The 72,089-nt window shown below is 42.8% G+C and overlaps 2 protein-coding genes across 2 annotated transcripts in view; both read left to right on the top strand.

The window, feature by feature from the left end:
- The first annotated feature begins 46,612 nt into the window (after positions 1-46,612).
- LOC127338847 (dolabradiene monooxygenase-like) lies at positions 46,613-48,307 on the top strand. The gene is made up of 2 exons (XM_051364816.2): positions 46,613-47,591; positions 47,699-48,307. Exons 1-2 carry the CDS (start codon positions 46,659-46,661, stop codon positions 48,305-48,307), a joined length of 1,542 nt encoding a protein of 513 aa, XP_051220776.1. The 5' UTR covers positions 46,613-46,658.
- A 22,837-nt stretch (positions 48,308-71,144) lies between these two features.
- Positions 71,145-72,089, top strand: part of LOC127340331 (uncharacterized) — a 1,122-nt gene continuing 177 nt past the window's right edge. The window contains exon 1 of the mRNA XM_051366098.1: positions 71,145-72,089. This exon is cut by the window's right edge and continues 177 nt beyond it. Within this exon, the coding sequence (XP_051222058.1) occupies positions 71,145-72,089 (945 nt within the window).

The following is a 72,089-nucleotide window of genomic DNA, read 5'->3' as shown; positions in this document are numbered from 1 at the left end:
CACCAAAACTAGGGTTTCCGTCCAGGAGAGGAGAAGTGAGGAAAAGGTTAGGCGATCCACTCGCGCCGCCACATCGCCTTCTCAGGAGAGTGCCGGAGCCACCGTAGATCTCGTGCTCATTCACGGAGGTGGTGGCCATGGACCGCAGAGGAGAGGACGGTCGCAAGCGGAGGTTCGAGGCCTACAACAGTGGTAGAAGGCCAGAGGGCGGGGGTCGCGGTGCGGGTGGACGACATGATGGTGGTGCTGGCCAGTTCGATGGCGGCGGTGGCCGCTTCGATGGAGGCGGCAGGTCTGAGAGCTAGAGGTTCCAAGAAGAGGGTGGGGGCGTCAAGAGGAGAGGTTCCGCTACCAAGAATTGAGTGGGAGCCGGCAGGTGGGCGATTTCCATGGGAAAGAGGGTGACCCGCGGTACCAGGATCGGGGCGGTGACTACTGGGGACCGCCGCCGCCGTGGTGGTTAGAGAAAGCGAGGAGAGAAGAGGAGGCACGACCATGGGAGTTGCAGCAAGCTGGGTCAGCTGCTAGAGGTCAGGGAGATCGGTCTGGCTTCGCCGGTCAGGGAGATCGTGCGGGAGGGCTGCAGAAGCAACAATCTACGGTGAGGGCGAAAGGGAAAAGAGGGGCCGGCAGTGAGGCAGGAGCGGAGCTAACAACAACAGAAGGTAAGAACAAGGCCTCCTCTACCAAGTTTGGAGCTCCGGTTGGGGGGAATGTTTCAAATGCGGCCGGGAAGGCCACTTCCATTCTGAATGCACTTTCCAGCCGTTTTGCGTGATATGCAGCAGCGAAGGACACTCGTCGGCAAATTGTCCTTCTCGGGGCAACACTCTTCGGCTACAGTCGATGGAGCATGCGATTACGGGTGGAGGCTTTTTCAACATTGATGTCGAGCCTCTTAAGGGGGTGGGCAACACTGGGGAGGTGTTCGCTGCGGCGATCAAGTTTTTGACGGTGCAGCTGTCGGTGGAGCATCTCTCTGATGAACTCAAGCTTTTAGTCGATGAACTTTGGGACTGGCAGGTTCGTAGGATTTCCGACTCGAAGTTCACGGTCGTCTTTCCATCTAGGGAGACGCGACGAATGTGTACTGTGAGTGGCAAGCTTTACCCGCCGATGACCAAATCTGAGACCTCTATCCGGGAAGCGTTTCTTTCGCCGAAACTGAGCTTGGTGATGCCTTCCACCTGGGTCAAGATGACAGGTGTGCCAGATGACCTCATGAGAAAGGAACGGCTGAGGGTGGCGTTTGTCATGCTGGACAGGGTTATTGACGTGGATGACCTTCCATCCTCAAGTGGTGTAGAGAGCCGATTCGGGTGTGCTTCCAGTGTCGCTTCCCGGAGCGTATCAAGGGCTCAATTCAGGTGTTCGTGAATGGGGAGGGTTTCACTGTTGGGTTGCACGCGGAAGCTCCGCCAAGGGGTGGTCTGTGGGGTTCGGGAGGAGGGCCTTCGCCGCCACCACCTTGGACTCACCAGGATGAGGATGAATCAGACGTGTCTTCGGAGGGAGAGTGGAAGCATGGGAGGCGCAGGAACGACCGTGAGAAAACAGAGACAAGGACAAGGAGCCCGGCATGGGGGTGGGAACGGTGGGCTCTGATGACACGTAAAGCACACGTCCGTTGGGAACCCCAAGAGGAATGTGTGATGCGTACGGCAGCAAGTTTTCCCTCAGTAAGAAACCAAGGTTATCGAACCAGTAGGAGATGAATGCCACGTGAAGGTTGTTAGTGGAGTGTAGTGCGGCGCAACACCAGGGATTCCGACACCAACGTGGAACCTGCACAACACAATCAAAATACTTTGCCCCAACTTAACAGTGAGGTTGTCAATCTCACCGGCTTGCTGTAAACAAAGGATTAAACGTATGGTGTGGAAAATGATGTTTGTTTGCAAAGAACAGCAGAGAACAATGATTGCAGTAGATTGTATTCAGATGTAAAAGAATGGACCGGGGTCCACAGTTCACTAGTGGTGTCTCTCCAATAAGAAATAGCATGTTGGGTGAACAAATTACAGTTGGGCAATTGACAAATAGAGAGGGCATAATAATGCACATATATATCATGATGACTAATATGAGTTTTACTTAGGGCATTACGACAAAGAACATAGACCGCTATCCAGCATGCATCTATGCCTAAAAAGTCCACCTTCGGGTTAGCATCCGCACCCCTTCCAGTATTAAGTTGCAAACAACAGACAATTGCATTAAGTACGGTGCGTAATGTAAACAATACAAATATCCTTAGACAAAGCATCGTTGTTTTATCCCTAATGGCAACAGCACATCCATAACCTTAGAACTTTCTGTCACTATCCCAGATTCAATGGAGGCATGAACCCACTATCGAGCATAAATACCCCCTCTTGGAGTCACAAGTATCAACTTGGCCAGAGCCTCTACTAGCAACGGAGAGCATGCAAGATCATAAACAACACATATATGATAGATTGATAATCAACTTGACATAGTATTCCATATTCATCGGATCCCAACAAACACAACATGTAGCATTACAAATAGATGATCTTGATCATGATAGGCAGCTCACAAGATCTAAACATGATAGCACAAGAGGAGAAGACAACCATCTAGCTACTGCTATGGACCCATAGTCCAAGGATGAACTACTCACACATCAGTCCGGAGGCGATCATGGTGATGTAGAGTCCTCCGGGTGATGATTCCCCTCTCCTGCAGGGTGCCGGAGGCGATCTCCTGAATCCCCCGAGATGGGATTGGCGGCGGCGGCGTCTCTGGAACTTTTTTCGTATCGTGGCTCCCGGTAATAGGGTTTTCGCGACGGAGAGAATAAATATGCGAAGAGGCAGAGTCGGGAGAGGCTTGAGGGGCCCACACCCTAGGGCGGCGCGCCCCCCTCTTGGCCGCGCCGCCAGGTGGTGTGGGGCCACCTTGGCTCCCCTTCCTTTCCTCTTTGGACTTCTGGAAGGCTCCGTGGAAAATAAGACCCTGGGCTTTTGTTTCATCCAATTCCGAGAATATTTCCTATGCAGGATTTCTGAAACCAGAAACAGCAGAAAACAGGAACTGGCGCTTTGGCATCTTGTTAATAGGTTAGTGCCAGAAAATGCATATAAATGATATAAAGTGTATATAAAACATGTGAGTATTGTCATAAAACTAGCATGGAACATAAGAAATTGTAGATACGTTTGAGACGTATCAAGCATCCCCAAGCTTAGTTCCTACTCGCCCTCGAGTAGGTAAACGATAACAAGGATAATTTCTAAAGTGACATGCTACTATCATAATCTTGATCAATACTATTGTAAGGCATATGAGATGAATGAAGTGATTCAAAGCAATGGTAAAGATAATGACTAAACAACTGAATCATATAGCAAAGACTTTTCATGAATAGTACTTTCAAGACAAGCATCAATAAGACTTGCATAGGAGTTAACTCATAAAGCAATAAATTCTTAATAGAAGGTTTTGAAGCAATACAAAGGAAGATATAAGTTTCAGCAGTTGCTTTCAACTTCAACAGGTATATCTCATGGATAATTGTCAACACAAAGTAATATGATGAATGCAAATAAGCAAGTATGTAGGAATCAATGCACACAGTTGACACAAGTGTTTGCTTCTAAGATAGAAAGAAGTAGGTAAACTGGCTCAACATAAAGTAAAAGAAAGGTCCTTCGCAGAGGGAAGCAGGGATTAATCTTTGTGCTAGAGCTTTTTATTTTGAAAACATAGAAACAATTTTGTCAACGGTACTAATAATTCATATGTGTTATGCATAAGACATCCTATAAGTTGCAAGCCTCATGCATCAAATACCAATAGTGCTCGCACCATGTCCTAATTAGCTCGGATTTCCATGGATTATCATTGCATTACATATGTTTCAACCAAGTGTGACAAAGGGGTACCTCTATGCCGCCTGTACAAAGGTCCAAGGAGATAGATCGCATTTGATTTCTCGTTTTTGATAGATCTCAACTCGAGGACATCCATACCGGGACAACATAGAGAACAGATAATGGACTCCTCTTTAATGCATAAGCATTCAACAACAGATAATATTCTCATAAGAGATTGAGGATTAATGTCCAAACTGAAACTTCCACCATGATACATGGCTTTGGTTGGCGGCCCAATGTTCTTCTCTAGCAATATGCATACTCAAACCATTTAATCATGACAAATCACCCTTACTTCAGACAAGACGAACATTCATAGCAACTCACATGATATTCAACAAAAGTGTGATAGTTGATGGCGTCCCCAGAAACATGGTTACCGCTCAACAAGCAACTTATAAGAAATAAGATACATAAGCTACATATTCTTTACCACAATAGTTTTTAAGGCTACTTTCCCATGAGCTATATATTGCAAAGACAAGGAATGAAATTTTAAAGGTAGCACGCAAGCAATTTACTTTGGAATGGCAGAGAAATACCACATAGTAGGTAGGTATGGTGGACACAAATGGCATAGGTTTTGGCTCAAGGTTTTGGATGCACGAGAAGCATTCCCTCTCAGTACAAGGCTTTGGCTAGCAAGGTTGTTTGAAGCAAACACAAGTATGAACCGGTACAGCAAAACTTACATAAGAACATATTGCAAGCATTATAAGACTCTACACTGTCTTCCTTGTTTTTCAAACACTTTTACCAGAAAAAGAGTGGATTCGGTGATCACATGTATACGTACGCACCCACTTGCTGTCGTTGGATTTTCTTTTAGATTCGTACTGCCCCACAGAGATGTTAACAGCGACCTCATGGCGTGGAATATTTTTTTAATCTAGCCGAGCGGTGACAGCTGAGTCCGGTAAAAAATAATAAAACAGCTGGGTCCTTTTCCCCTTCCTCCCGATCAATCGTCCCCCACCTCTCGCCCACGAGCCGAGTTCTTAGTATCTCCGGGAATCATTCATCATTAGATAAAAGAACACCGAACTTGCAAATCCAATAAATTGTTAATTTTTTCCTGTATAGATGAAGACCAAAACGAGTTTCTTCTCCAAAAAGCCTGCGCGTTTGCCTGTAGCTGCCCGCGCCGGGATTTTTCTTCCTTGAGCTTCAGTCTTTCAATTCCAAGAAAAGAAGAAAGATCAAAGTAAATCAAATAAAAGAACCAGGCCTGAAAAATCGCCGCTGCAGTCCACCTCCACCACGATGGCACACTGTTCCCCCTGCAGCCCCATGCCGAAACGCGCCAGGTCGACCACGAGGACGAGGGGTTGGCTCGATCCTGACTCCTCCATACACGGCGCTGCAGCTCCTGCGCCAGGACACCTCCGAGCGCCCACGACCCGGACTGCCTCTCTCCCCAGTCCCCATCATGGCCGCCCCCAACGCGATGAGGGACGCGGCCACACCTCCCGAACAATCCACAACCCGCAGCTCCGCTGACCCGATTTGATCCCGTCGTGGCCAAGGATGGAGAGGGCCAAGGAACGAGGAGCTTCCCCGCAGGGATTTTTCTTCCTTGATCTTCCATGCCGAGGAGCTGGAAGGAGTCGCTGCTCATCTCTGCCTCGAAGAGCCCCATGTTGGACATGGCCGCAGCGGCCTAGATCTAGACGCGCAGCCAGGGCCCGCCAATCCACTGCCCGACCTCGGAGAAGAACCCGTCCGTCCACTCCGCCGCGGTCTACGCCGGCACCGGTGCCGGCCAGGAGTGGGAAGAGCACCGGGTAGAGCGCGTTTTCGAGGGTGCCGGACGCCCACATAGTGAAGCCGACGAGGAAGGCCGCCGTGGGGCCGAAAGCGGCGGAGACCCACGCGACGTAGCCGGCGTTGGTGGGGAACGCGGAGGTGAGCTCAGCGGAGATGAGCGCCTCGGGCAGCGACCAGAGGACCGGGAGGATGAGGAAGCCGAGGAGGGGCAACAGCGCGCCACCGCCGGTGCGACCGAGTCCTCGATGCCGAACGGGCCGCCCGAGACGTCGTAGAAGATGAGCTCGATAAGGGGGAGCACCGTCAGGGGGCGCCGCCGTGGCGGGGATTCGCTCTCGATCCCTCCGCCGCCGCCGGTCATCGAGTCAACGGCCGTGCGCCACCGCCCGCCCGCGGGCTGAGGACACCTCCTCCCAATTTCTTTGCTAGGATGTGCAGGGGAATCCCATGTGTAGGACGGTGGTGAGGATAGACATCAAGGAAACGAACGTGGGGGTGGAGCTTTCCCTTTTTTAATAAACTATTAACCTCACGGGGAAGACTAACGTCGTTAGACACGTGTCACTTCGCGGGTGCGTGCTCACGTACCCATGTGATCACCGAGCTTCATCCGTTACCAGAAAATATCTAGACTTTTAGAGAGACCAATCATGCAAACCAAATTTCAACAAGCTCTACAGTAATTCTCCACTAATAGGTGCAAACTACATGATGCAAGAGCTTAAACATGATCTATTTGAGAGCTCAAAACAATTGCCAAGTATCAAATTATTCAAGATAATATATAATTACCACATGAAGCATTTTCTGTTTCCAACCAAATAGCAATAAACGAAGCGGTTTTCAACCTTCGCCATGAACATTAAAAGTAAAACTAAGAACACCAGTGTTCATATGAACAAGCGGAGCGTGTCTTTCTCCCACACAAAGAATGCTAGGATCCGATTTTATTCAAACACAAACAAAAATAAAAACATACAGACGCTCCAAGTAAAGCACATAAGATGTGACGGAATAAAAATATAGTTTCACTAGAGGTCACCTGATAAGTTGTCGATGAAGAAGGGGATGCCTTGGGCATCCCCAAGCTTAGATGCTTGAGTCTTCTTGAAATATGCAGGGATGAACCACGGGGGCATCCCCAAGCTTAGACTTTTCACTCTTCTTGATCATATTGTATCATCCTCCTCTCTTGACCCTTGAAAACTTTCTCCACACCAAACTTAAAACAATCTCATTAGATGGTTAGTGCATAATTAAAAATTCACATGTTCAGAGAGGACACAATCATTTCTAACACTTCTGAACATTACCCAAAGCCATTGAAAGTTAATGGAACAAAGAAATCCATTCAACACAGTAAAAGAGGCAATGTGAAATAAAAGGCAGAATCTGTCAAAACAGAACAGTCCGTAAAGACGAATTTTTTAGAGGCACTTAACATACTCAGATGAAGAAGCTCAAGTTGAATGAAAGTTGCGTACATATCTGTGGATTACTCATGATTTTTTGCAGATTTTTCTGAGTTACCTACAGAGCGATCTACTCAAATTCATGACAGCAAGAAATCTGTTTCTGCGCAGAAATCCAAATCTAGTATCAACCTTACTATCAAAGACTTTACTTGGCACAACAATGCAATAAAGTAAAGATAAGGAGAGGTTGCTACAGTAGTATCAACTTCCAAGACACAACAAAATAGTAGCAAAATAAAAATATGGGTTATCTCCCAAGAAGTGCTTTCTTTATAGCCATTAAGATGAGCTCAATAATTTTAATGATGCGCTCGCAAGAAATAAGAGTTGAAGCAAAAGAGAGCATCAAAAGAAAATAAGAAACACTTTTAAGTCTAACCCACTTCCTATGAAAAGGAATCTTGTAAATAAGCAAGTCATGTAAGCATAATGCAATAAGCATAGGAAAACTAGACAAGCGCAACTTCAAGATTTTCAGCAAAAAGAGAGGTGTTTTAGTAACATGGAAATCCCTACAACCATATTGTCCTCTCTCATAAAGATTTTCAGTAGCATCAGGAACAAACTCAACAATATAACTATCACATGAAACATTCTTATCATGAGCTACATGCATAAAATTATTACTCTCCACATAAGCATAGTCATTACTATTAATTGTAGTGGGAGCAAATTCAATAAAATAGCTATCATTATTATTCTCATCACCATAATCATCATATATAGGAGGTAAAGTATCATCAAAGTAAATTTTCTCCTCCATGCTTGGGGGACTAAAAATATCATGCTCATCAAAACCAGCTTCCCCAAGCTTAGAATTTTCCATAGCATTAGCAACAATGGTGTTCAAAGCATTCATACTAATAACATTGCCATTAGCATGCATATAAAGTTTCATAGGTTTTTAAATTTTCTCTTCAAACACCTCATGTCCTAACACAAGATAAATACTATAAAGATCTCTAATATTTTTGTTGTTTTCCATTAAGCCTAACTAGTGAAATCACACAACTTAGTGTTCTTAGGAGTATTCATTTTAACAGTAGTAAAAATAAGTAAAGCAAACTAAATTAAGTAAAGAAAACAAGTAACTAATTTTTTTGTGTTTTTGATATAAAGAAAGCAAACAAGACAGAAAATAAAATAAAGTAAAGCAAGACAATAAACAAAGTAAAGAGATTGGATGTGGGAGACTCCCCTTGCAGCGTGTCTTGATCTCCCCGACAACGGCGCCAGAAAACATTCTTGATGACGCGTAAAGCACGCGTCCGTTGGGAACCCCAAGAGGAAGGTGTGATGCGTACAGCAGCAAGTTTTCCCTCAGTAAGAAACCAAGGTTATCGAACCAGTAGGAGATGAAGGCCACATGAAGGTTGTTGGTGAAGGAGTGTAGTGCGGCGCAACACCAGGGATTTGCGGCGCCAACGTGGAACCTGCACAACACAATCAAAATACTTCGCCCCAACTTAACAGTGAGGTTGTCAATCTCACCGGCTTGCTGTAAACAAAGGATTAAACGTATGGTGTGGAAAATGATATTTGTTTGCAAAGAACAGCAGAGAACAATGATTGCGGTAGATTGTATTCAGATGTAAAAGAATGGACCGGGGTCCACAGTTCACTAGTGGTATCTCTCCAATAAGAAATAGCATGTTGGGTGAACAAATTACAGTTGGGCAATTGACAAATAGAGAGGGCATAATAATGCACATACATATCATGATGACTAATATGAGTTTTACTTAGGGCATTACGACAAAGAACATAGACCGCTATCCAGCATGCATCTATGCCTAAAAAGTTCACCTTCGGGTTAGCATCCGCACCCCTTCCAGTATTAAGTTGCAAACAACAGACAATTGCATTAAGTACGGTGCGTAATGTAAACAATACAAATATCCTTAGACAAAGCATCGTTGTTTTATCCCTAGTGGCAACAGCACATCCATAAACTTAGAACTTTCTGTCACTGTCCCAGATTCAATGGAGGCATGAACCCACTATCGAGCATAAATACCCCCTCTTGGAGTCACAAGTATCAACTTGGCCAGAGCCTCTACTAGCAACGGAGAGCATGCAAGATCATAAACAACACATATATGATAGATTGATAGTTAACTTGACATAGTATTCCATATTCATCGGATCCCAACAAACACAACATGTAGCATTACAAATAGATGATCTTGATCATGATAGGCAGCTCACAAGATCTAAACATGATAGCTGATACGTCTCCGACGTATCGATAATTTCTTATGTTCCATGCCACATTATTGATGATATCTACATGTTATATGCACATTTTATGTCATATTCGTGCATTTTCTGGAACTAACCTATTAACAAGATGCCGAAGTGCCAGTTCCTATTTTCTGCTGTTTTTGGTTTCAGAAATCCTAGTAACGAAATATTCTCGGAATCGGACGAAATCAACGCCCAGGTTCCTATTTTGCCCGGAAGCATCCAGAACACACGAGAACCGCCAGAGAGGGGGCACTGGGCCCCCAGACCATAGGCCGGCGCGGCCCAGGCCCTGGCCGCGCCGCCCTATAGTGTCGTCGCCCCTTCGACCTTCTGACGCCGCCTCTTCGCCTATTTAAGGGCCCTCGACCTAAAACCTCGATACGAAAAAGCCACGGTACGAGAAACCATCCAGAGCCGCCGCCATCGCGAAGCCAAGATCTGGGGGACAGGAGTCTCTGTTCCGGCACGCCGCCGGGACGGGGAAGTGCCCCCGGAAGGCTTCTCCATCGACACCACCGCCATCTTCATCAACGCTGATGTCTCCCATGAGGAGGGAGTAGTTCTCCATCGAGGCTCGGGGCTGTACCGGTAGCTATGTGGTTCATCTCTCTCCTATGTACTTCAATACAATAATCTCATGAGCTGCCTTACATGATTGAGATTCATATGATGGTGCTTGTAATCTAGATGTCGTTATGCTAGTCAAGTGAATTTTACTTATGTGATCTCCGGAGACTCCTTGTCCCACGTGTGTAAAGGTGACAGTGTGTGCACCGTGTGGGTCTCTTAGGCTATATTTCACAGAATACTTATTCACTGTTATGAATGGCATAGTGAAGTGCTTATTTATATCTCTTTATGATTGCAATGTTTTTTGTATCACAATTTATCTATGTGCTACTCTAGCAATGTTATTAAAGTAGTTTTATTCCTCCTGCACGGTGTAATGGTGACAGTGTGTGCATCCGTGTTAGTACTTGGCGTAGGCTATGATTATGATCTCTTGTAGATTATGAAGTTAACTATTGCTATGATAGTATTGATATGATCTATGCCTCCTTTCTTAGCATGAAGGTGACAGTGTGCATGCTACGTTAGTACTTGGTTTAGTTGTGTTGATCTATCTTACACTCTAAGGTTATTTAAATATGAACATTGAATTGTGGAGCTTGTTAACTCCGGCATTGAGGGTTCGTGTAATCCTACGCAATGTGTTCATCATCCAACAAGAGAGTGTAGAGTATGCATTTATCTATTCTGTTATGTGATCAATGTTGAGAGTGTCCACTAGTGAAAGTATGATCCCTAGGCCTTGTTCCTAAATACTGCTATTGCTGCTTGTTTACTGTTTTACTGCGTTACTACTGCTGCGTTACTACTGCTTGTTTCTTGTCTGGGCAAAGCACTTTTCTCGGTGCCGTTGCTACTGCTTATATATATTCATACCACCTGTATTTCACTATCTCTTCGCCGAACTAGTGCACCTATTAGGTGTGTTGGGGACACAAGAGACTTCTTGCTTTGTGGTTGCAGGGTTGCATGAGAGGGATATCTTTGACCTCTTCCTCCCTGAGTTCGATAAACCTTGGGTGATCCACTTAAGGGAAAACTTGCTGCTGTCCTACAAACCTCTGCTCTTGGAGGCCCAACACTGTCTACAGGAAAAGGAGGGGGCGTAGACATCAAGCTATTTTCTGGCGCCGTTGCCGGGGAGGAAAGGTAAAAGGCACTCATACTCCGGTTCCGTGTAACAGCACTTTCTAAAGGCGCCATTGTGTTTGTGCTCGAAGCTATTTCCTTTAGATCCTGCAATTGCAACTTTTTGTTTCTTGTTTACACTAGTTAGGCATAATGGAAAACAACAAAAATATGAGAGATCTTTATGAACTTTATCTTGAATTAGGACATGATGTGTTTGAAGAGAGAATTAAAAAACCCATGGAACTTTATATGCATGCTAATGGGAATGTTATTAATATGAATGCTTTGAACACTATTGTTGCTAATGCTATGGAAAATTCTAAGCTTGGGGAAGCTGGTTTTGATGAGCATGATCTTTTTAGTCCCCCGGGCATTGAGGAGGAAATTTTCTTTGATGATACTTTGCCTCCTATTTATGATGATTATAATGATAGTAGTCTTATGGTGCCACCTGTTATGGAGGATAAATTTCATTATGATTACAATATACCTCCTATATTTGATGATGAGAATAATAATGATGGCTACTTTGTTGAATTTGCTCCCACTACAATTAATAAAATTGATTATGCTTATGTGGAGAGTAATAATTTTATGCATGAGACTCATGATAAGAATGCTTTATGTGATAGTTATATTGTTGAGTTTGCTCATGATGCTACTGAAAGTTATTATGAGAGAGGAAAATATGGTTGTAGAAATTTTCATGTTACTAAAACACCTCTCTATGTGCTGAAATTTTTGAAGCTACACTTGTTTTATCTTCCTATGCTTGTTACTTTGCTATTCATGAACTTGTTTACTTACAAGATTCCTATGCATAGGAAGCATGTTAGACTTAAATGTGTTTTGAATTTGCCTCTTGATGCTCTCTTTTGCTTCAAATATTATTTCTTACGAGTGCATCATTAAAACTGCTGAGCCCATCTTAATGGCTATAAAGAAAGAACTTCTTGGGAGATAACCCATGTGTTATTTTGCTACAGTACTTTGTTTTATATTTGTGTTTTGGAAGTTGTTTACTACTGTAGCAACCTCTCCTTATCTTAGTTTTGTGTTTTGTTGTGCCAAGTGAAGCCTCTAATCGAAGGTTGATACTAGATTTGGATTTCTGCGCAGAAACAGATTTCTATCTGTCACGAATCTGGGCTGTTTTCTCTGTAGGTAACTCAGAAAAATATGCTAATTTACGTGTGTGTTCCTCAGATATGTACGCAACTTTCATTAGTTTTGAGTTTTCTGATCTGAGCAACGGAAGTATTTATTAAAAATTCATCTTTACGGACTGTTCTGTTTTGACAGATTCTGTCTTTTATTTCGCATTGCTTCTTTCGCTGTGTTGGGTGGATTTCTTTGTTCCATTACCTTCCAGTAGCTTTGAGCAATGTCCAGAAGTGTTAAGAATGATTGTGTCACCTCTGAACATGTGAGTTTTTGATTATGTACTAACCCCTCTAATGAAGTTTATGAGAAGTTTGGTGTGAAGGAAGTTTTCAAGGGTCAAGAGAGGAGGATGATATACTATGATCAAGAAGAGTGAAAAGTCTAAGCTTGGGGATGCCCCGGTGGTTCACCCCTGCATATATCAAGAAGACTCAATCGTCTAAGCTTGGGGATGCCCAAGGCATCCCCTTCTTCATCGACAAAATTATCAGGTTCCTTCTCTTGAAACTATATTTTTATTCGGTCACATCTTATGTACTTTACTTGGAGCGTCTGTTTGTTTTCATTTTTGTTTTGTTTGAATAAATTCATGCTTGTGTGGGAGAGAGACACGCTCCGCTGGTTCGTATGAACACATGTGTTCTTAGCTTTTAATTTTCATGGCGAAGGTTGAAACTTCTTCGTTAAATTGTTATATGGTTGGAAACGGAAAATGATACATGTAGTAATTGCTAAAATGTCTTGGATAATGTGATACTTGGCAATTGTTGTGCTCATGTTTAAGCTCTTGCATCATATGCTTTGCACCCATTAATGAAGAAATACATAGAGCATGCTAAAATTTGGTTTGCATATTTGGTCTCTCTAAAGTCTAGATAATATCTAGTATTGAGTTTTGAATAACAAGGAAGACGGTGTAGATTCTTATAATGTTTACAATATGTCTTTTATGTGAGTTTTGCTGCACCGGTTCATCCTTGTGTTTGTTTCAAACAACCTTGCTAGCCTAAAACCTTGTATCGAGAGGGAATACTTCTCATGCATCCAAATCCTTGAGCCAAACAACACTATGCCATTTGTGTCCACCATACCTACCTACTACATGGTATTTCTCCGCCATTCCAAAGTAAATTGCTTGAGTGCTACCTTTAAATTTCCATTCTCCACCTTTACAATATATAGCTCATGGGACAAATAGCTTAAAAACTATTGTGGTATTGAATATGTACTTATGCACTTTATCTCTTATTAAGTTGCTTGTTGTGCGATAACCATGTTCACTGGGGACGCCATCAACTACCCTTTGTTGAATTTCATGTGAGTTGCTATGCATGTTCGTCTTGTCTGAAGTAAGGGCAATCTACCACCTTATGGTTAGAGCATGCATATTGTTAGAGAAGAACATTGGGCCGCTAACTAAAGCCATGATCCATGGTGGAAGTTTCAGTTTTGGACATATATCCTCAATCTCATATGAGAAAATTAATTGTTGTTACATGCTTATGCATTAAAGAGGAGTTCATTATCTGTTGTCTATGTTGTCCCGGTATGGATGTCTAAGTTGAGAATAATCAATAGCGAGAAATCCAATGCGAGCTTTCTCCTTAGACCTTTGTACAGGCGGCATAGAGGTACCCCTTTGTGACACTTGGTTAAAACATGTGCATTGCGATAATCCCGGTAGTCCAAGCTAATTAGGACAAGGTGCGGACACTATTAGTATACTATGCATGAGGCTTGCAACTTGTAGGATATAATTTACATGATGCATATGCTTTATTACTACCGTTGACAAAATTGTTTCATGTTTTCCAAATCAAAGCTCTAGCACAAATATAGCAATCGATGCTTTTCCTCTATGGAGGACCATTCTTTTTACTTTTATGTTGAGTCAGTTCACCTATTTCTCTCCACCTCAAGAAGCAAACACTTGTGTGAACTGTGCATTGATTCCTACATACTTGCATATTGCACTCATTCTATTACTCTATGTTGACAATATCCATGAGATATACATGTTATAAGTTGAAAGCAACCGCTGAAACTTAATCTTCCTATGTGTTGCTTCAATGCCTTTACTTTGAATTATTGCTTTATGAGTTAACTCTTATGCAAGACTTATTGATGCTTGTCTTGAAGTACTATTCATGAAAAGTCTTTGCTATATGATTCAGTTGTTTACTCATGTCATTTACATTGTTTTGATCGCTGCATTCACTACATATGCTTACAAATAGTATGATCAAGATTATGATGGCATGTCACTCCAGAAATTATCTTTGTTTATCGTTTACCTACTCGGGACGAGCAGGAACTAAGCTTGGGGATGCTGATACGTCTCCGACGTATCGATAATTTCTTATGTTCCATGCCACATTATTGATGATATCTACATGTTATATGCACATTTTATGTCATATTCGTGCATTTTCTGGAACTAACCTATTAACAAGATGCCGAAGTGCCAGTTCCTGTTTTCTGCTGTTTTTGGTTTCAGAAATCCTAGTAACGAAATATTCTCGGAATCGGACGAAATCAACGCCCAGGTTCCTATTTTGCCCGGAAGCATCCAGAACACACGAGAACCGCCAGAGAGGGGGCACTGGGCCCCCAGACCATAGGCCGGCGCGGCCCAGACCCTGGCCGCACCGCCCTATAGTGTCGTCGCCCCTTCGACCTTCTGACGCCGCCTCTTCGCCTATTTAAGGGCCCTCGACCTAAAACCTCGATACGAAAAAGCCACGGTACGAGAAACCATCCAGAGCCGCCGCCATCGCGAAGCCAAGATCTGGGGGACAGGAGTCTCTGTTCCGGCACGCCGCCGGGACGGGGAAGTGCCCCCGGAAGGCTTCTCCATCGACACCACCGCCATCTTCATCAACACTGCTGTCGCCCATGAGGAGGGAGTAGTTCTCCATCGAGGCTCGGGGCTGTACCGGTAGCTATGTGGTTCATCTCTCTCCTATGTACTTCAATACAATAATCTCATGAGCTGCCTTACATGATTGAGATTCATATGATGATGCTTGTAATCTAGATGTCGTTATGCTAGTCAAGTGAATTTTACTTATGTGATCTCCGGAGACTCCTTGTCCCACGTGTGTAAAGGTGACAGTGTGTGCACCGTGTGGGTCTCTTAGGCTATATTTCACAGAATACTTATTCACTGTTATGAATGGCATAGTGAAGTGCTTATTTATATCTCTTTATGATTGCAATGTGTTTTGTATCACAATTTATCTATGTGCTACTCTAGCAATGTTATTAAAGTAGTTTTATTCCTCCTGCACGGTGTAATGGTGACAGTGTGTGCATCCGTGTTAGTACTTGGCGTAGGCTATGATTATGATCTCTTGTAGATTATGAAGTTAACTATTGCTATGATAGTATTGATATGATCTATGCCTCCTTTCTTAGCATGAAGGTGACAGTGTGCATGCTACGTTAGTACTTGGTTTAGTTGTGTTGATCTATCTTACACTCTAAGGTTATTTAAATATGAACATTGAATTGTGGAGCTTGTTAACTCCGGCATTGAGGGTTCGTGTAATCCTACGCAATGTGTTCATCATCCAACAAGAGAGTGTAGAGTATGCATTTATCTATTCTGTTATGTGATCAATGTTGAGAGTGTCCACTAGTGAAAGTATGATCCCTAGGCCTTGTTCCTAAATACTGCTATTGCTGCTTGTTTACTGTTTTACTGCGTTACTACTGCTGCGTTACTACTGCTTGTTTACTGTCCTGGGCAAAGCACTTTTCTGGTGCCGTTGCTACTGCTTATATATATTCATACCACCTGTATTTCACTATCTCTTCGTCGAACTAGTGCACCTATTAGGTGTGTTGGGGACACAAGAGACTTCTTGCTTTGTGGTTGCAGGGTTGCATGAGAGGGATATCTTTGACCTCTTCCTCCCTGAGTTCGATAAACCTTGGGTGATCCACTTAAGGGAAAACTTGCTGCTGTCCTACAAACCTCTGCTCTTGGAGGCCCAACACTGTCTACAGGAAAAGGAGGGGGCGTAGACATCAATAGCACAAGAGGAGAAGACAAACATCTAGCTACTGCTATGGACCCATAGTCCAAAGATGAACTACTCACACATCAGTTCGGAGGCGATCATGGTGATGTAGAGTCCTCCGGGTGATGATTCCCCTCTCCGGCAGGGTGCCGGAGGCGATCTCATGTGTTGGAGATATGCCCAAGAGGCAATAATAAAATGGTTATTATAATATATCTTTGTGTTTATGATAATGTTTACATACCATGCTATAATTGTATTAACCGAAACATTGATACATGTGTGTTATGTGAACAACAAAGAGTCCCTAGTATGCCTCTTAACTAGCTTGTTGATTAATGGATGATTAGTTTCATAATCATGAACATTGGATGTTATTAATAACAAGGTTATATCATTGTATGAATGATGTAATGGACACACCCAATTAAGCGTAGCATAAGATCACGTCATTAAGTTATTTGCTATAAGCTTTCGATACATAGTTACCTAGTCCTTATGACCATGAGATCATGTAAATCACTTATACCGGAAAGGTACTTTGATTACATCAAACGCCACTGCGTAAATGGGTGGTTATAAAGGTGGGATTAAGTATCCGGAAAGTATGAGTTGAGGCATATGGATCAACAGTGGGATTTGTCCATCCCGATGACAGATAGATATACTCTGGGCCCTCTCGGTGGAATGTCGTCTAATGTCTTGCAAGCATATGAATAAGTTCATAAGAGACCACATACCACGGTACGAGTAAAGAGTACTTGTCAGGAGACGAGGTTGAACAAGGTATAGAGTGATACCGATGATCAAACCTCGGACAAGTAAAATATCGCGTGACAAAGGGAATTGGTATCGTATGTGAATGGTTCATTCGATCACTGAAGTCATCGTTGAATATGTGGGAGCCATTATGGATCTCCAGATCCCGCTATTGGTTATTGGTCGGAGAGAGTACTCAACCATGTCCGCATAGTTCACGAACCGTAGGGTGACACACTTAAGGTTTGATGTTGAAATGGTAGAACTTGAATATGGAATGGAGTTCGAAGATTTGTTCGAAGTCCCGGATGGGATCCCGGACATCACGAGGAGTTCCGGAATGGTCCGGAGAATAAGATTCATATATAGGAAGTCATTTTATGAGTTTGAAAATGATCCGGTGCATTTATGGAAGGTGCTAGAAGGTTCTAGAATATTCCGGAAGAAAGTCACTTTGGAAGGCGGAGTCCCGAAGAGACTCCACCACCATGGCCGGCCAACCCTAGGGGGTGGAGTCCCAGGTGGACTCCACCTATGGTGGCCGGCCACCCCCTCCCAAGGGAAGGTGGGAATCCCACCTCTAGTGGGAGTCCTAGCTTGGGTAGGTTTCATGTGATATGGAAGGTTTTGGCTTGGGGTCTTATTCGAAGACTTGTAGACCAACTCTTGGGTGTTCCACCTATATAATGAGGGCCAAGGGGAGGGGGCCGGCCAACCCCAACACCACAAGGTGGCCGCACCCCTCAAGTGGCCGGCGCCCCCCTCTCCCCAAACCCTAGCCGCCCCACTCCTCCTTCTCCCCCGCACGCTTGGCGAAGCTCCGCCGGGATTCTCCACCACCACTGACACCACGCCGTCGTGCTGCCGGATTCAAGAGGAGCTACTACTCCGCTGCCCGCTGGAACGGGGAGGTGGACGTCGTCTTCATCAACAACCGAACGTGTGACCGAGTACGGAGGTGCTGCCCGTTCGTGGCGCCGTGATCAAGATCTTCTACGCGCTTTTGCAAGGGGCAAGTGAACGTCTACCGCAACAACAAGAGCCTCATCTTGTAGGCTTTGGAATCTCTTCAAGGGTGAGACTCGATAATCCCCTCGTTGCTACCGTCTTCTAGATTGCATCTTGGCTTGGATTGCGTGTTCGCGGTAGGAAATTTTTTGTTTTCTATGCAACGTTATCCTACAGTGGTATCAGAGCCGTGTCTATGCATAGATGGTTGCACGAGTAGAACACAATGATTTTGTGGGCGTTGATGCTCTTGTTGTCTTTATTTTGAGTACTTTGCATCTTTGTGGCATAGTGGGATGAAGCGGCCCGGACTAACTTTACATGACCGCGTTCATGAGACTTGTTCCTCGTTCGACATGCAACTTGTATTGCATAAGAGGCTTTGCGGGTGTCTGTCTCTCCTACTATAGTGAAGATTCAATTTACTCTTCTATTGACAACATTAGTATCACCGTTGTGGTTCATGTTCGTAGGTAGATTAGATCTCTCTCGAAAACCCTAAACCACGTAAAATATGCAAACCAAATTAGAGACATCTAACTTGTTTTTGCAGGGTTTGGTGATGTGATATGGCCATAATATGATGATGAATATGTATGAGATGATCATTATTGTATTGTGGCAACCGGCAGGAGCCTTATGGTTGTCTTTAAATTTCATGTTGAGTAGTATTTCAAATTAGTTGTAATAGTTGCTACATGAGGTGAACAACCATGAAGACGGCGCCATGAACCTTGACGCTACGCCGACAATGATGGAGATCATGCCTGTTGATGATGGAGATCATGTCCGTGCTTTGGTGATGAAGATCGAAGGCGCAAAGACTAAAGGGCCATATCATATCACATATGAACTGCATGTGATGTTAACCCTTTATGCATCTTATTTTGCTTAGATCACGACGGTAGCATTATAAGATGATCCCTCACATTAATATCAAGATAATAAAGTGTTCTCCCCTCGTATGCACCGTTGCCAAAGTTCGTCGTTTCAAAGCATCTCGTGATGATCGGATGTGATAGATTCAACGTTCATATACAACGGGTATAAGCCATGTTGCACACGCGGAATACTTGGGTTTGCTTGACGAGCCTAGCATGTACAGACATGGCCTCGGGACAACGGAAACCGAAAGGTTGAACACGAGTCATATGGATGATATGATCAACATGTTGATGTTCACCATTGAAGCTACATCATCTCACGTGATGATCGGTTTTGGTGTAGTGGATTTGGATCGTGTGCCACTTAACAACTATGAGGGTTGTTGTATTAAGTGGGAGTTCATTAGTAATTAGATTAAAATATGAATTGATTATCATAAACATAGTCTGAGTAGTATTTTGAATTAATTTTGTAGTATTGGCATCCGTTTACTACTATGCGCTAGTCTTGTAATTGAGATAGAAATACTGTTAAAATCTGATAAGAAACTTTACGGATTGGTACCGTATTGTTAAAGAATCAAGAATTGATTAAGTCCTATTGCAAACTTTTAGGTAAACCTCATATTGTTGATTCAAAGAGCTATGGTTTCAATTAGTACATAAAGTTATCTTGTCTCCATGAAACTCGAAGTTCAAATCTGTTTGAAAAGTAAGGAGCTGAAAATTTAGTTTTCAGAAATAATCAAGGTATGAGATATATGTGATATCTAAGACCTTATTGCAAGATGATAGAATATAATTTGGTGAGACTACATAAACTCATAAGTTTTATGGGAATGTACGAAGGTTGAAGACGCAAGGCGTCCCAATCCTCCAACTATTGGGACACTAACAATATTCGCATATCCATGAAGTTATCATCCTTAGTATGCACCGTTGCTAAGACTCGTCGTATCGAAGCATCACGTGATGATCGGGTGTTATAGGTTCTACGTGTGCATACAACGGGTGCAAGCCAGATTTGCACATGCGAATACCAAGGTTAAAACTTTATGAGCCTAGCATGTACAGACATGGTCTTAGAAAGTCATCATGATACAATGGATAAAATTATGAGTGAAATTGTTCATCATATTACAAGGTTACTAATAGTGAAATCCGGAACACTTGTCATATGATGATCAACTTCAAAGTAAGAACCTCAAGGTTATTGGTATTTGACCAACAAACCGAGAAGTTATTGAAGTTGATGTGTTTTTCTGAATAATGAGGAAAGCTAAAAGAGAAACTACAAAAGATTATTGGCAGAAAGAAAGAAAAGACTAGAAAGTCTAGCTCAGGTGTATATAAAAGATATACATGTTATGGATGTATTCCTCGTTTGGTCACACAATGAAATTCTTGGGTATTTGTACCATATTGGTTGGTATGAAGTGTCATACAAAACAACGCAATACAAGAATACAATGGCCTAAGTGACTGACAAGGAATATGATAGGAATGCACGTCCGGAACAAAAATAAAGTGTTATTATGTTCATCGTTGGCATTCTATCTAGCCCTTAGAATTTATAATAAAGAACTTAATAATTGTTATTTTGCTCTTGTCAAATAAAAACAATGAGTTGTTCAAATTATGACATTACTCCATGTACGGTGGATAAGTTATTATAAATTTTAATGGTGAAACACACATACATAACACTGACGCTAAAATGCCGTAAGGCAAATGATTTGAATTCCACTTATTTGTGGAACCGCCATTTAGGTCATGTTGGAAAGGAACGCATGAAGAAACTCCATGCAAATGGATTATTGGAGTCATTTGATTTATGAATCATTTGGTGCTTGCAAATCTCTTCTAAAAGGAATGACTGAAATACCGTTCATAGGCCAAGTTTTGAACGGGCAACTAACTTAGTGGAAACATACATGATGATGTATATGGTTCACTGGGCATAGTTGTGTGCGGGAGATTCTTCTACTTCATGAAAACTTCAAACAATGAATTGAGTATATATATGTGGATATATTCGATAAGGAAGAAGTTTGAAACATTTGAATGGATTCAAATAAATTTTAGCATGAAGTGGAAATCATCGTAATAGAAAAATTCAAATATCTATGATTGGATCATAGTGGAAATATTTGAAATTCGAGTTTTAGTGAACATCTAAGAGAGTTATGAAATTGTTCTACAACTCACATTTCTTGGAGTATCATAGTGATGATGAAATATCCGAGAGATGTATCCAAACCTTGTTGGGTCAATGATGAGATAAAATATTAATGCCATTAAATTTTTGTGGATTATGCTTTAGAGACTACCGCTTTTACACTAAATAGAGCATCATCATGATCCGTTGAAATGACACCATACGAGTTATGGCATGGGTAAAACCCTAATAGTCCTTTCTTCAAATTTTGGTCTAAAAGTTTACAACCAAAATCGGATGAATGTCTTTGTTGGTTATCCCAAAGTATTGATTGGGAATTCTTTCCACTATGGATACAAAGACAAAAGTGTTTGTCGATGTTTCTTATTTATTTCCAAGAAATTGTTTCTAGCGAAGTATTTGAGTGGGAGGACAATAGGTTTTGATAAGGTTTATGAACCTGAGCATAATGATCAGAGTAGCGCAGCATCGGAATTGGTTTCGGAAACAGCCACGACGATCATGGCTCCCATGACTACAAAGTGTTTTAGCCATGGAGATCGAAATACATATTGAACCTTGTAGGTATGGTTTACTTTGTGATCAAATAAATGATTTGTGGACAAAGGATTGATTTTGAACAATGATAAACCAACTACAAACAAAGAAGTTATGATGGGCCCTAACTCCGTTAAAATGGCTATACGCCATGAATCCAAGATAGATGAATACTTTTTGAAAGTAAATGGATCTATGAAATTGATGGACTTGGATGAAATATCCTTGAAGAAGCTCAACTTGTCGAAAAGTTGTTTACGACAAAGTTCAAAGAGTTGACTACGATAAGATTAGATCTTCCGTAGCAATGCTTATAGTCTATGTGGATTATTCTAGTAATCACTACATATTTATTTTATGAGATATGCTAGTAGGATGGCAAAATACACTACTTAACAGAAGTGTGTATTAAAGGTGTATACAAGATACAACCAATTGTTTTGCTAGTCCGTAGAATACTAGATAGGTATACGAACTTCAATTGGATGAAGTGAGTATCACGGAGTTGGAATCTTCACCAGATGAAATAGTCAAAGAGTTTTTTATTTCATCAGAAACGATGAAGAGGCTTGCATTTGCAAGAAATTAAGTGGGAGTGCTGAGACATATTTATAATACTTTATGTAGATGACATATAGTTGGTTATAAATGATGTAATTATATACTTGATTAAAAAGGTTTCATTGAGAAAATAACTTCAATGAAAAGATATGGACTGAAAAAAATTTAGTGTCAAGATCTATGAAGATAGATTGAAACACATAATAAGTTTAAGTCAAAGTACATAGAATAGATATTGAAGTGGTTCAATATAGAAATATTAAGAAAATGCTCTTGTCATGTGAAGGTTTAACAAGACTTGAGTGTAATTGACACTCAATGAGTAAAAACACATGAGTGATTTTAGATCACGAATAATATATACAAAATCAGATGTCCTATGCTCTAAAAAGTTAGGAGCATATACCAGAATGATTCATGTGATGATCATTGAAAAACAGTAAAGAATATTCTTGAGTACTTAAGAAAAACCAAGGATATATATATAGTTTTGTATGGAGAAATGACAAACAAATCACTGTAAGATGTTGCACCGATATTTGTTTTGTCACATATGAAAATAAAATTTCAATCTCAAATTAGACTAAGTGTTGTTTAAAAGGTAGCACAATGAGCTAGAAGTTGTCTATGCTAGATTTAGAAGAGTTCTAAATATTGTGACAGATTCTACAAACGAAGGCAGATTATGTCATTGTTTTGACAATGACTGAGGATGTTAAGTCAAGAGGTTCTTTGAGAACTTGGTGTAGTTCCGATAGTGTCAGAACTTTGAAGCTATATTGTGTATGACAATATTAGTGACATATTTCAGACCGCGGAATTAAGGTTCCACCAGAAGACCAAACATATTTAATGCCGACTCATTTGGAAAATGAGTGATGCGTTAAGACGCAAATGAATTGCAAAATACGTACGTTTCTGAGCATGTCAGATCCGTTGACTAAAACCTCTCCCGTAAGCAAAACATGATAAAGCACCGGAAGGCCAAGGTGTTATATCTTTACAAATGTAAACTAGATTATTGACTCTAGTGCAAGTGGGAGACTGTTGGAGATATGCCCAAGAGGCAATAATAAAATGGTTATTATAATATATCTTTGTGTTTATGATAATGTTTACATACCATGCTATAATTGTATTAACCGAAACATTGATACATGTGTGTTATGTGAACAACAAAGAGTCCCTAGTATGCCTCTTAACTAGCTTGTTGATTAATGGATGATTAGTTTCATAATCATGAACATTGGATGTTATTAATAACAAGGTTATATCATTGTATGAATGATGTAATGGACACACCCAATTAAGCGTAGCATAAGATCACGTCATTAAGTTATTTGCTATAAGCTTTCGATACATAGTTACCTAGTCCTTATGACCATGAGATCATGTAAATCACTTATACCGGAAAGGTACTTTGATTACATCAAACGCCACTGCGTAAATGGGTGGTTATAAAGGTGGGATTAAGTATCCGGAAAGTATGAGTTGAGGCATATGGATCAACAGTGGGATTTGTCCATCCCGATGACGGATAGATATACTCTGGGCCCTCTCGGTGGAATGTCGTCTAATGTCTTGCAAGCATATGAATAAGTTCATAAGAGACCACATACCACGGTACGAGTAAAGAGTACTTGTCAGGAGACGAGGTTGAACAAGGTATAGAGTGATACCGATGATCAAACCTCGGACAAGTAAAATATCTCGTGACAAAGGGAATTGGTATCGTATGTGAATGGTTCATTCGATCACTGAAGTCATCGTTGAATATGTGGGAGCCATTATGGATCTCCAGATCCCGCTATTGGTTATTGGTCGGAGAGAGTACTCAACCATGTCCGCATAGTTCACGAACCGTAGGGTGACACACTTAAGGTTTGATGTTGAAATGGTAGAACTTGAATATGGAATGGAGTTCGAAGATTTGTTCGAAGTCCCGGATGGGATCCCGAACATCACGAGGAGTTCCGGAATGGTCCGGAGAATAAGATTCATATATAGGAAGTCATTTTATGAGTTTGAAAATGATCCGGTGCATTTATGGAAGGTGCTAGAAGGTTCTAGAATATTCTGGAAGAAAGTCACTTTGGAAGGCGGAGTCCCGAAGAGACTCCACCACCATGGCCGGCCAACCCTAGGGGGTGGAGTCCCAGGTGGACTCCACCTATGGTGGCCGGCCACCCCCTCCCAAGGGAAGGTGGGAATCCCACCTCTAGTGGGAGTCCTAGCTTGGGTAGGTTTCATGTGATATGGAAGGTTTTGGTTTGGGGTCTTATTCGAAGACTTGTAGACCAACTCTTGGGTGTTCCACCTATATAATGAGGGCCAAGGGGAGGGGGCCGGCCAACCCCAACACCACAAGGTGGCCGCACCCCTCAAGTGGCCGGCGCCCCCCTCTCCCCAAACCCTAGCCGCCCCACTCCTCCTTCTTCCCCGCACGCTTAGCGAAGCTCCGCCGGGATTCTCCACCACCACCGACACCACGCCGTCGTGCTGCCGGATTCAAGAGGAGCTACTACTTCCGCTGCCCGCTGGAACGGGGAGGTGGACGTCGTCTTCATCAACAACCGAACGTGTGACCGAGTACGGAGGTGCTGCCCGTTCGTGGCGCCGTGATGAAGATCTTCTACGCGCTTTTGCAAGCGGCAAGTGAACGTCTACCGCAACAACAAGAGCCTCATCTTGTAGGCTTTGGAATCTCTTCAAGGGTGAGACTCGATAATCCCCTCGTTGCTACCGTCTTCTAGATTGCATCTTGGCTTGGATTGCGTGTTCGCGGTAGGAAATTTTTTGTTTTCTATGCAACGTTATCCTACATCCTGAATCCCGCGAGATGGGATTGGCGATGGCGTCTCTGGAACTTTTTTCGTATCGTGGCTCCCGGTAATAGGGTTTTCGCGACGGAGAGAATAAATAGGCGAAGAGGTAGAGTCGGGAGAGGCTCGAGGGGCCCACACCCTAGGGCGGCGTGCCCCCCTCTTCGCCGCGCCGCCAGGTGGTGTGGGCGACCTTAGCTCCCCTTCCTTTCCTCTTCGGACTTCTGGAAGGCTCCGTGGAAAATAAGACCATGGGCTTTTGTTTCGTCCGATTCCGAGAATATTTCCTGTGTAGGATTTCTGAAACCAAAAACAGCAGAAAACAGGAACTGGCGCTTCAGCATCTTGTTAATAGGTTAGTGCCAGAAAATGCATATAAATGATATAAAGTGTATATGAAACATGTGAGTATTGTCATAAAACTAGCATGGAACATAAGAAATTATAGATACGTTTGAGATGTATCAGGCTCCAAGTCGGTGGGGTGGGATCCCACAGCACCCCGCCAGCGGGAAAGGCGGCCGCGGCAGTGACAACAACCCTTGGGAGCCCCATCTTTCAATACGGCTTGAACCTTGGGAAGGGTCTGGAGGGGCTTGCTGCTGGTGGGTCGCTTGAGGCTCCGGACTCTGACATTTCTATGCTGGAGCTGGCATCGGTGGGTGAGGACTTGATGCAGGGTGGATCCATGGTGCCGACGGAGGTGGCTTCACAGGTGGTGGACCCGAGGTGGTTGATAGCCCGTCGGCTGGCGACCCTCCTCTCAAGCTAGCTCGGATGGGCCCCTCGGAGGAGGAGCGGAGGACAATGAACTAGGCGACAGTGGAGTTGGGCATAGGGGTACCGACGGTCGATAAGGGCACGCATGAACTGAACCTCCAACAGCTGGCGGTGACAGACATGCACCTGACGTAGGGCCCATGCTCCAAGATCACCCCCTACACCCTTCATACGCCTTCCACGCCGGCGTCGGTGCTGCGCAAGAGCGCAAGGAACCATGGGGGCCCAGGCGGGGTCGTCGATGATGAGCAAGGCACAGAGGCTGGCGGCAGAGAAGAATCTGGAGGAGAAGTGCAAAAGGAAAGGTACAAATTCTGAACCTCTTGATCTCCTCCCGGATTCTCATCTTGCATCTCTGATTTTGGAGAGTGGGGTAGTTTTCCGACCAAGCGCTGGAAGTTCGTTCGAGGCTCTATCGGTAGTGCATGCAAAAGAGAAGATACAAGCAGCCCTAGCGGCGACTGCATGCCGTCTTGCCACGGAGGCGGAGGCACGAGCAGCGGAAGTGGGCGTGTCTGATGGGAGGGACGCCCAGTGCTGAAGAACTGCGAGGCCTCAGAGGGGCCTGAGGTGGCTGCTAGATAGCAGCCAGATTAAGATTTGTGTTGTGCGATCGAGGGAGACACGCACGAGTTCGAGGATTACCAGGGGAGAGGGGTTTCCCCGGAGCTGCTTCCGTGGTGGAAGGGGAACTGGTGGGTGAGGCGCAGGAGGCGGACAAGGGGTCCCCGGCTAAGCCTCGACGATGGAAGGGGAGAAATTCATCTCTCACGGTCAGGAAGGGGAGTCACAAGCGTAAGAGTTCGTGATGAGGTTCTTGATTAAGAACATTAGAGTAGGGCACCAGGGCACGTCTCCCAGCTCAAGGATATATTCCAGGTGGAGAGGGTAGACATTATTGGTTTGCAAGATACAGTCAAACATGATTTCTTAGCGGTGGAGTTGCGGAGACTTGAGCATGGGGGCCATTTCGCTTGGGATGCTCCTGTGCTTCAGGAAAGAGTGCTTCGAGGTGGGCAGTTGGAGGAAGGGCACCTTCTTCCTTAGTGCGGATTTCCTGCAAAGGAACAACAACTGCAAGTGGTGTCTTAAGTTGATCTATGGTCTGACAGATCATGCTCGGACAGGGGAGTTCCTGGGAGAGCTGGAGAATGAGGTGGGAGCATGCAATCTGCCAATGGTGGTAGCTGGGGACTTCAACCTCTTCCGCCGCATGGAGGATAAGAGCAATGGGGTGGTGAATTGGCCTAGGGTGCACCGATTTAACAATGTGTTGGTGGGGTTAGCTCTTAGAGAGATTTGCTGAGCAGGGGCTCGCTTCACTTGGATGAACAACCAAGCTACACAGATTCGTTCGGTACTTGACAAGGTTTTCATCTCTACAGGGTGGGAGGCCCTTTTTTTCCTTTGTGCTCGTTGACATTGATCACTAGAATCGGTTCGGATCACTGTCCACTGATCTTCGACAATGGAGAGAAGCGGATGAAGAGGTCCTCTCATTTTTTTCCAAATCTGGTGGTTTGGACTGCCAGGCTTTGGGGAGATGGTGAGGAATAAGATGCTACATGCGGGTCTAGAGGCTGGCCCTCGCCGCTGTAGTATTGACCGTTGGCAAGGGATTTCTTGAGGGCTGAGACAATTCCTCAAGGGGTCGGGCGCCAATTTAGGTAGGGAGAAGCGGGCCTTTAGGGAAGGTCTCATGCTACAAATTTCCCACCTGGATAAGGAGGCCGGAGTTGGGGGGTTAGATGAGGAGGGATGGGCCCTCCGTTACCACCTCGAGGATCAGATCATTCAGCTGGACACACTCGAGGAGGAATATTGGAGACAACGTAGCAGGGTGCAGTGGACGCTTAAGAGGGATGCGTGTACGGCTTATTTCCATGCCTTTGTGAATGGCCGTAGGAGGAAGTGCATGATCCCTAGGCTTGTTACCGAGAATGGGGAGGTCTCAGAACAGCAAGCTTTTGTGGAGCACATCTATGGCTTTTATCAGGGGCTAATGGGGTCTAAGGGAGAGGAGAGGGCCTTCTCCCTGGCCCATGACATTTGGCCTGAGTCCCACCGTGTCTCGGAGGAGGAGAATGGAGACCTGGCCCTCACATTCTCTCCTCAGGAGCTCGAGCAGGTTCTGGCTGAGATGAAGCTGGACTCTGCTCCAGGACCGGACGGGCTGCCGATGATTTTCTTTAAAAGGTTTAGGAGAGCCTTAAGGGTCCCATTCCAGCGATTCTAAATGACTTCGCCCTAGGGACGGTGGATATTGCACGACTAAATTTTGGGATCATCTCACTGATACGTCTCCGACGTATCGATAATTTCTTATGTTCCATCCCACATTATTGATGATATCTACATGTTTTATGCATACTTTATGTCATATTTATGCATTTTCCGGCACTAACCTATTAACAAGATGCCAAAGAGCCAGTTGCTATTTTCTGCTGTTTTTGGTTTCAGAAATCCTAGTAAGGAAATATTCTCGGAATTGGACGAAATCAACGCCCAGGGGCCTATTTTCACACGAAGCTTCCAGAAGACCGAAGAGAAGACGAAGTGGGGCCACGAGGCGGCGCCACAGTAGGGCGGCGCGGCCCAAGCCCTGGCCGTGCCACCCTAGCGTGTGGGCCCCTCGTGACTCTCCCGACTCTGCCCTTCCGCCTACAAATAGCCTTCATCGCGAAACCCCCAGTACCGAGAGCCACGATACGGAAAACCTTCCAGAGACGCCGCCGCCGCCAATCCCATCTCGGGGGATTCAGGAGATCGCCTCCGGCACCCTGCCGGAGAGGGGAATCATCTCCCGGAGGACTCTTCACCGCCATGGTCGCCTCCGGAGTGATGAGTGAGTAGTTCACCCCTGGACTATGGGTCCATAGCAGTAGCTAGATGGTCGTCTTCTCCTCATTATGCTTCATTGTCGGATCTTGTGAGCTGCCTAACATGATCAAGATCATCTATCTGTAATGCTATATGTTGTGTTTGTTGGGATCCGATGAATAGTGAATACTATGTTATGTTGATTATCAATCTATGTGTTGTTTATGATCTTGCATGCTCTCCGTTACTAGTAGATGCTTTGGCCAAGTTGATGCTTGTAACTCCAAGAGGGAGTATTTATGCTCGATAGTGGGTTCATGTCTCCGTGAATCTGGGGGAGTGAGAGAAAACTCTAAGGTTATGGATGTGATGTTGCCACTAGGGATAAAACATTGATGCTATTTTCTGAGGATGTAGTTATTGATTATATTACGCACCATACTTATTGCAATTGTCTGTTGTTTGCAACTTAATACTGGAAGGGGTTCGGATGATAACCTGAAGGTGGACTTTTTAGGCATAGATGCATGCTAGATAGCGGTCTATGTACTTTGTCGTAATGCCCAATTAAATCTCACAATACTCATCATATCATGTATGTGCATGGTCATGCCCTCTCTATTTGTCAATTTCCCAACTGTAATTTGTTCACCCAACCTGCTATTTATCTTATGGGAGAGACACCACTAGTGAACTGTGGACCCCGGTCCATTCTTTTAATCGAATATAATTTACTGCAATACTTGTTCTACTGTTCTCTGCAAACAATCATCATCCACACTATACATCTAATCCTTTGTTATAGCAAGTCGGCGAGATTGACAACCTCACTGTTTCGTTGGGGCAAAGTACTTTGGTTGTGTTGTGCAGGTTCCACGTTGGCGCCGGAATCCCTGGTGTTGCGCCGCACTACATCTCGCCGCCATCAACCTTCAACGTACTTCTTGGCTCCTACTGGTTCGATAAACCTTGGTTTCTTACTGAGGGAAAACTTGCCGATGTACGCATCACACCTTCCTCTTGGGGTTCCCAACGGACGCGTGCTGTACGCGTATCAAGCTCTTTTTCTGGCGCCGTTGCCGGGGAGATCAAGACACGCTGCAAGGGGAGTCTCCACATCCCAATCTCTTTACTTTGTTTTTGTCTTGCTTTATTTTATTTACTACTTTGTTTGCTGCATTAAATCAAAATACAAAAAAATTAGTTGCTACTTTATTTACTGTCTTGTTTGCAATCTCCATATTAAAAACACAAAAAAATTAGTTGCTAGTTTTACTTTACTTGCTATCTTGTTTGCTATATTAAAAACACAAAAAATTAGTTACTTGCATTTACTTTATATAGTTTGCTTTATTTACTACTGCTAAAATGGGTACTCCTGAAAATACTAAGTTGTGTGACTTCACAACCACAAATAATAATGATTTCTTATGCACACCTATTGCTCCACCTGCTACTACAGCGGAATTCTTTGAAATTAAACCCGCTTTACTGAATCTTGTTATGCGAGAGCAATTTTCTGGTGTTAGTTCTGATGATGCTGCTGCCCATCTCAATAATTTTGTTGAACTTTGTGAAATGCAAAAGTATAAAGATGTAGATGGTGACATAATAAAATTAAAATTGTTTCCTTTCTCATTAAGAGGAAGAGCTAAAGATTGGTTGCTATCTCTGCCTAAGAATAGTATTGATTCATGGACTAAATGCAAGGATGCTTTTATTGGTAGATATTATCCCCCTGCTAAAATTATATCTTTGAGGAGTAGCATAATGAATTTTAAACAATTGGATACTGAGCATGTTGCACAAGCATGGGAAAGAATGAAATCTTTGGTTAAAAATTGCCCAACCCATGGACTGACTACTTGGATGATCATTGATGTCTACTGGAGCTTCTATTCTTGTAGACAGTGTTGGGCCTCCAAGAGCAGAGGTTTGTAGAACAGCAGCAAGTTTCCCTTAAGTGGATCACCCAAGGTTTATCGATCTCAGGGAGGAAGAGGTCAAAGATATCCCTCTCATGCAACCCTGCAACCACAAAGCAAGAAGTCTCTTGTGTCCCCAACACACCTAATAGGTGCACTAGTTCGGCGAAGAGATAGTGAAATACAGGTGGTATGAATAAGTATGAGCAGTAGCAACAACACCAGAAAAGTGCTTTGCTGTCCAGGACTGGCGTGTGATTGATGGTGGTAATATTGCAGACAGTACAAATACAGTAGAACAGTAAACAAGCAGCGATAGCAGTATTTAGGAACAAGGCCTAGGGATTATACTTTCACTAGTGGACACTCTCAACATTGATCACATAACAGAATAAATAGATAGATGCTAGACTCTACACCCTCTTGTTGGATGATGAACACCACTAACTGTGTAGGATTACACGAACCCTCAATGCCGGAGTTAACAAGCTCCACAATATTCGATGTTCATGTTTAAATAACCTTAGAGTGCATGACAGATCAACATAACCAAACCAAGTACTAACATAGCATGCACACTGTCACCTTCACGCTACGAAAGGAGGCATAGATCACATCAATACCATCATAGCAATAGTTAACTTCATAATCTACAAGAGATCACAATCATAGCCTACGCCAAGTACTAACACGATGCACACACTGTCACCATTACACCGTGCAGGAGGAATAAACTACTTTAATAACATCACTAGAGTAGCACACAGATAAATTGTGATACAAAACACATTGCAATCATAAAGAGATATAAATAAGCACTTCACTATGCTCTTCATAACAGTGAATAAGTATTCTGTGAAATATAGCCTAAGAGACCCATACGGTGCACACACTGTCACCTTTACACACGTGGGACAAGGAGTCTCCGGAGATCACATAAGTAAAATCCACTTGACTAGCATAATGACATCTAGATTACAAGCATCATCATATGAATCTCAATCATGTAAGGCAGCTCATGAGATTATTGTATTGAAGTACATAGGAGAGAGATTAACCACATAGCTACCGGTACAGCCCCGAGCCTCGATGGAGAACTACTCCCTCCTCATGGGAGACAGCAGCGGTGATGATGATGGCGGTGGTGTCGATGGAGAAGCCTTCCGGGGGCACTTCCCCGTCCCGGCGGCGTGCCGGAACAGAGACTCCTGTCCCCCAGATCTTGGCTTCGCGATGGCGGCGGCTCTGGATGGTTTCTCGTACCGTGGCTTTTTTGTCTCGAGGTTTTAGGTCGAGGGGCTTCTTATAGGCGAAGAGGCGGCGTCAGAGGGTCGAAGAGGCGGTGACACGATAGGGTGGCGCGGCCAGGGCCTGGGCCGCGCCGGCCTACCTCCTGGGCCCCCTGTGGGTCCACTCTGGCGACTCTCGGGTGTTCTGGGTGCTTCCGAGGATTCTAAGATGCTGGGCGTTGATTTCGTCCGATTCCGAGAATATTTCCTTACTAGGATTTCTGAAACCAAAAACAGCAGAAAACAGCAACTGGCCCTTCGGCATCTCGTCAATAGGCTAGTTCCAGAAAATGCATAAATATGACATAAAGTATGCATAAAACATGTAGATATCATCAATAATGTGGCATGGAACATAAGAAATTATCGATACGTCGGAGACGTATCAGCATCCCCAAGCTTAGTTTCTACTCGTCCCGAGCAGGTAAACGATAACAAAGATAATTTCTGGAGTGACATGCCATCATAACCTTGATCATACTATTGTAAGCATATGTAATGAATGCAGCGATCAAAACAATGGTAAATGACATGAGTAAACAAATGAATCATATAGCAAAGACTTTTCATGAATAGTACTTCAAGACAAGCATCAATAAGTCTTGCATAAGAGTTAACTCATAAAGCAATAATTCAAAGTAAAGGGATTGAAGCAACACAAAGGAAGATTAAGTTTCAGCGGTTGCTTTCAACTTGTAACATGTGTATCTCATGGATATTGTCAACATAGAGTAATATAACAAGTGCAATATGCAAGTATGTAGGAATCAATGCACAGTTCACACAAGTGTTTGCTTCTTGAGATGGAGAGAGATAGGTGAACTGACTCAACATAAAAGTAAAAGAAAGGTCCTTCAAAGAGGAAAGCATCGATTGCTATATTTGTGCTAGAGCTTTGGTTTTGAAAACAAGAAACAATTTTGTCAACGGTAGTAATAAAGCATATGTGTTATGTAAATTATATCTTACAAGTTGCAAGCCTCATGCATAGTATACTAATAGTGCCCGCACCTTGTCCTAATTAGCTTGGATTACCGGGATTATCGCAATGCACATGTTTTAACCAAGTGTCACAAAGGGGTACCTCTATGCCGCCTGTACAAAGGTCTAAGGAGAAAGCTCGCATTGGATTTCTCGCTATTGATTATTCTCAACTTAGACATCCATATCGGGACAACATAGACAACAGATAATAGACTCCTCTTTAATGCATAAGCATGTAGCAACAATTAATTTTCTCATATGAGATTGAGGATATTTGTTCAAAACTGAAACTTCCACCATGGATCATGGCTTTAGTTAGCGGCCCAATGTTCTTCTCTAACAATATGCATGCTCTAACCATTAGGTGGTAAATCTCCCTTACTTCAGACAAGACGGACATGCATAGCAATGCACATGATATTCAACAAAGAGTAGTTGATGGCGTCCCCAGGAACATGGTTATCGCACAACAAGCAACTTAATAAGAGATAAAGTGCATAAGTACATATTCAATACCACAATAGGTTTTAGGCTATTTGTCCCATGAGCTATATATTGCAAAGGTAGAGGATAGAAATTTAAAGGTAGCACTCAAGCAATTTACTTTGGAATGGTGTAGAAATACCATGTAGTAGGTAGGTATGGTGGACATAAATGGCATAGTGGTTGGCTCAAGTATTTTGGATGCATGAGATGTATTCCCTCTCGATACAAGGTTTAGGCTAGCAAGGCTATCTGAAACAAACACAAGGATGAAGCGGTGCAGCAAAACTCATATAAAAGAAATATTGTAAACATTATAAGATTCTACACCGTCTTCCTTGATGTCAAACTCTTTACTAGAAATTATCTAGACCTTAGAGAGACCAATTATGCAAACCAAATTTTAGCAAGCTCTATGTATTTCCTCATTAGTAGGTGCAAAGTATATGATGCAAGAGCTTAAACATGAGCACAACGATTGCCAAGTATCACATTATCCAGAACATTTTACCAATTACTACATGTATCATTTTCCGTTTCCAACCATATAATAATTAACGAAGCAGTTTCAACCTTCGCCATGAAAATTAAAAGCTAAGAACACATGTGTTCATATGAACCAGCGGAGCGTGTCTCTCTCCCACACAAAGAATGCTAGGATCTATTTTATTCAAACAAAACAAAAACAAAAACAAACCGACGCTCCAAGCAAAGCACATAAGATGTGACGGAATAAAAATATAGTTTCAGGGGAGGAACCTGATAATGTTGTCGATGAAGAAGGGGATGCCTTGGGCATCCCCAAGCTTAGACGCTTGAGTCTTCTTGAAATATGCAGGGATGAACCACCGGGGCATCCCCAAGCTTAGAGCTTTCACTCTCCTTGATCATAGTATATCATCCTCCTCTCTTGACCCTTGAAAACTTCCTCCACACCAAACTCGAAACAACTCATTAGAGGGTTAGTGCATAATCAAAAATTCACATGTTCAGAGGTGACACAATCATTCTTAACACTTCTGGACATTGCCCAAAGCTACTGGAAGTTAATGGAACAAAGAAATCCATCCAACATAGCAAAAGAAGCAATGCGAAATAAAAGGCAGAATCTATCAAAACAGAACAGTCCGTAAAGACGAATTTTATTAAGGCGCCAGACTTGGTCAAATGAAAATGCTCAAATTTAATGAAAGTTGCGTACATATCCGAGGATCACTCACGTAAATTGGCATAATTTTCTGAGTTACCTACAGAGAATTTTGCCCAGATTCGTGACAGCAAAGAAATCTGTTTCTGTGCAGTAATCCAAATCTAGTATGAACCTTACTATCAAAGACTTTACTTGGCACAACAATGAAATAAAACTAAGATAAGGAGAGGTTGCTACAGTAGTAACAACTTCCAAGACACAAATATAAAACAAAATTACTGTAGCAAAATAAACACATGGGTTATCTCCCAAGAAGTTCTTTCTTTATAGCCATTAAGATGGGCTCAACAGTTTTAATGATGCACTCGCAAGAAATAGTATTTGAAGCAAAAGAGAGCATCAAGAGGCAAATTAAAAACACATTTAAGTCTAACATGCTTCCTATGAAAAGGAATCTTATAAATAAACAAGTTCATGAAGAGTAAAGTGACAAGCATAGGAAGATAAAACAAGTGTAGCTTCAAAAATTTCAGCACATAGAGAGGCGTTTTAGTAACATGAAAATTTCTACAACCATATTTTCCTCTCTCATAATAACTTTCAGTAGCATCATGAGCAAACTCAACAATATAACTATCACATAAAGCATTCTTATCATGAGTCTCATGCATAAAATTATTACTCTCCACATAAGCATAATCAATTTTATTAGTTGTAGTGGGAGCAAATTCAACAAAGTAGCTATCATTATTATTCTCATCATCAAATATAGGAGGCATATTGTAATCATAATCAAATTTATCCTCCATAACAGGCGGCACCAAAAGACTACTATCATTATAATCATCATAAATAGGAGGTAAAGTATCATCAAAGAAAATTTTCTCCTCAATGCTTGGGGGACTAAAAAGATCATGCTCATCAAAACCAGCTTCCCCAAGCTTAGAATTTTCCATAGCATTAGCAACAATAGTGTTCAAAGCATTCATATTAATAACATTCCCATTAGCATGCATATAAAGTTCCATGGGTTTTTTAATTCTCTCTTCAAACACATCATGTCCTAATTCAAGATAAAGTTCATAAAGATCTCTCATATTTTTGTTGTTTTCCATTATGCCTAACTAGTGTAAACAAGAAACAAAAAGATGCAATTGCAGGATCTAAAGGAAATAGCTTCGAGCACAAACACAATGGCGCCAGAAAAGTACTTTACCTGGAACCGGAGTATGAGTGCCTTTTACCTTTCCTCCCCGGCAACGGCGCCAGAAAAGTGCTTGGCGCGTAGTTGACGAGGGAGGAAATGGTGTAGCTTTCCTTCGTTCCCCGGCAACGGCGCCAGAAAAGTGCTTGATGTCTACTGGAGCTTCTATTCTTGTAGACAGTGTTGGGCCTCCAAGAGCAGAGGTTTGTAGAACAGCAGCAAGTTTCCCTTAAGTGGATCACCCAAGGTTTATCGATCTCAGGGAGGAAGAAGTCAAAGATATCCCTCTCATGCAACCCTGCAACCACAAAGCAAGAAGTCTCTTGTGTCCCCAACACACCTAATAGGTGCACTAGTTCGGCGAAGAGATAGTGAAATACAGGTGGTATGAATAAGTATGAGCAGTAGCAACAACACCAGAAAAGTGCTTTGCTGTCCAGGACTGGCGTGTGATTGATGGTGGTAATATTGCAGGCAGTACAAATACAGTAGAACAGTAAACAAGCAGCGATAGCAGTATTTAGGAACAAGGCCTAGGGATTATACTTTCACTAGTGGACACTCTCAACATTGATCACATAACAGAATAAATAGATAGATGCTAGACTCTACACCCTCTTGTTGGATGATGAACACCACTAACTGTGTAGGATTACACGAACCCTCAATGCCGGAGTTAACAAGCTCCACAATATTCGATGTTCATGTTTAAATAACCTCAGAGTGCATGACAGATCAACATAACCAAACCAAGTACTAACATAGCATGCACACTGTCACCTTCACGCTACGAAAGGAGGCATAGATCACATCAATACCATCATAGTAATAGTTAACTTCATAATCTACAAGAGATCACAATCATAGCCTACGCCAAGTACTAACACGATGCACACACTGTCACCATTACACCGTGCAGGAGGAATAAACTACTTTAATAACATCACTAGAGTAGCACACAGATAAATTGTGATACAAAACACATTGCAATCATAAAGAGATATAAATAAGCACTTCACTATGCTCTTCATAACAGTGAATAAGTATTCTGTGGAATATAGCCTAAGAGACCCACACGGTGCACACACTGTCACCTTTACATACGTGGGACAAGGAGTCTCCGGAGATCACATAAGTAAAATCCACTTGACTAGCATAATGACATCTAGATTACAAGCATCATCATATGAATCTCAATCATGTAAGGCAGCTCATGAGATTATTGTATTGAAGTACATAGGAGAGAGATTAACCACATAGCTACCGGTACAGCCCCGAGCCTCGATGGAGAACTACTCCCTCCTCATGGGAGACAGCAGCGGTGATGATGATGGCGGTGGTGTCGATGGAGAAGCCTTCCGGGGGCACTTCCCCGTCCCGGCGGCGTGCCGGAACAGAGACTCCTGTCCCCCAGATCTTGGCTTCGCGATGGCGGCGGCTCTGGATGGTTTCTCGTACCGTGGCTTTTTCGTCTCGAGGTTTTAGGTCGAGGGGCTTCTTATAGGTGAAGAGGCGGCGTCAGAGGGTCGAAGAGGCGGTGACACGATAGGGCGGCGCGGCCAGGGCCTGGGCCGCGCCGGCCTACCTCCTGGGCCCCCTATGGGTCCACTCTGGCGACTCTCGGGTGTTCTGGATGCTTCCGGGGATTCTAAGATGCTGGGCGTTGATTTCGTCCGATTCCGAGAATATTTCCTTACTAGGATTTCTGAAACCAAAAACAGCAGAAAACAGCAACTGGCCCTTCGGCATCTCGTCAATAGGTTAGTTCCAGAAAATGCATAAATATGACATAAAGTATGCATAAAACATGTAGATATCATCAATAATGTGGCATGGAACATAAGAAATTATCGATACGTCAGAGACGTATCAATCATCCAAACCTTTTATGCAGGACTGAATTTTTCTTCGCGGAACCTATTGGATTCAGCTACTGGAGGTACCTTTATGTCCATCACTCTTGGTGAAGCAACAAAGCTTCTTGATAATATGATGATTAATTACTCTGAATGGCACACGGAAAGAGCTCCACAAGGTAAGAAGGTAAATTCTGTCGAGGAAACCTCTTCCTTGAGTGATAAGATTGATGCTATTATGTCTATGCTTGTGAATGATAGGACAAATATTGATCCTAATAATGTTCCGTTAGCTTCATTGGTTGCTCAAGAAGAACATGTTGATGTAAACTACATTAAAAATAATAATTTCAACAACAATGCTTACCGGAACAATTCTAGTAACAACTATAGGCCATATCCTTATAATAATGGCAACGGCTATGGTAATTCTTATGGGAATTCTTACAACAATAATAGGAATTCACCCCCTGGACTTGAAGCCATGCTTAAAGAATTTATTAGTACACAAACTGCTTTTAACAAATCTGTTGAAGAAAAGCTTGGGAAAATTGATATACTTGCTTCTAAAGTCGGTAGTCTTGCTGCTGATGTTGATCTTTTGAAATCGAAAGTTATGCCTCATGAGAATCATAATAATAAAATTGTTACTACAGCAAATGCCATCCAAGTTAGAATTAATGAGAATATAAGATTGATGGCCGAATTGCGTGCTAGGTGGGAGAAAGAAGAAAATGAAAAAGAAGATAATATAGCTAAAGTTTGGACTATTACCACCACTAGTAATGCTAATGCTACACATGTTGCTGCACCTCCTACTAATAATGGTAAAAGAATTGGTGTTGGCAATGTTTCCACTTCAAATGCAAAGCGCGAAAAACTGCCTGAAACTGCTAAAACTGCTGAAACTGCCTGTGATAAAACTGCTGAATTTTTTTCCAACATTGGGGATGATGATCCCATTGCTTTAGATTATAATGGTTTGGATTTTGATGATTGTCATATCTCTGAAGTTATAAAGTTCTTACAAAAACTTGCTAAGAGTCCTAATGCTAGTGCTATAAACTTGGCTTTCACGAAACATATTACAAATGCTCTCATAAAAGCTAGAGAAGAGAAACTAGAACGCGAAGCTTCTATTCCTAGGAAGCTAGAGGATGGTTGGGAGCCCATCATTAAGATGAAGGTCAATGACTTTGATTGTAATGCTTTATGTGATCTTGGTGCAAGTATTTCTGTTATGCCTAAGAAAATCTATAATATGCTTGACTTGCCACCATTGAAAAATTGTTATTTGGATGTTAATCTTGCTGATCATTCTACAAAGAAACCTTTGGGGAGAGTTGATAATGTTCGCATTACCATTAACAATAACCTTGTCCCCGTTGATTTTGTTGTCTTGGATATTGATTGCAATGCATCTTGTCCCATTATATTGGGAAGACCTTTTCTTCGAACTGTTGGTGCTATTATTGACATGAAGGAAGGTAATATTAAATATCAATTTCCTCTCAAGAAAGGTATGGAACACTTCCCTAGGAAGAGAATGAAGTTACCTTTTGATTCTATTATTAGAACAAATTATGATGTTGACACTTCGTCTCTTGACAATACTTGATACACACTTTCTGCGCCTAGCTGAAAGGCGTTAAAGAAAAGCGCTTAAGGGAGACAACCCATGTTTTTACTACAGTAATTTTATTTTATATTTGAGTCTTGGAAGTTGTTACTACTGTAGCAACCTCTCCTTATCTTAGTTTTGTGCATTGTTGTGCCAAGTAAAGTCGTTGATAGTAAGGTTCATACTAGATTTGGATTGCTGCGCAGAAACAGATTTCTTTGCTGTCACGAATCTGGGCCTAATTCTCTGTAGGTGACTCAGAAAATTATGCCAATTTACGTGAGTGATCCTCAGATATGTACGCAACTTTCATTCAATTTGAGCATTTTCATTTGAGCAAGTCTGGTGCCTCAATAAAATTCGTCTTTACGAACTGTTCTGTTTTGACAGATTCTGCCTTTTATTTCGCATTGCCTGTTTTGCTATGCTTGATGGATTTTTCGATTTCATTGACTTTCAGTAGCTTTGTGCAATGTCCAGAAGTGTTAAGAATGATCATGTCACCTCTGAACATGTAAATTTTGATTGTGCACTAACCCTCTAATGAGTTGTTTTGAGTTTGGTGTGGAGGAAGTTTTCAAGGATCAAGAGAGGGAGATGATACAACATGATCAAGGAGAGTGAAAGCTCTAAGCTTGGGGATGCCCCGGTGGTTCACCCCTGCATATATCAAGAAGACTCAAGCGTCTAAGCTTGGGGATGCCCAAGGCATCCCCTTCTTCATCGACAACATTATCAGGTTCCTTTAGTGAAACTATATTTTTATTCCATCACATCTTATGTGCTTTGCTTGGAGCGTCTGTTTGTTTTCGTTTTTGTTTTGTTTGAATAAAATGGATCCTAGCATTCATTGTGTGGGAGAGAGACACGCTCCGCTGTTGCATATGGACAAATATGTCCTTAGGCTTTACTCATAATATTCATGGCGAAAGTTTCTTCTTCGTTAAATTGTTATATGGTTGGAATTGGAAAATGATACATGTAGTAATTGCTATAATGTCTTGGATAATGTGATACTTGGCAATTGTTGTGCTCATGTTTAAGCTCTTGCATCATATACTTTACACCCATTAATGAAGAAATACATAGAGCATGCTAAAATTTGGTTTGCATAATTGGTCTCTCTAAGGTCTAGATAATTTCAAGTATTGAGTTTGAACAACAAGGAAGACGGTGTAGAGTCTTATAATGTTTACAATATGTCTTTTATGTGAGTTTTGCTGCACCGGTTCATCCTTGTGTTTGTTTCAAATAACCTTGCTAGCCTAAACCTTGTATCGAGAGGGAATACTTCTCATGCATCCAAATCCTTGAGCCAACCACTATGCCATTTGTGTCCACCATACCTACCTACTACATGGTATTTCTCCGCCATTCCAAAGTAAATTGCTTGAGTGCTACCTTTAAAATTTCTATCCTCTACCTTTACAATATATAGCTCATGGGACAAATAGCCTAAAAACTATTGTGGTATTGAATATGTACTTATGCACTTTATCTCTTATTAAGTTGCTTGTTGTGCGATAACCATGTTCCTGGGGACGCCATCAACTACTCTTTGTTGAATATCATGTGAGTTGCTATGCATGTTCGTCTTGTCTGAAGTAAGGGAGATTTACCGCTAGAATGGTTAGAGCATTGCATAATGTTAGAGAAGAACATTGGGTCACTAACTAAAGCCATGATCCATGGTGGAAGTTTCAGTTTTCGACAAATATCCTCAATCTCATATGAGAAAATTAATTGTTGCTACATGCTTATGCATATAAGAGGAGTCCATTATCTGTTGTCTATGTTGTCCCGGTATGGATGTCTAAGTTGAGAATAATCAATAGCGAGAAATCCGATGCGAGCTTTCTCCTTAGACCTTTGTACAAGCGGCATAGAGGTACCCCTTTGTGACACTTGGTTAAAACATGTGCATTGCGATGATAATCCAGGTAATCCGAGCTAATTAGGACAAGGTGCGGGCACTATTAGTATACTATGCATGAGGCTTGCAACTTGTAAGATATAATTTACATAACACATATGCTTTATTACTACCGTTGACAAAATTGTTTCTTGTTTTCAAAATCAAAGCTCTAGCACAAATATAGCAATCGATGCTTTCCTCTTTGAAGGACCTTTCTTTTACTTTTATGTTGAGTCAGTTCACCTATCTCTCTCCACCTCAAGAAGCAAACACTTGTGTGAACTGTTCATTGATTCCTACATACTTGCATATTGCACTTGTTATATTACTCTATGTTGACAATATCCATGAGATATACATGTTACAAGTTGAAAGCAACCGCTGAAACTTCATCTTCCTTTGTGTTGCTTCAATGCCTCTACTATGAATTATTGCTTTATGAGTTAACTCTTATGCAAGACTTATTGATGCTTGTCTTGAAGTACTATTCATGAAAAATCTTTGCTATATGATTCATTTGTTTACTCATGTCATTTACATTGTTTGGATCGCTGCATTCATTACATATGCTTACAATAGTATGATCAAGGTTATGATGGCATGTCACTCCAGAAATTATCTTTGTTATCGTTTACCTGCTCGGGACGAGCAGAAACTAAGCTTGGGGATGCTGATACGTCTCCGACGTATCGATAATTTCTTATGTTCCATGCCACATTATTGATGATATCTACATGTTTTATGCATACTTTATGTCATATTTATGCATTTTCCGGCACTAACCTATTAACAAGATGTCGAAGAGACAGTTGCTGTTTTCTGCTGTTTTTGGTTTCAGAAATCCTAGTAAGGAAATATTCTCGGAATTGGACGAAATCAACACCCAGGGGCCTATTTTCACACGAAGCTTCCAGAATACCGAAGAGAAGACGAAGTGGGGCCACGAGGCGGCGCCACAGTAGGGCGGCGCGGCCCAAGCCCTGGCCACGCCACCCTAGCGTGTGGGCCCCTCATGACTCTCCCGACTCTGCCCTTCCGCCTACAAATAGCCTTCGTCGCGAAACCCCCAGTACCGAGAGCCACAATACGGAAAACCTTCCAGAGACGCCACCGCCGCCAATCCCATCTCGGGGGATTCAGGAGATCGCCTCCGGCACCCTGCCGGAGAGGGGAATCATCTCCCGGAGGACTCTTCACCGCCATGGTCGCCTCCGGAGTGATGAGTGAGTAGTTCACCCCTGGACTATGGGTCCATAGCAGTAGCTAGATGGTCGTCTTCTCCTCATTATGCTTCATTGTCGGATCTTGTGAGCTGCCTAACATGATCAAGATCATCTATCTGTAATGCTATATGTTGTGTTTGTTGGGATCCGATGAATAGTGAATACTATGTTATGTTGATTATCAATCTATGTGTTGTTTATGATCTTGCATGCTCTCCGTTACTAGTAGATGCTTTGGCCAAGTTGATAGTGGGTTCATGCCTCTATTGAATCTGGGGGGGGGGGGGGGTGACAGAAACCCCTAAGGTTGTGGATGTGTTGTTGCCACTAGGGATAAAACATTGATGCTATGTCCGAGGATGTAGTTATTGATTACATTACGCACCATACTTAATGCAATTGTCCGTTGTTTGCAACTTAATACTGGAAGGGGTTCGGATGATAACCTGAAGGTGGACTTTTTAGGCATAGATGCATGCTGGATAGCGGTCTATGTACTTTGTCGTAATGCCCAATTAAATCTCACAATACTCATCATATCATGTATGTGCATGGTCATGCCCTCTTTATTTGTCAATTGCCCAACTGTAATTTGTTCACCCAACATGCTATTTATCTTATGGGAGAGACACCACTAGTGAACTGTGGACCCCGGTCCATTCTTTTAATCGAATACAATCTACTGCAATACTTGTTCTACTGTTCTCTGCAAACAATCATCATCCACACTATACATCTAATCCTTTGTTACAGCAAGCCGGTGAGATTGACAACCTCACTATTTTCGTTGGGGCAAAGTACTTTGGTTGTGTTGTGCAGGTTTCACGTTGGCGCCGGAATCCCTGGTGTTGCGCCGCACTACATCTCGCCGCCATCAACCTTCAACGTGCTTCTTGGCTCCTACTGGTTCGATAAACCTTGGTTTCTTACTGAGGGAAAACTTGCCGCTGTACGCATCACACCTTCCTCTTGGGGTTCCCAACGGACGCGTGCTGTACGCGTATCACTCACTCATCCCTAATGTGAAAGGGGCTGACACGATTAAACAATTTAGACCAATTGCTTTGATCTATGTTATCTTTAAGTTCGTTGCTAAGCCATATGCGACTAGACTTGCACCGATAGCCCATAGGACGATTGATCGCAGCCAATCGACGTTCATTAATGGTCAGAGTCTACACGAGGGGGTGCTAGATCTACATGAGATTGCTCATGAGCCGAGAGTGAAGAAGTTAAAAGGCCTTCTGCTAAAACTAGATTTTGTGAAAGCATAAGATAGAGTGAACTCGGAGTTCCTGCTTGAGGTGCTAACGAGGAATGGTTTCTTGAGTGGCATGGTGCACCGCTTGATGCAACTGGTGTCTGGGGGACAGATGACCATCAACATCAACAGTGAGGTTGGCCCTTTTTTACGAATGCGCTGGGAGTGAGGCAAGGGGGCCCACTCTCCCCCATTCTATTTGATTTCATGGTGGATGCTCTGGCCGCAATTCTGGCGAAAGCGAATAAGGCCGGACATATCCAAGGGGTGGTTCCCCATCTCATCCCAGGGGGGATCTCCCATCTCCAGTATGCGGATGATACCATGATCTTGATTGAGCCTCTAATTTGGGAGTAGCAAACCTCAAATTACTCTGGCTCTATTTTGAGAATATGTCGGGGCTTAAGATAAATTTCTCTAAGAGCGAAGTTGTGGTGACGGAGGTCTCCACGGAGGAACAACTAGGGGTAGCTGAGGGGCTTAACTGTAAATTGCGGAGCCTCCCGATGAAATATTTGGGACTCCTAGTTTCTGACAAATCCCTCTCAGTGGCAGACTGGCACTTCCTAACTGAGAAGGTGGGTCATAGGGTTGACCCGTGGCAAGGTATCTTCCTACCGTCTACGGGTAGGCTGGAACTGACTAACTCATGCCTCTCGAGTCTTCCGATGTTTGCGATGGGTATTTACCTCCTACATGACTCGACGCATGTGGCCATGAATAAATCTAGGTCGGTGGGGACCAAGAGGGAGTATCACATGGTGGATTGAGACACGGTGTGCAAGCCCAAAGATTTTGGGGGTTTGGGAATCCTCAATATCGAATGCATGAACATTTCTCTGATGTTGAAATGGGTTTGGAAGCTTTACCAGGGTGATGAGGGTCTATGGGCAGACCTCCTGAGGGCTAAATACCTCGGAGACCACGATTTGTTCTCCCCGGGGGTACCCACGAGTGGCTCCCAGTTATGTAATTCCACTTAAAAGGTGACGTGGGTTTTCAAGCTTGGGGATAGGCATCGGGTCCATTATGGGGTCAGAACTTATTTCTGGATGGACTAGTGGATGGGGTCGGGTCCGCTCAGGGTGAGCTTCCCACGCCTGTTTGATTGCTGTGACAACCCATTCGCGATGGTCGCGGTGGTCCTCTCTTATATTAGAATGAGATGCCAGTTCATTCATCAGGTAAATTAGCCAAGATTCATTATCAACATCCATAACACTGAAAAAGTTTGGATTGTCGGATTGCATTTCACAAAATAGTCACGAACATCTTCAGCATCACCAATTCCAAGTTTCAACCTTCTTTCTTTCTCTAGAAAATTGCGACAATCATTCTCACAAAAAGTTAGGTTCTCATGACCATCCGATGACACCACGGGGGAGAATTAATATTCTTGTTTACTCCTATTCCAGCCCGGTCATTCAACAACAGCCTCCGCTTAACATTAAAATCCATCTTTTTATTGCATCTGAACAACCGAGATTTGAATGTACTCAATGAACGACTGTGATCCAAAATGACCTTTGAAACTTGAAACTTCCCATCATGACGACGTGTAATATTAATTTTAGCTTTGCATCCTAACCGGACTGATGGATTTGGCCTCAGCAATTTTTTTGAGTTGAACTGAGTCTTACCATAACGAGAGCAACAAAGTTTAAGGTACTTTAGCTCTTCATCATCATTAGTATGCGAGCTTCTTTTCGTAACACCGAATCCTTTAGATTTAGCATATTCTTTGTAGTATTCCCGCACATCATTCTCACTATCAAAGCTCCTGCCCAACTCAGGATCTTCATGTAAGGCATCTTGTTGAGCGTCATCGTGATCATGTGCAAGTTCTGTGTTGGCTTCCGTCTCTTGCTCAAAGCCATCATTGTTTCTTGAAATAGACATGTCACTTGAATCTTGAACACCAGTAGTCTGAATATCCATCCCTACGGAGTACAGATCATCACATAAGAATTTAGGTGAATTGAAACGCTGAATATCATCACCTGTAGAGATATGTTATGTGCGGTCAGATTTTAGAAACGAATATCCCATCACCAGAACGTATGAATATACTAGGTTCACATGGTCATGATTGCAAGAAAATACTAGGTTCACAATGGATATGTTTACCTGCTAATTCTGATCAATCTTATGTTGCTGTACAAAGATTGTTCATAAAATTAAGGTACAAGTGTAGGAAGCAGCGTCCGATCGATCTGTCACGAACAGAGAAAGAGCACATGACGGCGTCATGGCCGATCAACTATGAACGAGAAAGAGCAGATGATAGCATTCTAGTCTATCAAACCTGAAAGGCTAGATGGCAATGTCCTATTCGATCAAGAGATAGCAAAGACGCCGTCGTCTTCGATGTGGAAGGACGAAAATCTGAACTACAGCTAACCTGAGCCGCCGGCTGTTTTCCCGTAAATTTCTGGATCAGTTTTTCCCTGTCCACTTCCTTCGCGCGAAGGGCCTCCACTTCCTTCGCGGCAATGACAGGACAGTACTACAAGACAAACAAACAGAAATATAGGTCAACTTATGCTACAGGAGCCTGATGCTAAAAGACACGGCTGCACTACTGTCGTGCACCTGCTAAACATCTGCACAAGTGAAGTAAGTTCTTGTATCTCAAGAAAGCGCGAACGACGGTGATACGCGTGCGCAAGGAGCAGGTGCTCCACTACACTTTTTCCGGCAATGTATACTTTGGAGCTCATCGTCCACCACTCTTCCAATTCCAAGCCAAGCTGAAATGATCTGTCATAGAGCGTAAGAGACCGAGGCCAAGTGACACTGTGACACCTCTCGTGTTGACCATGCGGAACAAGCCACAGGCATGCATGTAGCTACTCGTATCGGTGACTGCGCGCGGCCGCCTTTTATGCTGGGTACGGCATTGACTGGTGTAAGCTAGCCGCCGTCACCGCCGACGACCAAACCACGGAAACGGTGCCCATCGACCGGCCTCTCTCCCATCGAAGCCAGACCCTCCGTTATAAATACACGTATAATCGTAAATACATGTGCCATGCAAACCTAAGGTCCACCTCGATACATCCTCATTTGCCTACTCGATTCAAAGGCCATAGCTGCACCCACCACCAACACATTGAACAATGGAGCTTGAATCGTTGCCGCTGCTCGGCTTCCTTGTCTCACTGATCTTCTTATTGCTCTTCAAACACGTCGTGAGCATTTGCACTTGCACCGCGCCAGGAAAGCCACGGCTGCCGCCTGGGCCATGGAAGCTGCCGCTCCTGGGCAGCCTCCATCACGTCCTGCTGTCGCGCTACAGCAACCTGCCGCACCGGGCCCTGCGTGAGCTCTCCGGCATACACGGCCCGCTCATGCTGCTCCGTTTCGGCGTCGTACCCACGCTGGTCGTCTCCTCCGCCGACGCCGCCAGGGAGGTCCTCAAAACGCACGACACCGCCTTCGCCAGCCGCCACCTGTCGCCCACGCTGGCCGTCTTCAGCCGCGGCGGCCAAGACATCCTCTTCTCCCCCTACGGCGACCTGTGGCGCCAGCTCCGCCGTGTCTGCGTCCTAGAGCTACTCAGCACGCGCCGCGTGCAGTCCCTCCGCCACATCCGCGAGGACGAAACCGCCGGCCTGGTCCGCTCCCTTGCGGACGAGTGCGCTCGCACGGGCGGCGTCGGCGCCGTGGTCGTCGATATCGCCGAGCGGATGTCGCACGTGATAAACAACGTCGTGGTGCGATCGGCCATCGGCAGCCGGTGCCCGCGGCGCGACGAGTTCGTGCGCGAGGTCGATGAGTCGGTGAAGCTCACCGCCGGCTTTAACCTGGCCGACCTGTTCCCCTCGTCCACGCTGGCGCACTGGCTCAGCGGCGGGCTTCGCAAGGCCGAGCGGTGTAACCAACAGATGTGCGACATCATGAAGGACATCATCCTGGAGCGTACTACTACTGCAGGCGCCCATGGACGTAGCGACGGCGAGGAGGACATACTCAGCGTGCTGCTCAGGGTGCAGAGCGACGGCGGCGTGCAGTGCGCCCTCACCACCGAGATCATCACCACCGTCATCCTGGTTACTGCATGCCCCATCTCTCATCTCACCATGAATCATTCCATATATACTTCAAGCGCTAGGAAGGAATACGATCTCTTCTTAATTACCAAATTAACTCACACCAGGAGATTTTTGCTGCCGGGAGCGGGACGTCATCCACGACACTCGAATGGGCCATGTCGGAGCTGGTAATGAACCCGCATCTCCTCCGCAGGGCCCAGGCGGAGGTGAGGGGGGCATTCAAGGGGCAAAGCAAGATAACAGAGGGCGACGTGGGAAAGCTAAGCTACCTTCATCTGGTGATCAGGGAGACGCTGCGCCTGCACGCGCCGGTGCCGTTCCTGCTGCCCAGGCAGTGCCGGGAGCGGTGCGAGGTCATGGGCTACGACATCCCCGAGGGGACAAAGGTGCTGGTGAACACTTGGGCGATGTGCAGGGATGGCGCATACTGGGAGGACGCCGAGGAGTTCAAGCCGCAGAGGTTCGAGGCGAGCACCGCCATGGACTTCAAGGGCGGCGACTTCGAGTTCATCCCCTTTGGGGCAGGCAGGAGGATGTGCCCCGGCGTGGCGCTCGGCCTGGCCAACATAGAGCTCGTGCTCGCCAGCCTCCTCTACCACTTCGACTGGGAGCTTCCGAGCGGTGATGAGCTCGACATGTCCGAGTCCTTCGGCATCACAATACGGAGGAAGTCCAAGCTCGTGCTGCGCGCCACGCAGCGTGTTTTCCATTAGCCAATTACTAACTTGTATATGCTCCCTCCGTTTTTCATGTGACGCCCGCGGAGTACTCCTAGTTATGTTGTCCCAGAAAATAAAGTGTGATTCTCTTAATGTTTGGTTGTGACTATTTCTCAAACCTCATTTAATAAGATGATTTTATTAAATTTCAGTTGCAATACCAGCATGAATCACGAAGTAAATTCAATGATTCGAAGCATTCTTTTTTGTTTCATCTCTACTTGCAACTAAGAAAAAACTCAGTTGCAATCTCATTTGCAACCGAAAAACCTTAGTTGTAACTCATATACACTAATCACGATGCAAATCGAATGGTGTAGGAGCTTAAAACTACCAAATCCCTTAATGCATTGGTATCTCATAATTTTGTCCTCACACGCACTGCCGGAAAATCAATTGCTGCTGAATGGGATTGTTTGCTGAGTGTAAACAATTTAAAACTTGGCAAACAACCCTTTTTACCAAGTGTCACGCCAAAACACATGACAAGGAGTTAGTATTCAGCAAAGACAGAAAGAAATTCGGCAAAGAGTCAGGAAAACACGTTGCTGCAAAGAATCAAAAATACACACGAACGGCAAAGAATGGTGACTATTACTATTGGAGATGTGACCTGGAGGCAAATAATAAAATGTTTATTATCATATCTCATTAGTTCATAATAAGTTTTATGATATGCTATAACTGTATCAATCGGAAATATTAGTACATGTGTGGTATGTAAACAAATCACAGTCCTGATGAGACTATGTGGAAACTAGCTCATTAGTCAACAGATGATCGAGGTTTCTCGATCATGAGCATTTATGTCAATGGGATCACAACATTAGATGAATGATATGATGCGCATACCCAATAAAAGTATTGCAACATGATCAAGTCACAAAGTTCAATTTTACGATGAAAGAGTAGTAACATACTTCTTAGACCGTGCGATCATGTCTAATCAGTACCACCGGATGCTGCCTTAACTGCATAAACCATCACACCGTAACAGGGTGATCATAAAGGTGTATATGAGGTACTCCAAAGGGTACGTTGAAGCGTATGTATCAAGATCGGGATTTTTTTATCCGCCTGATGGAAAGATACTCTAGGCCCACTGGATGATATTGCATCCATAGATCTGCACAACGTATGACTAGGTCATGAGGATGGAATATCATAGGAATGAGTTAATAGTGCTTGTCGGTAACGAGATTGAACTAAGTATGATGATACCGACGATCAGATCTCGGGCAAGTCTACTATTAGAAATAAGCTAGCCATCGAAGGAAAGATTATCAATAACCCGGCTGATGCTTTACTACAAATGTCTTTATATACGCAGAGGTGGAGGGTCCTGATCAGACCGACAGCTAGGAGACTGCTGGATGCGGCGCTGGGAGAGATCAGGAGGCTCCGATGCGGACGAGAGATGGCGGTACACACCTCTCTTATATGTATTGTGTGTACTTGATACGTCCATTTTGCATCACTATTTTATATCATAATTTGTTGTTATTCATTGATATATTTCATATTTGGAGATGATACTTATGTTATTTCATCTATTTTGCATGTTTCATGATTATTGGAGGATCGCGCACCGGAGTCAGGATTCTGCTGGAAAAAGCGCCGTCAGAATGCAATATTTCGAAAGATCAACAATTGACGGAAATTATATGAAAATTCCTATTTTTCCAGAAGACGAAGGGAGCCAGAAGGGGGAGCCGAGGAGGGCCGCCATGGGCCCACCTCACAGGCCGGCGCGGGCCAAGGCCTGGCCGCGCCGCCTTGTGGGGAGGGGGCCCACAGCCCCCTCTGGCCTCCTCTCCTTCGCGTATTTCTTCGTCCCGAAAACCTAAGCTCCAGGGGGATAGTCGCGAAGAGTCACAGCCGCCTCTGTGGGGCGGAGAACACCAGAGAGAAAAGAGCTCTCCGGCAGGCTGAGATCCGCCGGGGAAATTCCCTCCTAGAGGGGGAAATCGACGCCATCGTCACCGTCATCGAGCTGGACATCATCTCCATCACCATCGTCATCATCTACATCATCATCATCACCGCCATCTCCACCGCTGCACATCGTCACCGCTGTAACAATTTGGGTTGGATCTTGATTGTTTGATAGGGGAAACTCTCCCGGTATTGATTTCTACTTGTTATTGATGCTATTGAGTGAAACCATTGAACCAAGGTTTATGTTCAGATTGTTATTCATCATCATATTACCTCTGATCATGTTCCATATGATGTCTCGTGAGTAGTTCGTTTAGTTCTTGAGGACATGGGTGAAGTCTAAATGTTAGTAGTGAAGTATGGTTGAGTAATATTCAATGTTATGATATTTAAGTTGTGGTGTTATTCTTCTAGTGGTGTCATGTGAACGTCGACTACATGATACTTCACCTTTATGGGCCTAGGGGAATGCATCTTGTATTCGTTTGCCAATTGCGGGGTTGCCGGAGTGACAGAAACCTGAACCCCCGTTGGTATATCAGTGCAGGAGGGATAGCAGGATCTCAGAGTTTAAGGCTGTGGTTAGATTTATCTTAATTACTTTCTTGTAGTTGCGGATGCTTGCAAGGGGTATAATCACAAGTATGTATTAGTCCTAGGAAGGGCGGTGCATTGTCATAGGTTCACCCACACAACACTTATCAAAACAATGAAGATTAATTAGCCATATGTAGCGAAAGCACTAGACTAAAATCCCGTGTGTCCTCAAGAACGTTTGGTCATTATAAGTAAACAAACCGGCTTGTCCTTTGTGCTAAAAAGGATTGGGCCACTCGCTGCAATTGTTACTCTCGCACTTTACTTACTCGTACTTTATTCATCTGCTACATCAAAACCCCCTGAATACTTGTCTGTGAGCATTTACAGTGAATCCTTCATCGAGAATGCTTGTCAACACCTTCTGCTCCTCATTGGGATCGACATTCTTACTTATCGAAAATACTACGATACACCCCCTATACTTGTGGGTCATCAAGACTATTTTCTGGCGCCGTTGCCGGGGAGTGAAGCGCTATTGGTAAGTGGAATTGGTAAGGGAAACTTTTACTGTTTGTGCTGATTTTATTTCTGCCTGCTGCCATAATTCATTATGGAGAGATCTTCTCTTGAATTTTTATTTAGAAAATCTACTACTACTGCAAAGGTAGTGGATGAGGCGCCAGGTGAGGAAGAAATACCATACAAAATACCTATGAAAATTATTGAACGTGTAGTGGATAACCGTTATACAGGGGATGGAACTGTCCACCCTATAGATCATTTACTGTTCTTACATGAATCATGCGGTTTATTCAAGTGTGCAGGTATTGCTATGGATGAAGTGAGGAAGAAACTATTCTCTATATCGTTGTCTGGTAAAGCGGCGCATTGGTATAAATTACTGGATAATGGGGATTCTCTTGAATGGAATGATATTGTGCCCCGGTTTTATTCTAAGGTCTATCCTCCAAGTGAAATTCACAAGGATCGGAACCGCATATATAATTTTTGGCCTCATGATGGAGAGAGTATTGCCCAAGCGTGAGGGAGATTGAAGTCTTTAATGCTCAAATGCCCCATTCATGAGCTTCCTGGTAATATTATTATTGATAATTTCTATGCAAGACTTTCTTTTCAAGACAAGACCTTGCTGGATACTTCTTGTTCTGGATCATTTACACGCAACAAAGAAGAGTTTAAAAGGGACCTTCTTAATCGGATCCAGGAGAATACTGAAGGATGGGAGAACGACAAAGATAGAGAGTCAGGTATAAATTATGATTATAAATGCATTGAAGCTTTTATGGATACTGATAAATTTCGTAATATTAGTGCTACTTATGGTCTTGATTCTCAAGTCGTTGCAAATCTTTATAAAGCTTTTGCCTCTCATTATGAATTGCCTAAGAAGAATTTCGATAAGTATCATGAACCGTATAAAGATAAAATTGATTCATCTATAAATAAATGTGTTGTAGTTGAAACTGTTGATCATGTTATTCCTGAAGCTTATATTGAAAAAACTCCTTTCCCTGCTAAAATGCAGGAGTACTCTGTTATAAATAGTGCGGTTAATAAAAGTGAAAAGAAACCTATAGAACCTGAAGAACAAATAAAGGTTGAACCTGCTGTTGCAATAGTTAAAGATCTTGTGACTGAAAATGTGGAGGATGGTCATATTATTTTCTGTGAAGATGCTTCTAATATTGTTTCACATCCTAATAAGTCCAAGAAAACAAGTGTTCCTATGCTATCTGTTAGAATTGGTGATCATTGTTATTATGGTTTATGTGATATTGGTGCAAGTATTAGTGCTATTCCTTATGAGCTTTACACGGAGATTATGCACGAAATTGGCTCTTGTGAACTTGAAGATATTGATGTGGTTATTCGGCTGGCTAATAGAGAAACTATCTCTCCAACTGGTATTGTTCGAGATGTGGAAGTTCTATGTGGTAAGATTAAATATCCTGCTGATTTTTTGGTACTTGGTTCTGCTGCTAGTAAATATTGTCCTATCATTTTTGGTAGACCTTTTCTAAATACTTGTGGAGCTGTTATAGATTGCAAGAAAGAGAAAATTTTGACTAAATTTGCTGGTGAATCTTATGAGATTAACTTCTCTAAATTTGCCAAAACTCCTTATAAAGCTGATTCGTCTAATAATGATTTTAGAGTTGAACAGTGTGCATCTATTGCTCTTATTCCTAATAATCCTTTGCAGCAACATTTGGAGAATAGTGAGAGTGAAGTTTTTAGGGAAGAAAGAAATGAGCTTGATGAAATTTTCCTTCGTCAACCTATTCTTAAGCATGATTTACCGGTAGAAGATCTGGGTACAACACCACCACCAAAGGAAGATCCTGTCTTTGATTTAAAACCATTGCCTGATAATCTTAAATATGCTCATATCGATGATAAGAATGTATATCATGTTATTATTAGTTCTAAGCTTTCAGAGTTTGAAGAATAAAGGTTATTGGAAATATTGAAGAAACACCGAGGTGCTATTGGCTACACTCTTGATGACTTGAAGGGGATTTCTCCTTCTATTTGCCAACATGCCATTAATATGAAAGATGATGCAAAGCCTGTTGTTGAACATCAGCGTCGTCTAATTCCTAAGATGAAGGATGTGGTAAGAAATGAGGTATTAAGACTTCTTGAAGCTGGTATTATATATCCTATTGCTGATAGTAGATGGGTTAGTCCTGTGCATTGTGTTCCTAAGAAAGGTGGAATGACTGTTGTGCCTAATGATAATGATGAGCTCATCCCTCAAAGAGTAGTTGTAGGGTATAGAATGTGCATTGATTATCGAAAAGTTAATAAGGTTACTAAGAAAGATCATTACCCTTTGCCTTTTATTGATCAAATGTTAGAAAGGTTATCCAAAAATACTCATTTTTGCTTTCTTGATCGTTATTCTGGGTTTTCACAAATTGCTGTTAAAACTAAGGATCAAGAGAAAACCACTTTCACTTGTCCCTATGGAACTTATGCTTATAGACGTATGCCTTTTGGTTTATGTAATGCCCCTGCTACTTTTCAAAGATGCATGTCTGCTATTTTTCATGGGTTCTGCGAGAGTATTGTAGAAGTATTCATGGACGATTTTTCCGTCTACGGGAATTCTTTTGATAATTGCTTGCGGAACCTTGATAAAGTTTTGCAGAGATGTGAAGAAACTAACCTTGTTCTTAATTGGGAGAAATGCCACTTTATGGTTAATGAAGGAATTGTATTGGGACATAAAATTTCTGAGAGAGGTATTGAAGTTGATAGAGCTAAAGTTGAAGCAATTGAGAAGATGCCCTATCCTAGGGATGTTAAAGGTATTCGTAGTGTTCTTGGTCATGCTGGGTTTTATAGGAGGTTTATTAAAGACTTCTCCAAGATTTCAAAGCCTCTTACTAATCTTCTTCAAAAAGATGTACCTTTTGTTTTTGATGATGATTGTAAGGAAGCTTTTGAAACTCTAAAGAAAGCCTTAACAACTGCTCCTATAGTTGAACCTCCTGATTGGAACTTACCATTTGAAATTATGTGTGATGCTAGTGATTTTGCTGTAGGCGCTGTTCTTGGACAGCGAGTAGATAAAAAATTAAATGTTATTCATTATGCTAGTAAAACTCTTGATGCTGCTCAAAGAAATTATGCTACTACTGAAAAAGAATTGTTAGCTGTAGTCTTTGCTTGTGATAAGTTTAGATCTTATATTGTTGATTCAAAAGTTACAATTCATACTGATCATGCTGCAATTAGATACCTTATGCAAAAGAAAGATGCTAAGCCAAGTCTTATTAGATGGGTACTTCTGTTGCAAGAATTTGATTTACATATTGTAGATAGGAAAGGTGCTGATAATCCTGTTGCTGATAATTTGTCTAGATTGGAAAATATTGCTTATGATCCTGTTCCTGTTAATGATAGTTTTCCAAATGAACAATTGGCTGTAATAAAGGTGAGCTCGTGAGACAGTCCTTGGTATGCTGATTATGCTAACTTTATTGTTTCCAAGTACTTGCCTCCAACCTTTTCAGCCCAGCAAAGGAGGAAATTCTTTTATGACTTGAGGCATTATTTCTGGGATGACCCACACTTATATAAAGAAGGAGTGGATGGTATTCTGCGAAGATGTGTTCCCGAATATGAACAGCAAGAGATATTGAGTAAATGTCATGGTAGTGCTTATGGAGGACATCACGCCGGAGATAGAACCGCGCAAAAGGTTCTACAATCAGGTTTTTATTGGCCAACTCTCTTCAAAGAAGCAAGGAAGTTTATTTTATCTTGCGATGAATGTCAAAGGGTTGGTAATATCTCCAGACGCAATGAAATGCCTATGAATTATACCCTTGTTATTGAACCGTTTGATTGTTGGGGATTTGACTTCATGGGACCTTTTCCCTCTTCAGAAGGTAACACTCATATACTTGTTGCTGTTGATTATGTTACTAAATGGGTGGAAGCCATACCTACAAAAAGTGCTGATGGTGAGACCTCTTTAAGAATGTTTTTAGATATTATTTTTCCTCGATTTGGAGTTCCTAGATATATTATGACTGATGGAGGTTCTCATTTTATTCATGGTAGTTTTAGGAAAACTCTTGCTAAATATGGTATTAATCATAGAATTGCTTCCGCTTATCATCCTCAAACTAGTGGGCAAGTAGAATTATCAAATAGAGAGATTAAATCTATCTTGAAAAAGACTGTTAATAAAACTAGAAAGAATTGGGCTAGTAAATTGAAGGAAGCACTATGGGCTTATAGAACTGCTTATAAAAATCCCATGGGTATGTCACCTTATAAAATGGTCTATGGAAAAGCTTGTCATTTACCTCTAGAACTAGAGCACAAAGCTTATTGGGCTGTAAGAGAATTAAATAAAGATTCTAAACTAGCCGGTAAGAAGAGGTTGCTACAATTGAGTTCTCTAGATGAATGGAGAAGTGAAGCTTATGAAAATGCTAAACTCTTTAAAGAGAAAGTTAAGAAATGGCATGATAGAAAGGATTATCAAAAGAGAATTTAATATTGGGGATAAAGTCCTATTGTATCGGTCTCGTCTCAGATTCTTTGCAGGGAAATTACTCTCGAAATGGGAAGGACCATATGTCGTTGAGGAGGTGTATCGTTCAGGAGCAATTAAAATTAGCTCTCTCCAAGGCGATGCCACACAAGTGCTGAATGGACAAAGACTCAAGCATTATATCTCAGGTGATTCTTATAATGAAGATGTTGATGTTATTCGAGTGGAAACACCGGAGGCTTTTATCAAAGGTCAAATTGACAGTCCGCCAGAGTTCGACTTTGAATAGGTAACAGTACTGGTAATAAAAAGTTCGCGATTTACTTTCCGAACAATATTTTTGCTGTTTTTGGAAAATATGAAAAATTACGAGATCGAAACGGAGTGGAGGAGACGCACGAGGGCGTCCCCCATAGGCCGGCGCGGGCCCCAGCCTGGCCGCGCTGCCCTATGAGGTGGCCACCTCGTCGCCCCTCTCCGACTCTGGTTCGACCTGGTACTTTCCTTGTGTCGTAAAAATTCCTGCTATATAATCTCCCGGACCCCTGGAGGTCCGTATATCGTTTCCTTGACGTGTTTTGTTTCGAGCTGTTTCTGCCAGGATCTGTCTTTGATCTAGGAGCACCATGGCCTACAACAACAAGGGCAAAGGGCTTTCGGAGGAAGAAGTGAAGAGGTTGTCGTCAAAACAAGAGCAACAAGCCGTTGGAAGTAAGCAAATCTTGGTGGGATCTGTTGACACTCGACGTTCTTTCTCTCATAACTTGCAGGGACCCTTACCACCCGCTCTTAGCCTCGACTCTTTCCCTGTGTTGGAAGAAGCTCTACGGGCTACCGATGAGTTTTGTGATCAATACCGTGCTCTAAGAAGAGAAGTGGAGATACTTCAGGAGGAGAATTGCCGACTTCGTAGAATGCTGGAATATTACTCAATTCCCATCACAAGGCTGCCACCACCACTTTCAGATAACAATGAATCTCTTCGAGTCTTAGTGCAGAACTGCCAAACTGAGAAGCTGAAGCTAAAGGAGATCTGTAAGAATCGCAGGAAGGATTCATCACCACCACCGCCGAAGGAGTAATTCATCATCGGTATTGGCATCCCCTTGGTTTGTTCCAAGCTTGGGGGAGTGACGCGGTATCACATCATCACTATCTTCTACCTTTTACTGTCAAGTAGTGTCATATCATGAGTAGGGAAGTTATCATATAAGATGGGTTGCAGTGTGGAAGTATCTCTCCTTTAGTTGGTTGTCTATGTATCCCTTGGTGTGAGTTATCGTTATGGAATATTAATGAGAAGTCTTATCATTTACATATTGCACATCTTATTTTAGTTTGCAATCTCTATTATATGATTGATCTTGTTATTAGTATTGGTATCACTTTGGGAGCATTGAGTTAATCTATTTGGTTTTGGCAAACTTAGCATTGGTCAATAGCAACAACACTTTGAGGTTTAATTAGAAAAGAGAAATACATGTAGTTGTTTCATTGTCTTCCTTTCTTGTTAGCTCATAGCTTATTATTCTGAAGTTAAAATTGTTTGTGCTTACAAGGAAGATGCATGATTGTTTCTATCACATGTATATTTGTTTGTTTCCCTCAACTCTTGTGCTTGCTAATTAACCTTGCTAGCCAAAAACCTGTACTGAGAAGGAATGCTTCTCATGCATCCAAACCTTAACCCGAACCTATGCCATTTGTGTCCACCATAACTACCTACTACATGGTATTTCCTGCCATTCCAAGTAAATACTTCGTGTGCTACCTTTAAACAATTCAAAATTTACTACCTCTTATTTGTGTCAATGTTTTATAGCTCATGAGGAAGTATGTGGTGTTTTATCTTTCAATCTTGTTGGGCAACTTTCACCAATGGACTAGTGGCTTCATCCACTTATCCAATAACTTTGCAAAAAGAGCTAGCAATGGGGTTCCCAGCCCCGATTAATTAACCTTCATAATTTTATAAATAGACACTCCTCCATGGTATGTGATTGTTGGAAGGCACCCGAGGATTCGGTTAGCCATGGCTTGAGAAAGCAAAGGAGGGGAGGAGTGTCACCTAAATAAAACTAAAATAAAAAGGCACTCCTTCATGGTATGAGATTGTTGGCAGGCACCCGAGGATTCGGTTAGCCATGGTTTGTGAAAGCAAAGGTTGGGAGGAGTGCTGATGTCTACGGGATCTTCTATTCTTGTAGACAGTGTTGGGCCTCCAAGAGCAGAGGTTTGTAGAACAGCAGCAAGTTTCCCTTAAGTGGATCACCCAAGGTTTATCGATCTCAGGGAGGAAGAGGTCAAAGATATCCCTCTCATGCAACCCTGCAACCACAAATCAAGAAGTCTCTTGTGTCCCCAACACACCTAATAGGTGCACTAGTTCGGCGAAGAGATAGTGAAATACAGGTGGTATGAATAAGTATGAGCAGTAGTAACGGCGCCAGAAAAGTGCTTGCTGGCGTGCAGTTGATGGTGGTAATATTGCAGGAAGTACAGATGCAGTAAAACAGTAAACAAGCAGCGATAGCAGTATTTAGGAACAAGGCCTAGGGATCATACTTTCACTAGTGGGCACTCTCAACATTGATCACATAACAGAATAAATAGATAGATGCTAGACTCTACACTCTCTTGTTGGATGATGAACACCACTAATTGCGTAGGGCTACAAGAACCCTCAATGCCGGAGTTAACAAGCTCCACAATATTCGATATTCATGTTTAAATAACCTTAGAGTGCATGACAGATCAACATAACCAAACCAAGTACTAACATAGCATGCACACTGTGACCATCACACTATGAAAGGAGGAATAGATCACATCGATACCATCATAGTAATAGTTAACTTCATAATCTACAAGAGATCACAATCATAGCATAAACCAAGTACTTCATGATGCACACACTGCCAACATTACATCATGGAGGAGGAATAGACTACTTTAATAACATCACTAGAGTAGCACATAGATGAATTGTGATACAAAACTCATATGAATCTCAATCATGTAAGGCAGCTCATGAGATCATTGTATTGAAGTACATAGGAGAGAGATTAACCACATAGCTACCGATACAGCCCCGAGCCTCGATGGAGAACTACTCCCTCCTCATGGGAGACAGCAGCGGTGATGAAGATGGCGGTGGTGTCGATGGAGAAGCCTTCCGGGGGCACTTCGCCGTCCCGGGGGCGTGCCGGAACAGAGACTCCTGTCCCCCAGATCTTGGCTTCGCGATGGCGGCGGCTCTGGAAGGTTTCTCGTACCGTGGCTTTTTCGTGTCGAGGTTTTAGGTCAGGGACCTTTATATAGGCGAAGAGGCGGCGTCAGAGGGTCAACGAGGCGACAACACGCTAGGGGGGCGCGGGCCACCCCCAGGCCGCGCCGGCCTACCATCTGGTGGCCTGTGGCCCCCCTCTGGCGACTCTCGGGTGTTCTGGAAGCTTCATGCAATCCTAAGATGCTGGGCGTTGATTTCGTCCGATTCCGAGAATATTTCCTTACTAGGATTTCTGAAACCAAAAACAGCAGAAAACAGCAACTGGCCCTTCGGCATCTCGTCAATAGGTTAGTTCCGGAAAACGCATAAATATGACATAAAGTATGCATAAAACATGTAGATATCATCAATAATGTGGCATGGAACATAAGAAATTATCGATACGTCGGAGACGTATCAGCATCCCCAAGCTTATTTTCTGCTCGTCCCGAGCAGGTAAACGATAACAAAGATAATTTCTGGAGTGACATGCCATCATAACCTTGATCATACTATTGTAAGCATATGTAATGAATGCAGCGATCCAAACAATGTAAATGACATGAGTAAACAACTGAATCATATAGCAAAGACTTTTCATGAATAGTACTTTCAAGACAAGCATCAATAAGTCTTGCATAAGAGTTAACTCATAAAGCAATAATTCAAAGTAAAGGTATTGAAGCAACACAAAGGAAGATGAAGTTTCAGCGGTTGCTTTCAACTTGTAACATGTATATCTCATGGATAGTTGTCAATGTAAAGTAATATAACAAGTGCAATATGCAAGTATGTAGGAATCAATGCACAGTTCACACAAGTGTTTGCTTCTTGAGGTGGAGAGAAATAGGTGAACTGACTCAACAATAAAAGTAAAAGAATGGTCCTTCAAAGAGGAAAGCATCGATTGCTATATTTGTGCTAGAGCTTTGATTTTGAAAACATATAGAGATCATAAAAGTAAAATTTTGAGAGGTGTTTGTTGTTGTCAACGAATGGTAGTGGGCACTCTAACCCCCCTGCCAGACAAACCTTCAAAGAGTGGCTCCCATTTTATTTTTATTTTTGTGTGGCACTCCTTCCAACCTTTCTTTCACAAACCATGGCTAACCGAATCCTTCGGGTGCCTGCCAACAATCTCATACCATGAAGGAGTGCCTTTTTATTTTAGTTTTATTATGATGACACTCCTCCCCACCTTTGCTTTCTCAAGCCATGGCTAACCGAATCCTTCGGGTGCCGTCCAACAATCACATACCATGGAGGAGTGTCTATTTTTATTAATTAATTTGGGACTGGGAATCCCATTGCCAGCTCTTTTTGCAAATTTATTGGATAAGCGGATGAAGCCACTAGTCCATTGGTGAAAGTTGCCCGACAAGATTGAAAGATAAACACCACATACTTCCTCATGAGCTATAAAACATTGACACAAATCAGAGGTGATAAATTTTGAATTGTTTAAAGGTAGCACTCAAGCAATTTACTTTGGAATGGCGGAGAAATACCATGTAGTAGGTAGGTATGGTGGACACAAATGGCATAGTGGTTGGCTCAAGGATTTTGGATGCATGAGAAGTATTCCCTCTCGATACAAGGTTAAGGCTAGCAAGGTTATTTGAAACAAACACAAGGATGAACTGGTGCAGCAAAACTTACATAAAAGACATATTGTAAACATTATAAGACTCTATACCGTCTTCCTTGTTGTTCAAACTCAATACTAGAAATTATCTAGACCTTAGAGAGACCAATTATGCAAACCAAATTTTAGCAAGCTCTATGTATTTCTTCATTAATAGGTGCAAAGTATATGATGCAAGAGCTTAAACATGAGCACAACAATTGCCAAGTATCACATTATCCAAGACATTTTAGCAATTACTACATGTAGCATTTCCCGTTTCCAACCATATAACAATTTAACGAAGAAGAAACTTTCGCCATGAATACTATGAGTAAAGCCTAAGGACATATTTGTCCATATGCAATAGCGGAGCGTGTCTCTCTCCCACACAAAGAATGCTAGGATCCATTTTATTCAAACAAAACAAAAACAAAAACAAACCGACGCTTCAAGCAAAGCACATAAGATGTGATGGAATAAAAATATAGTTTCAGGGGAGGAACCTGATAATGTTGTCGATGAAGAAGGGGATGCATTGGGCATCCCCAAGCTTAGACGCTTGAGTCTTCTTGAAATATGCAGGGATGAACCACCGGGGCATCCCCAAGCTTAGAGCTTTCACTCTTCTTGATCACATTGTATCATCCTCCTCTCTTGACCCTTGAAAACTTCCTCCACACCAAACTCGAAACAAACTCATTAGAGGGTTAGTGCATAATCAAAAATTCACATGTTCAGAGGTGACACAATCATTCTTAACACTTCTGGACATTGCCCAAAGCTACTGGAAGTTAATGGAACAAAGAAATTCATCCCACATAGCAAAAGAGGCAATGCGAAATAAAAGGCAGAATCTGTCAAAACAGAACAGTCCGTAAAGACGAATTTTATTGAGGAACCAGACTTGCTCAAATGAAAATGCTCAAATTGAATGAAAGTTGCGTACATATCTGAGGATCACTCACGTAAATTGGCATAATTTTCTGAGTTACCTACAGAGAATTTTGCCCAGATTCGTGACAGGAAAGAAATCTGTTTCTGCGCAGTAATCCAAATCTAGTATGAACCTTACTATCAACGACTTTACTTGGCACAATAATGCAACAAAATAAGATAAGGAGAGGTTGCTACAGTAGTAACAACTTCCAAGACACAAATTTAAAACAAAATTACTGTAGTAAAATAAACACATGGGTTATCTCCCAAGAAGTTCTTTCTTTATAGCCATTAAGATGGGCTCAGCAGTTTTAATGATGCACTCGCAAGAAATAATATTTGAAGCAAAAGAGAGCATCAAGAGGCAAATTCAAAACACATTTAAGCCTAACATGCTTCCTATGAAAAGGAATCTTGTAAATAAACAAGTTCAAGAAACATAATGCAACAAGCATAGAAAGATAAAACAAGTGTAGCTTCAAAAATTTCAGCACATAGAGAGGTGTTTTAGTAACATGAAAATTTCTACAACCATATTTTCCTCTCTCATAATAATATCCAGTAGGATCATGAGCAAACTCAACAATATAACTATCACATAAAGCATTCTTATCATGAGTCTCATGCATAAAATTATTACTACTCCCAACATAAGCATAATCAATTTTATTAGTTGTAGTAGGAGCAAATTCAACAAAGTAGCTATCATTATTATTCTCATCATCAAATATAGGAGGCATATTGTAATCATAATCAAATTTATCCTCCATAACAGGCGGTACTAAAAGACTACTATCATTATAATCATCATAAATAGGAGGCAAAGTATCATCAAAGTAAATTTTCTCCTCAATGCTTGGGGGACTAAAAAGATCATGCTCATCAAAGCCAGCTTCCCCAAGCTTAGAATTTTCCATAGCATTAGCAACAATAGTGTTCAAAGCATTCATATTAATAACATTCCCATTAGCATGCATATAAAGTTCCATGGGTTTTTTAATTCTCTCTTCAAACACATCATGTCCTAATTCAAGATAAAGTTCATAAAGATCTCTCATATTTTTGTTGTTTTCCATTATGCCTAACTAGTGTAAACAAGAAACAAAAAGATGCAATTGCAGGATCTAAAGGAAATAGCTTTGAGCACACACACAATGGCGCCAGAAAAGTACTGTTACCTGGAACCGGAGTATGAGTGCCTTTTACCTTTCCTCCCCGGCAACGGCGCCAGAAAAGTGCTTGATGTCTACGGGAGCTTCTATTCTTGTAGACAGTGTTGGGCCTCCAAGAGCAGAGGTTTGTAGAACAGCAGCAAGTTTCCCTTAAGTGGATCACCCAAGGTTTATCGATCTCAAGGAGGAAGAGGTCAAAGATATCCCTCTCATGCAACCCTGCAACCACAAAGCAAGAAGTCTCTTGTGTCCCCAACACACCTAATAGGTGCACTAGTTCGGCGAAGAGATAGTGAAATACAGGTGGTATGAATAAGTATGAGCAGTAGTAACGGCGCCAGAAAAGTGCTTGCTGGCGTGCAGTTGATGGTGGTAATATTGCAGGAAGTACAGATGCAGTAAAACAGTAAACAAGCAGCGATAGCAGTATTTAGGAACAAGGCCTAGGGATCATACTTTCATTAGTGGGCACTCTCAACATTGATCACATAACAGAATAAATAGATAGATGCTAGACTCTACACTCTCTTGTTGGATGATGAACACCACTAATTGCGTAGGGCTACAAGAACCCTCAATGCCGGAGTTAACAAGCTCCACAATATTCGATATTCATGTTTAAATAACCTTAGAGTGCATGACAGATCAACATAACCAAACCAAGTACTAACATAGCATGCACACTGTGACCATCACACTATGAAAGGAGGAATAGATCACATCGATACAATCATAGTAATAGTTAACTTCATAATCTACAAGAGATCACAATCATAGCATAAACCAAGTACTTCATGATGCACACACTGCCAACATTACATCATGGAGGAGGAATAGACTACTTTAATAACATCACTAGAGTAGCACATAGATGAATTGTGATACAAAACTCATATGAATCTCAATCATGTAAGGCAGCTCATGAGATCATTGTATTGAAGTACATAGGAGAGAGATTAACCACATAGCTACCGATACAGCCCCGAGCCTCGATGGAGAACTACTCCCTCCTCATGGGAGACAGCAGCGGTGATGAAGATGGCGGTGGTGTCGATGGAGAAGCCTTCCGGGGGCACTTCCCCGTCCCGGCGGCGTGCCGGAACAGAGACTCCTGTCCCCCAGATCTTGGCTTCGCGATGGCGGCGGCTCTGGAAGGTTTCTGGTACCGTGGCTTTTTCGTGTCGAGGTTTTAGGTCAGGGACCTTTATATAGGCGAAGAGGCGGTGTCAGAGGGTCAACGAGGCGACGACACGCTAGGGGGGCGCGGGCCACCCCCAGGCCGCGCCGGCCTACCATCTGGTGGGCCTGTGGCCCCCCTCTGGCGACTCTCGGGTGTTCTGGAAGCTTCATGCAATCCTAAGATGATGGGCGTTGATTTCGTCCGATTCCGAGAATATTTCCTTACTAGGATTTCTGAAACCAAAAACAGCAGAAAACAGCAACTGGCCCTTCGGCATCTCGTCAATAGGTTAGTTCCGGAAAACGCATAAATATGACATAAAGTATGCATAAAACATGTAGATATCATCAATAATGTGGCATGGAACATAAGAAATTATCGATACGTCGGAGACGTATCAAGTGCCAACCTAAAATAAAACTTTATGGGAGCCGCTCTTCGAGAGTTTGTCTGGCAAGGGGGTTAGAGTACCCGCTACCAGTCGTTGACAACAACAAACACTTCTCAAAATGTTACTTTTACTCTCTTTATATGATTTCAAAACTGAAAAAGCTCTAGCACATGATTTAATCCCTGCTTCCCTCTGCGAAGGGCCTGTCTTTTACTTTATGTTGAGTCAGTAAACCGATTTCTCTCCATCTTAAGCAAGCATTTGAGTTGTTGTGATCAAACCATCTATATTGTGATTTACTTCATCATGTCTCTTACTCTTCCTTGTTTAGTACACGTTTTATCCGAATGAATATAGCTTTGAAAGTTATCAATGATTATGAGGAGATTATTATGATTGAGTATGCAAGTTGTGCCATATAAACTTTAACATGAGAGCGCTGCTCGATAGATAAGTATAACCTGTTAATTGTTCTCTGACCAAGAACGAAGTTTGCCATCACCAACTATGATTTCTTATGCACCTTTATTTTTGATTACCTTATACTTGTTTCAAGTTGAATTATATGAGGAAGTTGCTTACTAGAATGTCTTGTGTGAATGAATATGATGCTTCTTGTCCGTATTTTAATTATCGACTCTTCACTCCATAAACATGTGGTCCTGTTTACCGAGTTCAGTTTCACTTGGGGACAAGCGAAGTCTAAGCTTGGGGGAGTTGATACGTCCATTTTGCATCACTATTTTATATCATAATTTGCTGTTATTCATTGATATATTTCATATTTGGAGATGGTACTTATGTTATTTCATCTATTTTACATGTTTCATGATTATTGGAGGATCGCGCACCGGAGTCAGGATTCTGCTGAAAAAAGCGCCGTCAGAATGCAATATTTCGGAAGATCAACAATTGACGGAAATTATATGAAAATTCCTATTTTTCCAAAAGACGAAGGGAGCCAGAAGGGGGAGCCGAGGAGGGCCGCCATGGGCCCACCTCACAGGCCGGCGCGGGCCAAGGCCTGGCCGCGCCGCCTTGTGGGGAGGGGGCCCACAGCCCCCTCTGGCCTCCTCTCCTTCGCGTATTTCTTCGTCCCGAAAACCTAAGCTCCAGGGGGATAGTCGCGAAGAGTCACAGCCGCCTCTGCGGGGCGGAGAACACCAGAGAGAAAAGAGCTCTCCGGCAGGCTGAGATCCGTCGGGGAAATTCCCTCCCGGAGGGGGAAATCGACGCCATCGTCACCGTCATCGAGCTGGACATCATCTCCATCACCATCGTCATCATCTACATCATCATCATCACCGCCGTCTCCACCGCTGCACATCGTCACCACTGTAACAATTTGGGTTGGATCTTGATTGTTTGATAGGGGAAACTCTCCCGGTATTGATTTCTACTTGTTATTGATGCTATTGAGTGAAACCATTGAACAAAGATTTATGTTCAGATTGTTATTGATCATCATATTACCTCTGATCATGTTCCATATAATGTCTCGTGAGTAGTTCGTTTAGTTCTTGAGGACATGGGTGAAGTCTAAATGTTAGTAGTGAAGTATGGTTGAGTAATATTCAATGTTATGATATTTAAGTTGTGGTGTTATTCTTCTAGTGGTGTCATGTGAACGTCGACTACATGATACTTCACCTTTATGGGCCTAGGGGAATGCATCTTGTATTCGTTTGCCAATTGCGGGGTTGCCGGAGTGACAGAAACCTGAACCCCCGTTGGTATATCGGTGCAGGAGGGATAGCAGGATCTCAGAGTTTAAGGCTGTGGTTAGATTTATCTTAATTACTTTCTTGTAGTTGCGGATGCTTGCAAGGGGTATAATCACAAGTATGTATTAGTCCTAGGAAGGGCGGTGCATTAGCATAGGTTCACCCACACAACACTTATCAAAACAATGAAGATTAATTAGCCATATGTAGCGAAAGCACTAGACTAAAATCCCGTGTGTCCTCAAGAACGTTTGGTCATTATAAGTAAACAAACCGGCTTGTCCTTTGTACTAAAAATGATTGGGCCACTCGCTGCAATTGTTACTCTCGCACTTTACTTACTCGTACTTTATTCAACTGCTACATAACCCCCTGAATACTTGTCTGTGAGCATTTACAGTGAATCCTTCATCGAGAATGCTTGTCAACACCTTCTGCTCCTCGTTGGGATCGACATTCTTACTTATCGAAAATACTACGATACACCCCCTATACTTGTGGGTCATCAGTACTTTGATCTAGCCCGTTGTTATGTGGCGTTCAGCGTGAGTACCCGCTGGGGTTTAGCTGTTATGTGGTGGGTTTCGAATCCGGTGTAAAACTCTATGTGGTTGGTGGTTGGCTTTATATATAAAACTGGACCGCTTGGCCTTATGTTTAAAAAAATGGTGATAAATCAAGAAATTTCTGATGGGTCTGATTGCAGCTCCCTGTCTAATTGATGTATTTCTATTAATTACTTCTTTGTTGTGTGTTCCTCTTATTAGTCTGAACTGTGTTAGCATGAGGAGTATCTGTCAATACTATCCAAATGCTACGGAGGTGTAATTCAATCTGTTTATTGTGCTCCTTGCACGTACTTGTTAGTTGTTACAGGTTGGTTGACAACATAATAAGTTGAGGAATGCAAAGTGTATACTCTCGTGTCACTGGCGTAGAACACTGCATGCTGCAGAACTTGGATATTTAGAACCTCTGTTCGTTTCACCTAAAATAGACTGAAGTTTACGACGGTCTGTAGCAAGAGATGCAGCTTAAATGGCCCGAATCTTGTAAGATTAACCACAGTGTGTATAAGACATTGATTACACAAGGATTTGTCAGTAATGACTATTTTCCGGTAATGATCAGTAGTATAAACAACTTTGGAAGACATCGAAATAGAACTGACTTGCAGCTACTGGAAAAGAAATCAGAGAAGTACTCCTGCCAAGGAAGCTCTTTATGCTCTGGACTGGAATGTCGAAAACGATTAGACAAGGTGGTGTATATTTTGATGTTCAGTATGTTACGAGCGCTCACGTGACATATATGTTGCAGTTTTGTGTGGAAAATATTTTCAGTTTTCCGTACAAGGAAGGCAAATGCGGTTATCTGAAACAATATACCACTTATTAAAAAAAATTGTGCAGCTCTCAGTTCGATAATTATGTGCATCCTCTCATGTACACATAAGATTTCTTTTGAATATTTTGAGATCTGTAAACGGATCACTAGAGTTTGTGAGCTGATGGGGATATAGCCCACCACTAGTAGAAAAATGGTCTTTAGTCCCGGTTCACAACGGACTTTAGTCCCGGTTGTGCAACCGGGACTAAAGGGTCGCGACTAAGGGCCCTCCCTTAGTCCCGGTTGCTTACGAACCGGGACTAAAGGTCCGTCTGCGGGTTCTGTGCGTCGGGGCGAAAATGTCCCCCAGGTGAATTTTTCTAATTTTTTTTCTCGTTTTCACTCCATTTTTTTCTATTTTTTCAGAATTTCTATTATTTCAGGTATTTGCATAGTTTAGTCTCTATCTCTAACTACACTTATCTCTAGTCAAATTATTTACTCGTGGTCAAACTTCCCGCTCGGTCACCCATCCTCCCACTACTCTATCACTAGCACGCTTAATTTCCGAGTTTCATCCCATCCCGCATCCAAGTGCTTCACGCGCATGTATGTTTTTTTTTGAGAGTACGCGACCGCGTACCTTAAATTTATAGATGCGAGCAAACAATTTACGCGCATCTATGTGATACTAGTATCATATCAATCATATTAACATGTTGGTTGATCTCACATTTTTTCTTTATTGTTTGAATTTCAAATAATTTTTTAATAAACAAAAGTAATGATGTAATAATAATCTTGAATAAATAAATAAACATTAACTTTTTAATTTGTATTTTTTTTGCCAAACCTAAAAAATTGAAAATCTAAAAAATGGGTATAAGAAATAGTAATCTTTATGCATGATGCAATTATTAATTTTAAATTTTTAAAAATAAAAAATATATTAAATCCTGAATTCATAGCAAAAACTAAAATCTTTCTTCTTTCATATTTTTATTTGATATTTTGGGAATCTAAAATTTGGCTAATCGGGTAAACCCGGGTGAATTCGGATGTAACTTTTTCCCACGATTATTTTGACATATTATACGTTTTTTTTTCGACATCGTATGCAAAAGTTAATGCGGTTTTGCCATTTTTTAAACCTTTTTTGCAAAAAAAAGTGAAAATTCAAATTTGTTAATTTTTCGTAATACTAGGTTGCATAACATACAAGAATCTGAAAACATTTTATTTTTTAAAAGTTTCTATCATTTTATTTTCTATTTTACAATGCTAAAAAAGGCGATCCGGGGGGTGTGGAGGTGCGTGGGGAGCCAAAAACCACGAAAACCCTTTAATCCCGGTTGGTGTCCCCAACCGAGATTAAAGAGGCATGCGTCGACCGGCAGCCCACCATAGCCCTTTAGTCCCGGTTGGTGAGCATTAGTCGCGGGTCGCCTCCCGAACCGCGACTAAAGACCCCTTTAGTCACGGTTCGAATATTTTGGGGACTAAAGGGGCGTATGGAAGCCTCTTTTTCTACTAGTGCACGGATCCCATCACCAGGAGGACTTGCCATGCGACTGGCCAAGGAAGCACGTGCCACTCGCTAGGGCGACTGGAATGGACAGCTCGCCAGCGACTGGGCTAGAAGACGGTCTCAAATAGTAGTATTAAGGCATGTTAAGCTTATGCGTTTGTAATCGACTAAGCGCATTATCATGCAAACCCACACCGGGGGTGCTCATATAAACCCCCAGCATGGAACCCTAGAAGGATACGATCCGATCTTCAATCACCAAACCCTAGCTCGCAATCGCCATAGCCGACTCGTGAGCCACCCTATTGTAATCTCCAATTAATACAAACAAAGCAGGAAGTAGGCCTTTTACCAGGGCCGGTCCTAAGATTTAGAGACCTGGGGCGAAACAAGAACCTCGGGCCCCTTAGTACAAATATTAAAATAAAAATGGTATTTACATTGCATTTAATAAAAAATATCAAATAGTGTATGCATATTGTTTAAAAAGTCTTTCTAACGTGTTCAGATGCAAATTCTACGACCGGTGGGCACATTAGCACTCACTAGGGTTGATTGTTCCACCCCCTCGAGCTCTAGTGAGCTCGATATTTTAATAGAAAATGAATGTGATATGTAAAGGTTTTTAAAATGAATTACTGTAATTGGATTCATATACATGGTTCCCATATATCTCCTAAATAAAATGCTCTAGTTTAGGCTATACAAAAATGACATATTTGGGACTTTTAAAAGGAAAAATATACTCATTATTATCCCACAATTGTATTTTTGTGTTCGTCATGGGTACTATTATATTTCCACCAAATTTGTGTCGTACTTTATATGGAGTCCTATACTTGCTTTCAGAAATTTTGGTGACCTTTGAATGTAGTTATCATATTTTTGAAAAGCAAGCTCACTATAGTTTTTTTTTTTTTTTTTTTTGAGAAAGCAAGCTCACTATAGCTGGGAGCAGCGAGTTTTCCGGTCTTTGTACTCGATTCCCCGGATCGTTTCTTTTGCAGTGGTCTAGCCCAGCGACCCATAATATTTCTCCAGTAGCACTAAGAAACTATAAAGGCCCAAGCACTAAAGAAAAAAAAAGACCGTACTTACCAACCCAGTTAGAAGCAGCAGATATAAGCTTCTTCTTCCTCAACCGTAGGAAAGAAGAGCTCACGAGTTTTGATCTGCTCTAATGGCGGTGCGGCTGTGCGACAGGAGCTTCTCCTATGCACATGGTATACCTATCTGGGGGCCCCTCAGATCCACGGGCCTGGGGCGGCTGCCCCTCCCGCCCCTCTAGGGTCGGCCTTGCCTTTTACTCCCGGAGGGGCTAAACCTGGGTAACCATGTGGTCTCTTTACAATATCGATCCACAGATGGCTATGCCTTCCTTGTTTCACATCAACGAAATGCCCGCTGCACCCTGTAACATATTGTTGTGGTCACATCCACGACATGAGGCAAAAGCGATCCAATGTACAGTATGTGCATTGAATGTTGTAAGTTTGACCAGTGTGTATAAAGTCTAGGAGTAGGATATTGCCTATATGAAAGATCAAAGATGTGTGAGTAATGAAGATTTGTATGGTAATGATCAATAGTGCAGAAAACTTTGAAAGATGACTAGATGAAACTGAGGAGCAACTTTTGTTTTTTGAGAATATAAATTAAGCAACAACTGAAACCCTTCGACATAGTAGGCTCTTGGAATGAAAAAAAAAAAGCTTCTCCGAACTTTGTACCATCTTGGTCAACAAAAACTACAAATGCAAATGCAATTGTAACTCTTAGGAACCTCTTTTCATTTTCACTAATACTAATATAATTAGTTTCCAGCGGTGTATAGCAAGATATCCGGTTGCACTGAATGTTGTAAGTTTGCCTACATGAAAGATCAAAGATGTGTCGGTAATAAATTTTTTTATAGTAATGATCATGTAGTGCAAAAAAACTTTGAAAACTTTGAAAGACGAGCAGAACTGAAACCCTTGGACATCAAGATCGTGGATCAGGGCCTCTTTAGTTCGAGGCTTTCCAAATATGGGCCGGCCTTTCAGAACACTGGCAGCCCTAAACCCAAATTTACTATAGCCGCCATTTGCATCGCCGCCGCTCGACCCTTTCTGCCCAGCTGACCGCCGCCGCCGCCGCCACCACCGTCTCCGTCGTGACGCCATGATCCGCCACCTCCGGTCGCGCGTGCTTTCTCTCCTCCGCTTCCCGTCCAATCTCCCTGCCGCCCACCTCGTTCCCCTGCACCGCCTCCTCTCCACGACCGCATCCACTTCCCCCAAACCTTTCTCCGTCAAGGACTTCCTCGCCACCGACTGCGGCCTCACCCGAGAGCAAGCCCTCAAGACCTCCAAAAAGCTCTCCTACCTCACGTCTCTCTCCAGACCCGCTGCCGCCCTGGCTTTCCTCTCGGCCCGCGGCGTCCCCCGCTCCGCCATCGCCGCCGCCGTGGCCGCCGACCCGCGCATCCTGTCCGCCAGCGTGGGCAGGGTCCTCGCCCCGCGCTTCACCGAGCTCACCGAGATCGGCCTCTCGCCTTCGCAGATCGTGGACATCCTCTCGATCCGCCGCACGGGCTCTCTTCGCGGCAACCTCCTCTTCTGGATCCAAACCCTGGGCACCTACGACAAGCTGCTCCCTCTCGCCAAGTCCAACTGCGATCTCCTCAGCACCAGTCTCGAGAAGGTGATCAAGCCAAACCTCAACACCCTGCGGGAGTGCGGGGTAAGTGCTTCCGACATTGCAAGTGGAAGCATGTACTCCAGTCGCCTCTTCACCGTGAAACACCAGGTCCTCATGGGCGCCATCGCGCGAGTGGAGGAGTTAGGCGTGGAACGCGGCTCAGGCATGTTCCCCCGCGCACTCGCTGCACTCTCCTTCTTGAGCAAGGACATTCTCGACGGGAAAGTACAACTGTTGCGGAAGCTGGGGTTTTCACAGGATGAGCTAGTGATGATTCTGAAGAAGGCGCCGCAGGTCCTGGCTTTATCTGAGAAAAAGATCCAGCGAGCTGTGGAGTTCTTGATGAGAGACGCCTCTCTGCAGGCACCCTACATTGCCCGACGGCCAACTCTCATCATGTATAGCCTTGAGAAGCGGTTGATGCCC

The sequence above is a fragment of the Lolium perenne genome, chromosome 3, assembly GCF_019359855.2.
Source record: "Lolium perenne isolate Kyuss_39 chromosome 3, Kyuss_2.0, whole genome shotgun sequence".
Classification (NCBI taxonomy): domain Eukaryota; kingdom Viridiplantae; phylum Streptophyta; class Magnoliopsida; order Poales; family Poaceae; genus Lolium; species Lolium perenne.
Note: the sequence above shows the minus strand (reverse complement) of the source record. Positions and strands in the feature narration are given on the sequence as shown.

Excerpts from the sequence above, each read along its gene's own strand:
- LOC127338847 (XM_051364816.2), top strand. The coding sequence starts at position 46,659 with ATGGAGCTTGAATCGTTGCCGCTGCTCGGCTTCCTTGTCTCACTGATC. Across the intron at positions 47,592-47,698 it reads TCATCACCACCGTCATCCTG|GAGATTTTTGCTGCCGGGAG; the intron begins GTTACTGCATGC and ends AACTCACACCAG.